Here is a 72,089-nt window from a genome sequence, read left to right as displayed (position 1 = left end):
GAGGTTTTGCAGTGGATTCCGTAAAATTTTATTACCGAGGCTCATACACAAAGTGGATTCTTTGTGTGAGAAGTCGATGGGGACGCCTATCCTTTTCGAGCATTTTGTTAATTTTATGTGTACATGGGTGATTCCATAGTGGGTGATTCTGCAAAATACATATTTAAATTAATAAATGTTTATGAGTTTAGAGTGCGCACTCATGATAAATTTAGGTTAGGATTGATTTCTAACCAATTTATTTATGTAGCTGAAGACTGCTAGGTATTCACTTTTGTCGGTTTAATTGTATTATTTTTCTAACAATTGTGAATGCTTCAGTTGATATGTAGAGCTAGCAGCGGTGGCAGTGGAAAGCATTGGAGGATAGTATGTATTCAAGTTATGGTCAATATTTTGATGGGCACGTATCTTAGGCATGGCGCCTATATTTTGTCGCGCTTATTTATCAAAGCGCTTGATATTTATTTATTATTTTTGTATGCGCATGGGCGCACGATTTAAATACTTGTATTGGACATTGTATTTGGGTACTTCCTGACTTCTTGGGCGCCCATTAACTTTAATTATTTATTGGCACAAAAGCAAACTCAAAAGCTAAAGCATGCTATTTTGTAATTTGGACTATTATTTGAGCTTGAAGATGAATAATATATGAAATACATGCTTTGTGGAGCACTCACACAAGGCATGGGGGGAGATTTTGTGCCAAAAGTAGAGTTCTTTTGTTCTTGGGGACCTTGTGACGCTCACTATGCATGCATACGACATCCAATTTATGCACCAGAATTAGACAGGAAAGGTAGGACTGTCCAAGCAGATGCTGAGATTTGGATAGAGTCCATGGAAGATTACTTTGAAGTAGCCGGTACTACACCCGCCAACCAGGCTATGCTTGCCAAGCTGAAGCTCACTGGCCAAGCCAGGCTTTGGTAAAAGCAATGATGCAGAGATTAAGGGATCTTGGAAGGATCCGTTACCTGGGAAAAGCTGAAGAAAGCTGTGCAAGGAAGATACTTACCACCTGCGTATCGCACACAGAAAATGAATGAGTTCTACAAGCTGAAATAGCTGGGTCTCACTCTTGATGCATACTACTCAAAATTCGTCTCACTTCTGAAGTATACACCACAGATGGACATGACACAACAGGTGTCAAAATTTTGTGTTGGTTTAAATCCACCAGTGAATACCTACCTCGAATATATGCACCCAACAGATCTATAGGATACACTCATTCGAGCTGCGTCCATAATTCAGGAGGTGCAAGCTAGGCCAAGAAGTAACAAAACTTGGTCTTATAATGACCAAAACAAAGGAGCATATAGGCCCCAAGTGAAGAGAGTTCAAGATCAAAACCGGGGACAAAGAAAGAAAGCAAGGACCAATAATGTCAACAACTTTGTCCCTACCCAAAGCAATGGCCAAAATCTCCGTTTTTTCCACGGCAACGAGCCCGATCATTTCAAAAGGCAATGTCCCAAGCTTGGACGAGGACATCGTCAAGCACCTTTCCAAGGAACTGATCGTGGCCAAGGAGCCGCCACCCGAGGCAGAGGGAGAACCACCTATGTTGCCAATAGAGAAATAGGTGAAGAAGAAGACCCGACCATGGAAGTAGAGTTTGAGAGGGCAACAGTCCATGCTGCCCTTCACAAGAAAGGCCCGAGTCACCAGTTTTCGGTGATTCAGACACCATCGGACTATCAAGGTAAAGGTTTCAAAACCTTGATTGATTGTGGCAGTACACATTCATTTATCTCACCAGCTTGTGCAAGAAGATTAGGAATAGCCACAGTAGAAGCACCTACCCTACTTGTGGAATTAGCAAATGGTCGTGAGGTCACTTGTACCAGGCTAACTACTAAGGTGAAATTCTTTCTGGGAGGAAAATCGGCTTTGGTCCAATTCAGGGTCATGAACCTAGGTATCCATGAGTGTCTACTCAGAATGGATTGGCTTAAACCTAATGACGCCCACATTCATTGTGGAAAGGGCCAAGTTTCCTTTTGAAACTCTGAAGGGGAATTGGTCACAACTCAAGGAAAGGCTGGAAAGGCGAAAATTCAATTGGCCAAATCATCTTGGATTATAAAGGTAGTTAGAAAGGGACTACCTATCCACTTGATTAAGCTCAATAAACTAGATCGGAAGCAGGAGTCTAGTGAAGAACCTTCATGGCTAAAGGAGTACGCGAACGTATTTCCTGAAGAGCTGACAGAACTCCCACCTCAAAGAGAAGTGGATCATGAGATCAAGCTAGTGCCAGGAGCTGCGCCAATTGCAAAGAGACCTTATAGGATGTCCATCCCGGAAGCAATTGAGCTGAAGGAGCAACTCAAGCAACTGCTAGATGAGGGCTATATCTATCCTAGCAGTTCACCATGAGGAGCTCCAGTGCTATTCCAGAAAAAGAAAAATGGAACGCTTCGACTGTGTATTGATTACAGAGGGTTGAATCAATCAACCGTTAAAAACAAATACCCTATTCCTAGAATAGATGAGCTTCTTGATCATCTTCAGGGTGCGAAGATCTACTCCAAGATTGACCTCAGGTCTGGTTACTATCAGATAAGGATCAAGGAAGAAGATATCCCAAAGATGGCCTTCAACACAAGATATGGACACTTTGAGTTCCTAGTTATGTCATTCGGACTCACGAATGCGCCTGCCATCTTCAATAGGTTAATGCAGGATATGATGACTTCGTACTCGTCTTCTTCGACGATACCCTAGTCTATTCCAAACGAGAAGAAGATCATGAACCCCAGCTTCGCATTGTCCTTGAGACAATGAGGGCACACAAGCTCTATGCTAGGATGAAGAAGTGTGCATTCTTCAAATGTCAGATTGAATATTTGGGACTCATCGTATCAGCAGAAGGAATCTCAGTGGATCCGGCCAAAGTCAGAGATGTTCTAGAATGGCCAATACCAACAACTGTCAAAGAAATACGCAGTTTTCTTGGATTGACAGGATGGTATAGGGTCTTCATAAAAAAATATGCTTTGATTGCAGCACCTCTGACAGATTTACTAAAGAAGCAAACATCCATTGCATGGTCAACTCTGTCGAACAATCTAGCTTTGATAGATTAAAGCAAAGTTTGGTATCAGCACCTATCCTGAAACTTCCGGACCTCAGTAAGGAGTTCGAAGTAGTAACTGATGCTAGCACGCTTGCCTTAGAATGTGTGCTCATGCAAGAAGGTCATCTTGTAGCATACTCTTCAAAGAAACTGAAGAGCCATGAGAAGGATTATGCCACCCATGATCTAGAATTGTTAGATGTCATCCATGCTCTAAAGCTTTGGAGACACTACTTGTTGGATAACAAGTTTACTCTAGTAACGGATCATAAAAGCCTCAAGTGGATCTTTACCTAGAACGGGCTCAACATGAGGCAATGTCAGTGGATTGAAGTGCTGGAGGAGTATGATTTTGAAATCAAATACAGACCTGGAAAGAAGAATGTAGTTGCCAATGCACTCAGTCGGCAAGGCATTCCTTAATTCTCTAATCTTGCAAAATCCATCAATAGCTAGATCTCTAGCCACAAAGGTATCCATGCCAAATAACCCAATACTTGAGCTAGCTAGAGAAGAAGCATGCCATGATCCAGCCTATCAAAAGATGCTAAGGGAGATCCCTATCAAGGACCAGGACCAAAAGCTACAGGCTAAGTATCATGAATTCTCTGTCAAGTGGACTTGTCTACTATCGAATGAGATTATATATACCGACAAGCCAGCCATTTAAGCAGAAGATACTGTGGGAAGCTCATGATTCCCCTTTCTTAGGACATCCTCGCTATGCCAAGACTCTCAATGCAGTTAGGAAGAGCTACTATTGGGAGAGGCGTAAAGATGACATCCTCAAATATGTCACAGAGTGTTTGTCTTGTCAACGTATCAAAGCCGAATATGTCAAAATTCCAGGGAAGTTGCAACCACTTGACATTCCCCAAATGAAATGGGAATTCATCAGTATGGACTTTGTTGTTGGCCTACCCCAAGTTCAAGGAGGATACAACTCCATCATGGTTGTGGTTGACATGCTTACTAAGGTTGCACACCTTATTCAAGTTAAGACAAATTATAAAGCCTCAGACATTGCAAGGTTGTTTATCAAGGAGATATTCAAGCTACATGGGTTGCCCAGAAGAATCATTAGTGATCGTGATTCTCTCTTCACATCACACTTCTGGAGAGCTATCTTTGAAGCCATTAGGACTCAACTCTATTTTAGTACAGCCTACCATCCTTAAACTGATGGTCAAACGGAGCGAGTCAGTCAAGTCATCGAGGATATGCTAAGGGCACACTGCTACCGTGAACCAAAAAGGTGGATTCAATACTTGCCTTTGGTTGAATTTGCCTACAATGCTTCTTACCAACAAATCATTCAGATGATCCATTTCCAAGCATTGTATGGGCATGACTGTCAAAGTCCCCTAAACTTCTCGGATCCAATCTTGAGGGTTGAAGCTTCAAGGCAGATGTTGGATGAGATGGATGACCAAATAAAGTCAATTAGATAGGACATCCAAGCCGCCAAGGATAGACAGAAGGCATACGCGGATTTGAAGTATCAAGGTAGAAACTTCGAGGAAGGAGACATGATCTTCATTCGCGTATGGCCAAAGGAGAGTTCTCTATCCTTAGGAGATTGCAAGAAGCTAAGTCCAAGGTATTGTGGACCATACAAGATCCTCAAGTGCCTAGGACCCATTGCTTATAGATTGCAACTCCCTGAGAACCTAAAGGTTCATAATGTATTCCATATCAGCCTGTTGAAGAAGTATGTATCTAATCCTAGCCATGTACTTGATGACCAACAAGTTGTAATGCCTAGCCAAGGAGTCCTTGAGCTACGGCTTGACAGGATCTTAGATGTTAGGGAGAGACAACTGAGATCCAGAACCTTGAGAGAATGCCTCGTCCAGTGGAAAGGTTATCCCAAGGAGGATGCCACTTGGATGGATGAAAGCACTCTCAACCAACAATATCCCCAGAGCTTATCTCGAGATGAGGACATCTCGATTCCTCCAAGGGGGAGAGAATGTAACATTTTCATGTAAAAATATATTACTAGACTGACTTCCCGCACACCACATGAAACCTGTGCAAAGATTATCTTCACTGCCGGCAGTTAATCTATAACCGCACGCGAGAAATGGAGAACTCCGCATTGGCAAACCGAGACCAAGGTTCAAACCCACATAGCCGCGGGGAAACATCCTCTTGGGAGGAGGTTAAGAGGATAATGATGAAATTAATTTCAAATTTTTTTATTATTCCTTCTCCCTCAGCCGATGCACGGCTGGAGGAGAGGAAGTGTGGGGAGATGGGCTAGTAGGGGCTGCATGTGGAAGGGGGGGGAGAGAGCCATGCAAAGGGGCCACATGGGGGGAGGTCCCCTCTCCCCCTTGGACTATAAAAACCCCCCATAGTGGAGGGGGGGCTGGTAGGAAGGGTGGAGGGAGCTGCAAGAAATGCCGTGAGAGGGAAGGAGGTGAGTTGTCGTGTGCTGCGTGGAGAGTAAGGGAGAAGGTAGACGTCGTGGTGCTCAGGGACGCCGGCATCCTCTCGCCGCCGCCTGTCGCTTGACAGCCACCGCCATCCTCACGCCGTCCTTCCTCTTCCACTCTTGGCCTTCCCCTTTCCACGTAATTCCTACACACCCCAGGAGCTTCTTAGAAGCTTGTAAGAGGGACTTCTCTAAGCCCCCCTTCCCACTAGATCCTCCAAAAGCCCAATTTTCCCCCCTCGGGCTTCAAAAAGGAAGCCTATAAGGCCCTTCCTACCAAATCTCCCACAAGCCCTAGGCCCGGTTCTTTGCAGAGAAAAAGAGGGGTTTCTCTAAGTCCCCCCTTCCCACTAGATCCTTTTTTTTTTCCCAGGATTTTTTATGAGAGAAAGAAGAATTTCATAAGCCTCCTTTTTTTTCCACCAATCACCCACAAGCCCCCTAGCCTTGGGATTTAAAGTCTCCACTCCCACAAGGTCCATCACAAGAACCCTTTCACGAATCCTCTCTTTTTTCGAAAGAAATAAGGCCCAAGCTCTGAATCCTAATACCTTCAATAAGCCAAATTCCACAAGTCGGGTACTTCTGTCAAGGAGCCGTACTTTAAAGGGAATTCCCTCGTACGAGGGAGACGGCCAAAGATCATAAGGCTGCGAACCAAGGCAAGTAATTCAAATCTGCGAAGGCAAACCAGAAGTCAAAATCAGGATGACCCCTAAAAAGTCACAAGGTGCACCTACAGGAGGATCATCTCCTAATATTCATATGGATATTTCACGGAGCCCAAAAGTCTAGGTTTTCTTCCTATTTTTCATTTACATAGAAGTATTGCAGTTATGCATGGTTATTTCATGGAACTAGGATGCACTTATGCTTGTCAAATCCACCTAGCTAAATGCGATTGAAAAAAATTGGCTCGTTGAAATTTACTTAAAGTAATTCACAATACAAAGTTGGTCGTTTGTATTTTCAATGGAATGAACAAAAAAGAACATAAGGTGTCTATGCATTTGAGTACCTTATTAGCAAGCTGCCTTTGGTGCATTGCAAGGTGACGAGTCTAGAATAACTAATGACTAGCATTACAAAGTCGAAATTATTATAGTACACCTTTGATTATGCATGGAAAGATTAAATCGCATGTCACATTTTTTTAAGACAAATCTTCTTCGTAATGATTCATTAAGAAAGTCGTTATCAACCGTAGGAAATTGCAAAGCATGGAAAAGATTCTAAGGGCTGCATGAAATAGGTTAACTCTAGCTTCAAATTGGCATGAATCTCATTTAACTATGTAGTACTTAGGAAAAGGTTGCATGTTGCACATTCGACGCATGCAAGAAATTCGTTCATCAAGGGTACACTTAGGGAAAGGCTGCATGGTTCATTTAAGCATAAAATCTTAAAAGCTTAGTGGCATGAATCGTGAATGCATGTCCTAGTAGGATCAATGGAAGTTATGCCAAAATTTAGGTCTTAACAAGAAAAGTTAGGGTTTGTGAATCTAATCGTACGTAGAGGCAATGAATCGTGTTCTTACGAGAATTGTATCGTAATGCAACTAGTTTTTCCCCTTTTAGATCAAGACAACATCTTTAGGAATAGCCAGGGCGCTGACCTAAAGTCTAGGTTACAATAATCCCTCTCGTTTCCCATTCTCCTTGAACCAAGTGCAGCATGAATCCACTTCGGCCCTGGTGTTTCTGCGTAAAGTAGTTCGCTTGGGGTTCGACGCTCGTTGCTGTTTAGGAAAATTACCATTAGGGAAAACTGTGATTCAAGTCGGTCCTAAGTGGGAACGACCGGAATACTTCCGCTACGTGGCAGATGCAGAAAGTCCTAGATCACAAAAAGGGAACGACCGAAATACTTCCGCTACGTGGCATATGCAGAAAGTCCTAGATCACAAACCTTGTAACTTTCCATGGGAGTGCCAGGCTGAGCTTCCTAGACTCTCTTTCCGATGGACTGCTAAGACGTGTCTTGAGAGGGAAGAGGGGGACACGTTACATGAAATACGGGCCTGTAATTTTGCATGTATAGGTTACTGTCCTAAAATACAAGCTTGCAACTCCACATGTATAGGTTGATGTCTTAAAAATCCAGCATGCTGCCCTAACAATTCATGCTGTCCTAATAGATGCATGTTTTCAAGCTCAAACTGTGGTGTATAATGGGTAGCCCCTTGTTGATCATTTCCATCACCATTTCTTGCATTTTCAAGAGTATTTACATCAAGTATATGCTACTATCCACTAGGTAAAAATGGCTTCTAAAAGATACATCCTCCTTAAAAACAACCCTTCTAATCTTCTCAATCTTTATGGGCTACTTATGCATGTGATCTTCATGGAAGATGACATCATTGCTGCGTACTATATTTCTTTTCTCGGGATCCCAAAGTCTATATCCCATCTCAACCTCATCACCGTATCCTAGGAATATGCATTTACAAGAATTTGGTTCCAATTTTCTATCTTCTTCTTTCTGTATGTGCACAAAAGCCTCGTAGCCAAACACTTACAAATGAGCATAAGAAGGTGGCTTGCCTGACCACTCTTCTTGAGAGACTCTCTTCCTCAAAGACCTATTCAGTGACCTATTAATCAAATGAACAATTGTCATAACATCCTCTGTCCAAAAGCCACACATGGGGTAATGCAGCATGAGACAATATCGTATGGACCTTATCCTATATGGTCCGATTCATGTGCTCTGCAACTCCATTTTGGAGTGGATTATGAGGGGCAATGAGGTCTCTCTTTATCCCCTTGTTGTTACAAAATTCTTGAAAGGCTTTAGACACATATTCCCCATCGTTGTCCGAGCGAAGACACTTAAGTGTATTATCACCTTGGTTCTCAACCAATGCCAAGAATTTTTGAAACTTGTCAAAAGCACTTCGTCCTTGCTATGAATAGGGTAAACCCATATCTTTTGACTAGCATCATTGACAAAAGTGACAAAGTATTTCTTTCCTTCTAGAGATAACCTTGGCATATGATATACATTGAAATGTACTAACTCTAGATGCAAAGATTTCAGTGAAAAATACTTATTTTGAGATGTCTGCACATGCTTACCATAAACACAATGATCACATTACTTTAAATAAGCATAACAAAGATAAGGCAAGTAACCCAAACAAGAAAGTATTTTCATTCCTATTTGACTCATGTGTCCCAACTGGCCATACCATAAGGAAACACATGGCTACTGGATCACGGCAACAACATGGTCATTCATACTAGATACATGGAGAGGATATAGAGTATTGCTCTTTGAGCCTCTGGCAATAACCATCCTAGATCCTTTGCAAATCGTCCATTTTCCATCACCAAAGATGGTATGAAATCCATAATCATCTAGCTGTCCAATACTAATCAAGCTCTTCTTGAGCTCTAGTACATGCCTTACATTCTAAAGACTGAAGACATATCCATGGTGAAACTGGTACATGCCTTACATTCTAAACAGTGAAGAGAGATCCATGCTAAAACTGGAGTTGCACATTGCCAATGCCTACAATGTCATATGCATAATTGTCCCCAAGGTGGACAACACCATGTCGACTTCCTGTATAGTTTGTAAAACACTCAGGGTGAGGGGTGATATAAGAAGAGGCACCTGAATCCAAAATCCAAGTGTGCATGCCATCGTCTATATTAGCTATCAAAGCATATGCACTGAAACATGAAGAGACGAAGAGTACATCATTCCCACTGTCGCTCTCATCACTAACTACATTCACCTCTTCAATTTTTACATTACTCTTCTTAGAAACATGTTGACTCTCTTTCTTCTCTTCCTTGTTGTCATCTGTCTTCTTGCCCTTCCCTTTCTCTTTTTTCCATTTATAGTAGTCAGGTGTGAAGTGACCCACCCTTCTTGCCATAGTGATAGCATTCAACATCCTTATTACGTGATTTATTGCGTACCTTACTATCAGATATTCCTTTCTCCAATGATCTGCCTCTAGTATGCAAAGCAGTGGAAGACTTACTGGATACATTGTTCTATCGATTAATTTCTTCCATGAATAGAGCACTCTCTACATCAACATACAAAAGCATAGCATTAGAATTGCTCATAGCAGTTCTGAAGGTATCCCAACTCTCTAGCAAAGTGCAAAGAAAGAATGTAGCTTTGAACTCATCATCAATATTGAACTTCAAAGCGGCAAGCTAGCTGAAAATGGAGTTAAACTCACTAAGGTGAGTAGACATTGCAGTACCCTCTTTCATATGCAAATCCTTGAGAGTCTTCAACCAGTAGACTTTGCTTGCAGCACTCTTTTGGGCATACAATTCTTCCACTTGCTTCCAAATGTCATAAGTAGAATCCAACCCTTCAATGTTAAACAGCAAGGCATAAAAAATCGATAGCTCAATGGTTGATCTTGCAAGCTCATTTAGCTCATCCCAATCGTCCTACTCTACATTAGCCGGTTTTGTTCCCTTTACTTCAATCAGTTTTTCTTGCTTCTTCTGTAACAAGATATTATAACACTACTTTTTCCAAAGTGAAGAGTTGTGTGCTCCTTCAAGTTGCTTAATATGTATAAGATGATTGTCACTGTTGCTAATGCCAAGCAATGGAAGCTTCAAAATCCACTTAGTAGTATGTTAGGAATATCCCCAAGTATGTAGCAGCAAGAATATACATTAGTTCATTGCCCAAAATGCCTCAAAAGTATTCAATGACAATAAACATACCAATTTCTTGACAAAAACGGAGTGCAATCCTGAAATTCTTGACAATACAAGTGGTTGCATGCAATTTATAAGTGCAGTCCTAAAATTCTTGGCAATATAGGTGGTTGTCCTACAGTTCAGGAGTGCAGTCCTCCTGACATTTAGGAAAAATTTGTCCCGAAAATTCAGAACTGAAATAACCTCTTAGTATGATTGAGATTGAGCTCCAAAGATCATGCAAAGCTTCTCAAAACATCACCATAATGTTGTAGTATAGAAACATATCAAATTTCTTGATAGAGAGATATGTTGTCCTAAATATGCAAGAAACTAACCCGAACATACAACAACAGATCTACAGGTAAAGCATATTAAAAAAATGAGCTTTAATCACTGCTCAAATGCATTCTAGGATCAAATCCAAGCATGTAACATCAACCATAAGCATGAATACATGGTATAGAATGATCCAGACCAAGTCTAGAAGCAAGACATAATTCATACATAGTGAAAATGTCATTCGGCTCTGTTATTCTACTAGCCAAATCCATGTCAAAAGCAAGCAAAATGAGAACTCTAATCACCCCAAAATGATCTCTAATCATGGACATAACATCTCCAAGTCATGTAGCACCAAATGGGCATCAAATAGTCATCACATAAGTGCATCATAAGCATTATTCACTCAAGAAATAGTTGTTGCACTGTTTATTAGAGATCTGAATACTATGTATTTCAGACTTGAAGCTGAATGTATATCAGCCCCAAGTGTGATACTAGACTTCAATGCTCAATGCTAAGCATTAGATGCAAAGTCTAGAGCACAACCATGATAGTAAATGAAGAGGCGTAGCTATCGTAGGTCCTAAGCATGCTAAAAACTAGATATGAATATGACATTGATGACACTTTCAGTCCTAAAGAGATTGGAAGGCTCATCCAAGTGTTGGAGATGATGGGGAGGGTACCCAAGTGTCCAATGATGGCTATGCCAACAAGCTCAAATGAAGAGGGAAGCTTCAAGCTTCAAGAAGAAGCTTCAAACCTTGTTGCCTTGCCTACAACACAATATTAGTGAGTTTGCCAATTCCCACTTTTTGAATACTAAAAAGGTGGCACCCACATAACATGCCTATAAGTTTCTCAAAACCATATGATGTGACCTATCATTGGAAAGCTCTTGAAAAATGGAATCTATTGAGCTATAGAGTGTTCCATTTGAAGTTATAGTGTTCAAGTTATGACAAATCCAAAGATTTGACCATGTATCCCAAACTTATGGGAAATTCCCATATTCCCCAATATGGTATTCTACAGACTCTTCATAGTGAACTCTTCTTCAACTTCAAGTCCTACACCTAAAGAAATGCCAAGCTCCTAATTGCCTAAACCAAGATCTGATACCACTTTGTTGAGTTAGCTGCAATGGAGCTTCTGTGTATAGAGATGCACGTAGAGAGAGAAAAAAATAGAGACACACAATTTGTGGTACTTAAGAGTGTACATCGATAATGATTTTAGATAGGTATATGCACTCTGTACAACCTGGCCCTTACGGGAAGACATGGGCACTTCCCTTTATCCCAACAACTGTCTCCTCTGGTATTGACGGTATAGAATAAGTTGTGCATTCTAAGTAGTGGATTGGTTTAGGCACTCCATCTATTGTGCATCCACAAATGCTTCTAATTGGCTGCAATAGGTGCATTCCTCCCTGGGATGAGACGTCACCTCCCTATATAAATTTTACGGCCACGTCTAATGTTTTTGTATATGATATTCAATTAGTTGGCAAATGTAAGGCATGATTGATACACACTTTTCTTACCATTTGCTCAAAGTGTGAGATCACCTGATCAATGATCTCCGATTGGAACTCCCTGAAGCGTCGTACATATTCTATAGACAAGCAATGCTTTCGTCTGATTGCTAGCTTGAATTGAGAGCAAGGACATGGGTCACCCTGATTAAGAAATGCCTCGCGATCTTGGACATCACAACCATCATTGCTTTCCATTTTTTCTATGTTATAATAAACAATAGGTTTTTGTTCTCATTTTCTTTTTCCAAGTGATTCTCATTCTCTTACAGCACATAATGAACTAGTTGAATATATATTATTAAGATTCCATATAAAGCTTCTTACATTTTAGCATAAATTCTTAGGAGCTATTGAGCTTGTAGAAGTAGAAGGCAAAGAGTTATCTTTTATTTAAGTTTTTCCAATAGCTAAGAGATATTACATCATGATAAGAACCCTATTATAGAGATTTACCCATGGAAATTAGATACATTAATAGTATGGTATAATTGAGGTTCGGTAAAAACCTATAGATTTTTGTATTCGGAAGAAAGGTATCGAGATAAACTTCTTTACAATAATTTTACCAGCGAGAGTAACCTAGAATGGTAACTCTATCAATTTGAATCACTTTAGTTACTTCATAACAAATGTAACGATTTAGATGAATTTTTCGTCCTCCTATAAAAAGAATAGGATAACCCTAGATTTCTTCAAAATAAACATTTAACAACTTTTAGATTTTCCATCCACTATATCTACTGAAAGTTGGTTCTAATATAGGGAAGATGATCGGCATTGATAAAGCAATACATATGATTCCATATCCAATACCTTTTATGATGGAGAAAGATCACAAATTCAATCTAGGGTGTGCACAAATTGATCACCTTTCACCCAAATTCTAGAGAGTGCATGGCCTTGCAAATCTAGAGACTATAGTCATATCTAGGTGCATATCTATATTTGTAACATGTCCATCCATCGAATCCTAATGATACAAATTTATCAAGAGGTAATAAACATAACTTTCACTCAAAACTCCTTTGTAATAATCAAACTCCATTATCTCAAACTGCTTAAGTCTACCTCGTAGGGAAAGTTTCACCACAACCCCACAAGGATCAACCTAAAGCAAGGCTAAATCGTGACTATAGTCTCCTATCATGGTTATCTAACATTATCTTAAGATAACTACTTTGCTATCATCTCTCAAACTTAAGTAGAATATTGAATTGCTTTAAAGAGAGTGAGAAATGAGGGGGAGTGATATGCATCAACCACTTTATTAATAAGGTATAGTCTCAATTTAGCCCCCCCTTGTAATATATCAAATGGAATAATGTAATTTTTTTTCATTTTCCCTCCCCAAAACCGACTATCCTGTTGTAAGGGGAGGGAAATAGAATGGAGGACTAAGCTCCTTGGTGGAGTTTGACGCCTTCCACCGCCATGCACAATGACACATAAGGAGGGGGAGGATTCCCCTCCCTCCCCTATTTAAGAGAGGGGGGTTGCTGCGGTGGAGGGGGAGGAAGAGAATACGTGAATGTTGTCAGAGGGAGAGAGCTGAGGATTCTGTGCCAGCCGCCAGCCGCCATGAGAAGGGTGAAAGGAGAGGGAGAGTTGGTCGTGTATTGCGCCATGCCAAGGGAGAGTTGTGGAATCTGAAGGGGAGGAAGAAGCTCCTGTCGCCCGTGGAGCCACCGTGCAAGAGGGGGTTGCCAGTCAGAACACCGCCACCTGTGGCATAAGAGTCCCTGCGCCGTGAGGAAGAGAGGGAGCCACCAGCCGTCGTGTGGATTCGCCACCGACCCCCCATACTCCACGTCAGCACCACCCGTCCCTCTTCCACGTGGGCATCATCCTTCCCCCCCCTCCCCTGCCACGTTGAAGCATAGAAGCTCCTTAAAAGAGGCTTCTTAAGGGGGCTAATTAAGCCCCCTTTCATCCCCCCCTCGTGTCCCCTTTTATTCCTCCCCCCCCGTCGGGTTTTTAAGACCCTTAAGCTCCATTTATTTCCCACATCCCCCCCCTCCCCTTGTTTTATCTTCTTAAGGACCTTTCACCCCCCTTATTGTATCTTTTAAAACCCCTAAGCGCTTTTCACCCCGTGTCCTAAAATCACTCCAAGATGCCCCTTCCTATACATTTCACTCACGTGTCCAAAAATCTCCCAAAGCCCCCTTCTTATGCCTTTGGAACCACACACCCACACCCCCCGCATGTTTTAAGCCCCCTCATCCCACGGGTGATGGAACCCCGTAATTTAAACCTTTTTCCCCCCATATGTAGCCATTAAGCCCCTTTCTTTTGGGCTTGTTACTTTCCCCCCTGTGTATCCCCTATAGGGCCTTTTCCTTGGGCTTTGTAAGCCTTTCCCTCCCAAAGAAACTAAGACCTTAAAGGTCTTATTACCCCCTCCTCGTGGTTAAACCCTTAACTGTTCCTTGCCTTTCCAAAATACCCTTAGGACTTGGTTTTCTCCCCTACTTGAAAAAGAGAAGAAGAGTATTGATGGGCAAGGGAGCGATAGTGGAATTCCAAAAAGGAGTGTAAAGCTGCTTCCACATTCGAAGGACTCCAATTGCGATGCTTCCTAAGAAAGTCCAAGAAGTAGCTGCGGGAGGGTCATGTCCTCGTATCCATGTGGATATCTCACCCCAAACCCAGGTTTTTCCTTCTTAATTTTATATCATTATAATTCAATCATACAAGATGAATTATTAGGGATAGGATATATTTTGTCCTAGTTGTTCACGACGAAGGAATTTAGTCACTACAAGGATTTGAGCTAGTAGCGACGTCGATTAGCGACGGCGGATAGCGGCGTTGCTATTGGCGTCGCTATTTGTGTCGTAATTTGGATGCAAATAGCGACGCGCCGCAGGGAAAAAACGCGGCCGAAACCGAGCGCAGTTTTCATTTCGTGTTTGCTCCATTGTGAGTTTTGAGAGCGAGAGCAAGGGAGAGAGCGACCGTCGTGAGAGAAGGAGAGGAAGAAGACTTGCCACCGCCACCGCCGCCGCTGTTGTTTGCGAAGGAGAGGAGGAGCCTTCATTGCAAAGACGAGCCGCCCCACGCTCGCCATATCTCATCGGTGAGTCTCCTCTCTCTTTCTTTTGCTTGTTTAAGGTTTAAATCACTCTCTTTTGCTTGTTTAGGAGAGGAAATGAAAGAGAGGGAGAGGGAGAGGGAGAGAGAGGGAGAGAAAGAGAAAGAGAAAGAGAGGGAGAGGGAGAGGGAGAGGGAGAGGAAGAGAAAGAGAAAGAGAAAGAGAGGGAGAGGGAGGGAGAGGGAGAGTGCATTCTCTCTCTCCCTCTCCCTTTTGCTTGTTTAATGTTTAAATCACTTTCTTTTTTGCTTGTTTAGGAGAGGAAACGAGAGAGTAAGAGAGAAAGAGAGGGAGAGGGAGAGGGAGAGAGAGAAAGAGAAAGAGAAAGAGAAAGAGAAAGAGAAAGAGAAAGAGAAAGAGAGGGAGAGGGAGAGGGAGGGGGAGGAAATGAGAGAGGGAGAGAAAGAGAAAGAGAGGGAGAGGGAGGGAGAGTGCATTCTCGCTCTCCCTCTCCCTTTTTCTTGTTTAATGTTTAAATCACTTTATTTTTTACTTGTTTAGGAGAGGAAATGAGAGAGAAAGAGAGGGAGAGGAAGAGAGGGAGAGGGAGAGGGAGGGGAAGGAAATGAGAGAGGGAGAGAAAGAGAAAGAGAGGGAGAGTGCATTGTCTCTCTCCCTCTCCCTTTTGCTTGCTTAATGTTTAAATCACTTTTTTTTTGCTTGTTTAGGAAATGAGAGAGAAACAGAGATAGAGAGAGAGAGAAAGGGAGGGAGAGGGAGAGGGAGGGGAAGGAAATGAGAGAGGGAGAGAAAGAGAAAGAGAGGGAGAGGGCGAGGGAGAGGGAGAGGGAGGGAGAGTGCATTCTCTCTCTCACTCTCCCTCTTGCTTGTTTAATGTTTGAATCACTTTCTTTTTTGCTTGTTTAAGAGAGGAAATGAGAGAGAAAGAGAGAAAGAGAGAAAGAGAGGGAGAGGGAGAGAGAGGGAGAGAAAGAGAGGGAGAGGGAGGGGAAGGAAATTTAAGATAATAGACTTATCGATAATGGTATGCAATGTGCTTTGCCATGGGCCACGTACATTGGTGACTCTTTAAGATGGCTTAAAATTGGTCATGTCCTTCATAATGTCCAAGTAGGGGATCTAATTGTGATATGCATAATTCATTGTTTTTGTATTAACTTTATAGGCATAACAAATTAGAAATCATGCCAACTAGTCAACGGAAGGACTAAAAGAAAATGATACCCTAGCTAATGGTCATTACGGTACTTCATCAAAATGAACCCAAAAGTATTGTTATAGAAGAAGAATCCCTTAAATTGAGTATAGGGTATTTTCTCTCAGGTCTTATGACTATGAGTAGAATTGATTGAAATAAATTTTATTACTATAGTTGATAAATTTCATAGATGGCATTAATTTTAATACGCGATCCTAGGACAAAAAAACCACATTTCTAAGATGCTTTTTGTTGAGACTGATTTATTATTAGACTAAGAGATCCTCAATGATGCTCAAAATGGATTACTTATACTCAAAGCCCTCTAGTGCAATTTTTTACAATAACGAATAATTATCTACCGGGACAAACAAATCCCTGAGCATGATACAAGGCCGAGATATAACATCGAAAAATCTCTCAACTACTATGTACAATGCAAGATTTATGGTCAACTTGCAACTTGACGTACATCTCCATAAAGCTATCCATTTAAGCCTCGTTTGCTGTAATGTAGATAAGATGGAAAACGAAGAAGGTCTTATTATTCAAGGCCGCGAGACGTATCTTAATCAGCGTGTCCCATGTCCTTGCTCTCAATGCAAGTTGGCAATTAGACGAAAACGTCGATTGTCTATAGAACACGTACGACGATTTGGCGAGTTTCAATCTGAGATCATTGATCAGGCGATTGCAGATTTTCAGCAAACGGTAATTTGAAGTTAATATTAATCATGCATTGTACTCCCAAGCTAATTGAAAACCATACGCAATAAGATTGGGTCTTGTTGGCAAATTTTCTATCCAGGGGGGTGATGTCTCGACCCAAGGGGGAGTGCACCCTTTGCGGGCAATTAGAAGAGTTCGTGGACGTATGATGGATGGATTGCAGGAGCAAATCCACCACTCACAAGGCCCATCTATACCGTCAATGCCAGAGGAGACAGACAACCTTCCCGACCTACCTACAATCTTGGAGCCTGAGATGGACGCAATGATCGATGCATTGATTCCCATGGATGTTGAGACATCTGACCCACTTAGAGAGGAAGCATCCATACCATTATATGATGGGTGCCGAGTATCTCGGTTGAAGACATTGCTTGCACTCTTAAGTGTGCAAGCAAAATACAGTTGGAGCGATACGAGTGTGACTGAGTTATTCAGGTACCTTGCACATAGGCTTCATTGATTTTTTTTTTACAGTATTATTGCAAACATTTGTGCTTTTTCAAGGTGTTTTATGATTTTTTTCAGGTTATTAAAATATCATATATTACCACCTACAAATACCATGCCTGAGTCTCGTGATGATGCACGACATGTTTTACGGAAGCTTGGCATGGACTACAATAACATCCATGCATGTATCAATGACTGCATACTGTTTCGAGATGAATACAAGACTATGGAGACAGGCCCAAAGTGTGGTGCTCACAGGTATCGACACGACTTACAAGGGCAAACCATCCCTCAAAAAGTTCTCAGACACTTTTCGCTCATCCCTCGCATAAACCACATGTTTCGCACGTCTGGCATGGCAAGCTTGACAACGTGGCATGTGCAGAATAGGTCCACGGATGGAGTTCAACAAATATCAGTGGATTCGCGCGCATTGAGCCACATTGACTCTACCTTCCCAGGCTTTGCGTGAGAGCCAAGGAATCTTCAGCTCGATCTCGCCATGGATGGTGTGAACCCATTCGGTTTGCGCTCGACTTCTTACAATGTGTGGCCTATGGTGCTTGTCAACTACAACATCCCTCCATGGCTTTCTACGAAGAAAGGACATCTCATCCTTAGCTTGCTCGTCCCGGGCCGCTACAAAGTAAAAAATATGGAAGTGTATCTTCGTCCATTAGTCGATGAGCTTAAGATTTTGTGGGAGGAGGGGGTCACTGTGCAAGATATGAGCAGGCGCGATGGTCGGCGGTTAGCCAACATTCGAGCCATTCTCATGTGGACGATGCATGACTTTTCGGGATTGGGAGAGTGCTCAGGTGAGCAGACCTCTGTTCTCGCTGGTAATATCTCAATTTTATTTCATTCAATCAAGTATTCACTAGGTCGTGGCTCGCCTTACAGGTCTGGTTACCTCAGGTTATCATGCATGTCCATTGTGTGGGCCACAGTTAGACTCCCGAAGGTCACGAACCATGAAGAAGGTGGTATATCAAGGACACACCGGATCATGAACTCAGGGAAGGTTTTCTTGGACGACCTCCAGCACGTATGAACGCTGCAAGCTGGTATGAGCTGAAAATGGTAAACCCGGAATCACATCCAAATGGAATGCGACAGTTCTCAATTTTCTACGAGTTGCCATATTGGACCCACTTACAGGTCAACCACTTGTTGGATCCCATGCATATTTTCAAGAATGTAGGCAGCTTGCTATGGGACCACATCACAGGAAAGAGAGACACTATAGGGTCACGAATGGATTTGAAGTAGGTAGGTAAGATGGAGGCGCTTTGGCCGCAGTCGAGTGCTGAAGGGGGAGTGCAGCTTCCTCGCGCTCCCTGGGTTTTTTCTACCAAAGGAGAGTGCATTGTGAAGCAAGTAATCAAGTCTATCCGCACTCCGACGGGTATGATGCGTTCTCTCAGGTCCGCATTTTCTAAAGATGACCAATTGTCGGGGCTAAAATCCCATGATTGGCATAAGATATGTCAGGTTTGTGAACAGAATGGATTGTAATTAGCGTGGGCATTTTGTAATTTGAAAAGTGGCCATTATTCATAATGCTTTCTCATTTGTGGCAGTTTGTCCTACCGATCGCGATCGCAGGATGCCTTACTCCAGAAATTCGTGGGGCCATTTACAAGTTGTCGACTTTGGTGGAATGGATCTCACAGAAAGAGATTAAGACGTCCTCTATTGAATCCGCAAGGTGGGGAGTAGTGGAGACGGTCTGTCTCTTTGAGAAATACCTGCCCACTAGCATGCTCACGATACTAGTTCACCTTCTTGTGCATCTTATGGACGAAGTGGAGATTGCAGGACCTATCCATACACGATGGATGTTCTTCTTAGAGTGCTTCATGAAAACCCTGAAAGGCTTTGTGCGACAACGAGCTCGTCCAGAAGGTAGCATGGCGGAAGGTTGGTTGGTGTCAGAGGCGTTAGTGCATATCTCATAATGGCTACCAACGGTGGAACCAGACAATGAAATGCTATGGACACTGAAGGATGATGATAGACTGACTGGAGATGTGGTGGTTGGAAATGGGGTAGAAAAAAGAATGGATGCCTCAATGGAAGAGAAGGTGAATCGCTTTTGTATGTTGCACCATGCCTCCATGGAGACGTGGCTCGCCAAGTACCAGATTGCAAGGCAAGATCGAGAGGAAGCGCGAGCTGAATTCCGACGCAGTACGCGTCACCGACCGATTCGATATCCTGAAGGCATGGAGGAGATGCCGCAGTTTATGTCAACACGATGGTTGCATGGAGCCTTGATCGCAACATCCAGCGAAGGGACAGAGGTCTCAATGGAGGAGTGGGAGTTCTCGAGGGGATGTAGTCCAAAGGTGATGAGGGGTTTAGAATGTGTCGTATCTAAATTTGCTTGCTACATCTAATTTGAGTGTTTCAATGTACAGTACAAAATATATAGTGCAGCGTGGTCACGCGGACGGCATTTTCGCGTGGAGCGTATTGACAAAATTCGCTCCACAATGGACTGTGGTGTCATGGCAAGGTTTGAGCAAGAGAGCCGGCGACGAGCAACGGATCCGAACACGGTTGTGGATGAGATGGAGTATTTTGGGAACTTGCAAAGTATTATTACGGTGGATTACCGTAGCTTCTCCATGATACTATTCGATGTGCAGTGGTTCAAAGTGGTACTTGGAGGAGCTAGAGCAACAGTTCGACGAGGTCCATCTGGATTTCTCGAAATAGATTCCGAAAAAAAATGGACGGATTTGCACGACACCTTTGTGTTGCGGGCCCATTGTGAACAGGTGCATACGTGTTTGTGAACAGGTAATCTTCTATCCAAACCCCCGACAACCTCGATGGTGGTATGTTATACCTTCAACTCCTCGAAGTGCGAGAGTATATGATCAAAGTGATGTTCCAGGCATAGATGAAGAACATATGCAAATAGAGGGGTCGATATTACAAGGGGTGGAGGCCACTGCAAGTTTGGAGCCCGCGTCGGCTAACAATGATGGAAATACAGAAGTCCAAGATATTTTTGAGAACGAGGCAGACTCGTTCTTTTGTGGTGACATGTCTATCGACCTTCCAGTGTATGCAGAGTTGTGTCAGGAGATTAACATGGGACCATAGAATACTTCATTCTTGGAGAATTGTATTACTCAATTCGTTGTTTAGATCTTCCATAAAGGTACATAAGATATGCATTTTAAGAGGGATTTTTCAAAAATGATTTATATTACTGTGCTTTGTATAGTTTAAATTGATTATTCTAACACCATTTTTTATCTGTGCAGGTGATATTTTCAGGATGAGTCGAGGGATGAGCGATGAGGAGTTTCAGGACATGATGGCACGCATGTCTCCAGATCAGCTCACGAGATTCAGAGAGATGGCAGACCAGGAGCTATCTCGTTCTTCGTTAGGGCGCTTTGCTAGATCTGCTTCAGCGCGATCAGATGCTTCAGCTTCGAGCAGACGATCTCGACGCTCACGACTTGGGCCAGAGGGAGGGACTGCATCGGGATGAGGGGGTGTTGCTGTGGAGACACGAACGTGGTGTCTCCGTCTCGTCGTTCACCTGGAGTTGCGTCACCTCTAGGATTTGTCACACCTGTGGGGACGTCTACTCCAGTTACTCCGGCTTTTGCGCAGCCGTCAGCAGGTGGCACCCCTTTTGGTGGCACCCCTTTGAGTGGCACTCCGAGAGAGGTTACCCCCGTCGGTACACCGGATGTATAGGGGTCTCCTGGATATGCCCAGAAGCGTGGATGGAGATGGGAGAGGACCCATCTTAGGCAGACTCCTAGGGGTTATGGATACCTAGTTGATAGTAGGTCAGGACCCATCATCATGAATGATGAGGGGAGGAGGGTGATGGCTCGCATGAGGGAGTTATGCCAACAAGTTTTTTGGAACAACATCCTGGATCATTGGAAGAACATACCAGAGGGGAGCAAGGACTACATAGTAGCATCCTTGCACGAGGAGTTTCCGGTGCCAGCCGTAGTAGATAGATTCTCTACGGGCTGGATGATGGATTGTATGCATGCATACATGTCACATAGACGATCCGACGCACGCAAGGCAATCAAGAGTGGGGCTGCAAAGCCCGAGTGGTTAGATGCAGATGACTGGCGCCGACTGAGGGAGGAGGCTACAGATTCGCCAGGACATTGGAGTCAGCAGCAGCGGGAGGCAGCGAGGGCACGACTCGAGGCCGGAGTGGTGCATCATCTTGGGAATGGCGGCCATAGGATATATTTGGAGGACTTTGTAAGTTTCTCTTTTGTTTTGCTTATTTGTTTTTTTGAAATATTCTTTGTACTGACAATCATGTTTCTAACAGTTAGCATTTTGTTTTCTTTGCAGCACTCCATTACAAATCGCGATCCGCAAGGCCTTGAGACTCGATATGCAGAGAGGCACGGTCTCAATGCATTGATCGACCGATTGTATAGACATGGCGGCCCTGTAAGTCACTCATCTTTCTTGTCCGTAGTTACCATGAGATATTTGAATGCATTATTGTATGGTGGATTGATATGCTGTTTCTTTTCTGCAGAATCCGTTCGATACTCCTTTGCGGCGGTACGAGCTTTCAGGAGACGAGGATTTCTAGCTCACCCTTGGATCCTTGGAGCTCACACACCTTTAGTTTTTAGTCGCCTGATCTATGTAGACATTTTCTATGTATTAGTGATATCCTTTCATGATTGTACCAATCACATTTTATGCGATCATGTATTTATTTCATGTATCAGTTTTATGATTTCAGTATACATTCTTTTTGTTTGCAAGCGCTTTGTATGCAGCAGTGCAAAAACTATTTTGTATGGCTCTCATACAGCACACAGTGCTATATGTGGCAGGGCAGCTTGCTGCCCTGCCACAATTTTTTTTTTTCCCTGTTACCGTCGCTATTTGCATCGTAAATTTACTGCTCGCGTCGCTATTGGCCTCGCTATGAGCGTCACAAATTCACTGGTTGCGTCGCTATATGCATCGCTATTTGCGTCATTATATGCGTCGCAAATGCAACGCATATAGCGACGCCAATAGCGACGTTTCTATGGCGTCGTCAATAACGACGCTTTTTGCGACGACGGGGACAAATTTTGTTGTTTGTATTTTCGTCACTTTAAACGTCGGTATAAGGTCTATATCTTGTAGTGAGTTTAATGGAACATGCAAAATAAATAATGCATAAACGTAATGCATGGAAAATGCAAATCATGAAAGGATTCTTACGATGCATAAACTCTAGGAAATTATCGCTGCTAACTGCTTAACTTAGCAAGGAAAAGGTTTCTTATTTAGCATGAGGATGTTTGCAAAGAAAAGGGAAGATTAGTTGGATTTAACCTAACCTCAAATCGATGAAGTATAAGATTGAAAAGTCAATTGACACGTAGATAACAAATCATATGAAAGTAATCTCGAAATTTCCTTCTAGAGTTAACCAAATTAAAATGTTGCGAAATATTCATTGGGAATGAGTTAAAATTCCAAGAAACGTCTATACCTTAAATACTTGTCCACATTCCCTGAATGTAGGGTCAGTAAATTGTAACCGAAAAAGGAACTAGGGTTTGTCCCTGAGATTCTTACAAGAATGAAGCTAGGAAACCCTAGGTCTAACAACGTTAGCTTAAAGAACCCGAAACAGATTGATTCGTGATTCCATTATCATATACTACGATGCGGCACTTGCACAGTAAGTACGAAGTCATATGGTCTTGTGATTGGATCACAAGAAGGAAGGCCAAAATCTCGCAACGAGGATGGCGGATCCTTATGCAAAGTTATCTTACAAGAGGATGTGTATTTTGATATCCTCCTTGGATAAGGAAGATTAATTGGAGATTAAACTAGAAACTGAAGTACCCAATGAACTTTAGAGTTTGACCAAGTTGGGCTAATAAGGTATGCCTTAACCCAGAATATAAGGGATCTTGCCAAGTTGCAAGACACCCCGGATCGAGTGCTGGATGCATTCGAAAGGAAGGATTCCTTCCTTAGCAGATTGCCAACAACAAAATCGATCAATGGAAATGTTTGTGCTTGCTAGAGATTTTAGAGCACTCTTTGACTTGTTTGACCAATAAATTACAAAATAAATAAGTATCTATACTTCAGGTTGAAGGCCTGAAGGTGAGAGGCAGCTTCAGTTACCCCCGACTACCTGCGTGACCCTAACCAAGGGGATTGTTGACCGCGCTGGGAACGTGGACCGAACTCATCGCGAGAGGTCTCTCCGTTCAGTGCTACTTGGAGCAGGAGGAGGCTTGGGTGCCAGGGGGGCTCTGGCCATAAATCCCTCACCTTCCGGGTCCTACACAAGAGGCTAACGTGACTCGAGATTGGATCTCGAGGCCCGCATACTAGTTGTCGGGCGGAAACTTGGAATAGTGATCCCTGTGGATTGCTGGATAGCCTTCGGGCGGATTGTGGATAAGCCTACAGGTGGTATTCTTGTATTTCAAAGTTAAATATGATGACCTATTAATAAAGAACTTGTCTGATATTATTTTTCTATGTCAAGTGATAAGATTACGTGAAAGAACCAGTGCTTAACGGGTTAATTAAAGAAGCTGGTTGTTACATATCCAACTATTGTGTTAGATAATTACATAACTAAAACAACCTGAGGAAAGTGCGGAGGATGGGCAATGGATCCGTCCTATAGTTGGGTGGTCCCGCTTGGCCGGGAACTTTTCTCAAATCACGAAGAAGAGCGGGATGATCGTCAAAGGACACGAACAACAAAAGCGTTGACCTAGAGTTATGTCTTATCTCGATTATGGGAGTATGCCTTATGGCAGAGAGGTTGAGCTTTGCATCCCTCTCATTTCCCATTCTCCTTGAACCAAGTGCAGTGTGCATACATGTCCAAGATCAGTGTACTTGAACTTTGGCAAGCCAAGTACAACCTCTTTCTGCTGCATATTTTTCAATCCTGAAGAGGATGCCACTTGGATAGATGAAGATACTCAACCATCAATATCCCCAGTTTATCTCGAGATGAGGTCATCTCGATTCCTCTAAGGGGGAGAGAATGTAATATATCAAATGGAATAATGCAATTTTTTTTTATTTTCCCTCCCCAAAACCGACTGTCGTGCTGTAAGGGGAGGGAAATAGAATGGAGGACTAAGCTCCTTGGTGGAGCTCGGCGCCTTCCACCGCCATGCACAATGACACATAAGCAGGGGGAGGATTCCCCTCCCTCCCCTATTTAAGAGAGGGGGGTTGCTGCCGTGGAGGGGGAGGAAGAGAATACGTGAATGCTGTTAGAGGGAGAGAGCTGAGGATTCTGTGCCAGCCGCCGTGAGAAGGGTGAAAGGAGAGGGAGAGTTGGTTGTGTACTGCGTCGTGCCAAGGGAGAGCTGTGGAATCTGAAGGGGAGGAAGAAGCTCCTGTCGCCCGTGGAGCCGCAGTGCAAGAGGGGGTTGCCAGTCAGAGCACCACCACCTATGGCATAAGAGACCCTGCGCTGTGAGGAAGAGAGGGAGCCACCAGCCGCATCGTCTGGATTCACAACCGACCCCCCATACTCCACGTCAGCACCACCCGTCCCTCTTCCACGTGGGCATCATCCTTTCCACCCCCTACCACGTTGAAGCATGGAAGCTTCTTAAAAGTGGCTTCTTAAGGGGGATAATTAAGCCCCATTTCACCCCCCCCTCGTGTCCCCTTTTATTCCTCCCCCCCTCGGGTTTTTAAGACCCTTAAGCTCCATTTATTTCCCACACCCCCCTCCCCCCCGATTTTATCTTCTTAAGGACCTTTCACCCCCCTTATTGTATCTTTTAAAACCCTTAAGCCCTTTTCACCACCGTGTCCACACCCCCCCCTCCCCATGTCTTAAAATCACTCCAAGATCCCCCTTCCTATACCTTTCACTCCCGTGTCCAAAAATCTCCCAAGGCCCCCTTCTTATGCCTTTGGAACCACACACCCACATCCCCCCCGTGTTTTAAGCCCCCTCATCCCATGGGTGATGGAACCCCGTAATTTAAACATTTTTCCCCCCGTATTTAGCCCTTAAGCCCCTTTCTTTTGGGCTTGTTACTTTCCCCCCTGTGTATCCCCTATAGGGCCTTTTCCTCGGGCTTTGTAAGCCTTTCCCTCCCAAAGAAACTAAGACCTTAACGGTCTTATTACCCCGTCCTCGTGGTTAAACCCTTAACTGTTCCTTGCCTTTCCAAAATACCCTTGGGACTTGGTTTTTTCCCCTACTCGAAAAAGAGAAGAAGAGTATTGACGGGCAAGGGAGCGATGGTGGAATTCCGAAAAGGAGTGTAAAGCTGCTTCCACATTCGAAGGACTACAATTGCGATGCTTCCTAAGAAAGTCCAAGAAGTAGCTGCGGGAGGGTCATCTCCCGGTATCCATGTGGATATCTCACCCCAAACCCAGGTTTTTCCTTCTTAATTTTATATCCTTATAATTCAATCATGCAAGATGAATTGTTAGGGGTAGGATATATTTTGTCCTAGTTGTTCACGACGAAGGAATTTAGTTTACTAGAACATGCAAAATAAATAATGCATAAACGTAATGCATGGAAAATGCAAATCATGAAAGGATTCTTACGATGCATAAACTCTAGGAAATTATCACTGCTAACTGCTTAACTTAGCAAGGAAAAGGTTGCTTATTTAGCATGAGTTTGTTCGCATATTACTTGAAATAATTGTTACAAGGTTCCAGTATCAAATATATGTTGATTCTTTGCTAGTGGATGTGAGTCAGATTGATAGATTTGCCCTCAATATGTAAAGATGACAATCACATATTGGAAGGACATCAATTTACATGTTTCATGTAGCATTGTATCGTTGTTTACTTAGCATCAATGACTATGTGTTGTTTTTTGAATAGCATGAACAATGTTAGCGCATCTTTATAGCAAAGATGGAGTTTCATGTCAAGAGGTAGCTTGACTCCATTGGGTAAATTACTTTTTCTCTCATACAAGGTTTACATTAAAATCACTTCTCATATGTCATGACTATAATGTTTCTTCTAGAGGGTATGTCTTTTCCCAAGTGGAACACATTCTCAAAGTGTCTAGTTACGTGTTGCATGGACCTTTCCTATGAGTATTTGGCCAACTAGGGATTCTTGGTCACTATGTGCTTCCAGAGCATATAGTTGAGTTCATTTCAAAAGTCCAAGTGAGGAAGATTGATATATCATATTGAAAAATGTTGGCAACACAAAGGAGACTCTAGCTAAGAGATTGAATACATTAGGATATTTGATTTGGTTGGTTATGTTGAGAATATTCCATTTTGGCTTTCTCTTTCTTGATGTGTGTTCATGTAAATGCAAAGCGTCATACTCTTTTTGTAATAGTGAAGAATTTCTATTTTCTTTTTGTGTCACTTCATGTCTATAGTTTTTGTATGACTATGAATTGGTAATCATGCTATGTGAAAGGTGAGAAGGATCGAAGCTTGCACACGAGCTATGGCAGGAGAGCAAGAGCAAGAAAGAGAGAGACAAGAAATGGGAACTCCAACAGTCACAATGTGTGACTGGGCCTTCCTTTATTTACTAGTCACTAAAATGAATGTAAAGAATAAAGTGACGTGACGGGCACCCGCCACCTGCAGTGTGCAATGGCGGGTACTGTCAGTGTAATAATACACAGGGCGGCACGACGGAGGTGCCTTTACCCCAACAACCTCCCACTTAAAGGCGAATCTGCCCCAGTGAGAGAGAAAAGAAAATAAAAAGACAGTACAACTGTACATAGGTACAAGGGATGAGGAAAGGCAACATCTCATCCAACGCCCATCAATCTCTTGAGGAAGGCAAAGCACTCAGTAGTGAGGCTTTTCGTGAGCAGATCTGCAGGATTCTCATCAGTGGAGATCTTGACAAGGTCAACAGACTTGTCCTCCACGACACCGCGTATGAAGTGATACCTCACCTCAATGTGTTTCGTCTTCGCATGGAAGACCGGATTCTTAGCCAACTGAATGGCACTCATAGAATCCGAATGCAGTGTAGGTATAGCATCAATCCCAAGGTCAGCAACTAGATGGCCTAGCCATATGGCCTCCTTACAAGCCTCAGTGGCTGCAACATACTCGGCCTCAGTGGTAGACAAAGCCGTACACTTCTGAACCCTGGACATCTAAGAGACAGCACCTCTAGCATAGGTGAATACATAGCCAGAAGTGGACTTCCTACTATCTGCATGTCCTACATAATCGGAGTCAATGTACCCCACGACCCCTATATCCTGGCTGCCATAGCAAATACACATATATGTTGTGCCCTTTAGGTACCTCATGATACCCTTCACGGCATCCCAATGTTTCCTGCCAGGTGTAGCCATATAGTGTGCCACAACACCAACTGCAAAGGCAATATCTGGACGAGTGGCTATCATGGCATACATCAAACTGCCCACGGCTGAAGCATAAGGGATCTAGGCCATCTCGGCCCTCGGCTCATCTGTCTGCGGACAATCGGCCTGTGATACCTTCACATAAGAAGGCAATGGACAGCCAATAGGCTTTACGTCTTGCATGCAGAAGCGCTCAAGGACTTTATGAATATACTCCCTCTGTGACAAGTAGAGGAGTCCCTGATGCCTGTCGCATCTAATGCGCATACCAAGTATGTGAGAGCCATGTCCCAAATCCTTCATCTCAAAGCTCTTCTTTAGTTGAGATTTAAGAGCATCTAGCTCATCATGAGCTTTTCCTGCCATCAGCATATCATCCACATAGAGTACCAAAATAAGCAATGAACCATCACGGGCTTTCTTCATGTAAAGACATGGATCCATAGCACTCTTGCTATAGCCCTGTGACTACATAAAGGCATCAAACTTATGCTACCATTCCCTAGGTGCCTGCTTCAAGCCATATCTTCAACTTGCACACTAGGTGCTCCTTGCCAGGTTCTGCAAAGCCCTTAGGCTGCTCCATATAGATCTCATCATGCAAGTTCCCATGTAAGAAAGCCGTCTTGACATCCATCTTATAATAGATCTAAGTCAAGCGAGCAACCAAAGCCAAGACCAAGCACAGGGTGGTCATCTTAACCACAAGAGAAAAGACCTCATCAAATTCTACACCATGCTCCTGCTTAAAACCCTTTGCTACCAATCTAGCCTTGTATGCCGGCTTGGGGTGTCCAGGGGTACTTTTCAGCTTGTACACCCACTTGCATGGCAAATCCTTCTTGCCCTTATGCAAGGCAACCAAATCCCAAGTCTCATTTTTATGCAAGGAGTCAATCTCAGACTACATAGCCCTCTCCCAGGAGTGACTGTCACCCCTACGCATAGCCTCATCATAAGTGAAAGGCTCTCCTGCATCTGTAACCAAAACATAATGCATAGAGGGCTGAAATCTATCAGTTGGACGTCTGTCTCTAGCAGACCGTCTCACTGCAGGCTCTGTTGCCTACCCAGCTGACTGTCCAACACCCTGACCATGAGCATCTGGTGCAGCTCTAGGCTGTCCAACTAGCTATGCAGGAGCTCTAGGCTCCTCCTGAAAGATCACTCTGTGGATCTCAACCACCTTCTCAGGTTGCCTGTGCATCTTGTCTTCATGAAAGACTACATCATGGCTGCGTACTATTTTCCGCGCCTGCGGATCCCATAGGCGATAGCCCATCTCTCTTGAATCACCATAACCAAGAAAGATGCATTTAATGCTCTTTGGATCCAACTTACTCCTCTTGTCCTTGGGCACATGGCAGAATGCCTCACATCCAAAGACACGGAGATGCACATAAGAGGGTGGCTTACCAGCCCAAACTTCCTCTGCAACCTGGAAATCCAATCCACTAGAAGGCGATCGGTTTATGACATGCACTGCCGTACTAACTGCCTCAGCCCAAAAGCTCTGTGGTAGGCCTGCATGGCTAAGCATAGAGCGGATACGCTCCTGAATAGTCCTGTTCATGCGCTCAGCCAAACCATTCTAGGGTGGGGTGTAAGGGGCGGTCAACTGACGCTTAATACCCCTGTTATCACAAAGCTGCTCAAAAGCAGGTGAGACATATTCTCCCCCATTGCCAGTCCTAAGGAATTTCAGCCTATACCCAGTTTGGTTCTCAACAAGAGCAAGCCAACGCTGAAAGACTGCCAAGACATCGGACTTTTGCTTTATGGGATAAGCCCACACTTTCCTAGAAAAATCATCAATGAATGTAACAAAGTACTTCGCGCCACCCATAGACATACACGGCATGGGCCCACAAACATCTGAATGCACCAAAGCCAAGGGCTCACTCATGCATGGTCTACCCGATTTCTTATGCATAGACCTATTTTGCTTACCGTAAAGACAGTGATCACACGAGTCAAAACATGCATAGTCCAAAGGCGGAAGATACTACAAACTAGATAACATTTTCATTCCCTTCAAAGACATATGCCCCAAATGGGCATGCCAAAGTGATACATGTGGGATAGAACCTACAGCCAAAATATGGTCTACAGAAGACCTAGATACAATAAGAGGATAGAGGCTGTCAGCCTTGGTGCCTCTAGCAAGCACAAGTCTACCTCTGGTAATCTTCCAGGCAGAATCCCCAAAACAGACATGAAACCCTGCATCATCCAACTATCCTGCACACATAAGACTGTACGTAAGCGCAGGTACATGACGTACATCCCTGAGCAAAAAGGAACTGTCAGTGGAAAACTGCAACTAAATATCTCTACATCTCACAATATCAAGAGACCTGTCATCTCCAAGTCTGACTGATCCATATACAGTACAGTAAGAGTGAAACCACTCACGGTAAGGCGTCACATGGAAGGACGCACCTGAATCCAATAACCAGCACTGTGCATACATACTAGGTGTCTTAGTCAAATGTGAGGCATCAGAAGAACTAGTTGCAAGTATGAACTCATCACCACCATCGGAATCCTCGGTCTGCATGACATTAATTTCCTCAATCTTGACGCTGGACTTCGCAGGTACTATGCTGCGATTAGAGGACTTCTCCTGCACTTTCTCTTTCCCCTTATCCTTGTGCTTCTCATTGCACAAGTCATGACACTTTGGTCTGATATGGCCCTTTTTCCCACAATGATGACAAGTGACATTAGCGTTGCGCCCACGCAACTTACTACACGACTTTCCACGAGATTTAGACTGACCCTTCTGTGACTCACGGCCACGGCCATGACCATGATCATTCCTGTCATTCCTGCCTCTAACTATCAAAGCATGTGAAACACGAGAGGCATCCAAGTTTTTGCGATTAACCTCTTCCTGCAGAAGAGGACTCTCAACATCATTCAATTTCAAAGTAGCACTAGAGGCACATAGGGCAGTGTGGAATACATCCCATGACTCATTCAGAGTCCCAAGCAAGAAAAGAGGAGTTACTTCCTCTCCAAAGGTGATATCCTGCGAAGTCAGGTTCTTCAGTATAGCATGGAACTGGCTCAAGTGAGTAGACATAGTTGCATTATCCTTCATGCGCAGATCCATAAGCTGCTTCAACCAGTACATCTGACTCGCCAAACTTTTCTTATCATAAAGATTCTTGATCTTATTCCATAGATCCCATGCACTCTGTGCTTCCTCAAATACATTATAATGTACCGGTTCAATGAGAGACATCTTCTATCCTGAAATTATTCAAGGTCCTCTGTGGTCGCGACTTCTCTTTCGAAAACCCTTTGACACCGTCTCAAATCTATGCGTCTATCAGATCTTCAGGACTCACTCATTCGAGCTGCGCCTATAATTCAGGAGGTGCAGTCTAGACCAAGGGGTAACAAAACCTGGTCTTATAATGACCTGAGCAGAGGAGCATTCAGACCTAAACTAAAGAGAGTTCAAGGTCATAATCAGGGACAAAGAAAGAAAGCAAGGACTAATAACGTCAACAACTTTGTTCCTACTCAAAGGAATGGCCGAAACCTCCGTTGTTTCCACTGCAATGAGCCCGGTCACTTCAAGAGGCAATGTCCCAAACTTGGAAGAGGACATCACCAAGCACCTTTCCAAGGAATGGGCCGTGGTCAAGGAGCCGCTACCCGAGGCAGAGGAAGAACCGCCTACGTTGCCAATAGGCAAATGTGCGAAGAAGAAGAAGAAGAAGATCCGACCATGGAAGCAAAGTTTGAAAGGGTGACAGTCCATGCTACTCTACACAAGAAAGACCCGAATTGCCAATTCTCGGTGATTCAGACACCGTTGAACTATCAAGGTAAAAGTTTCAAGACCTTGATTGATTGTGGCAGTACACATTCCTTTATCTCGCCAACTTGTGCAAAAAGACTAGGAATAGCCAGAGTAGAAGCACCTACCTTGCTTGTGGAATTGGCAAATGGTCGTGAGGTTACTTGTACCAAGCAAACTGCTAAGGTGGAATTCTTTCTGGGAGGAAATAAGACTTCAGTTAAATTTAGAGTCATGAATTTAGGTATGCACGAGTGTCTACTCGGAATGGATTGGCTTAAGCCTAATGATGCCCACATTCATTGTGGAAAGGGTCAAGTTTCCTTTCGGAACTTTGAAAGGGAATTAGTCATAACTCAAGGTGAGGCTGGAGTGCCAAAAATCCAACTGGCCAAAGCATCTCAGATCATAAAAGGAGTCAGGAAAGGATTACCTGTCTACTTGACCAAACTCAACAAGTTAGATCAGAAGCAAGAGTCTAGTGAAGGACCTTCTTGGCTAAAGGAATACGCGGACATATTCCCTGAAGAGTTTACAGAACTCCCACCTTAAAGAGAAGTGGATCATGAGATTAAGCTAGTACCAGGAGCTGCGCCAATTGCAAAGAGACCTTATAGAATGTCCATACCTGAAGCAATTGAGTTGAAGTAACAACTCAAGCAACTACTAGAACAGGGCTACATCCGTCCTAGCAGTTCACCATGGGGAGCTCCAGTACTCTTCCAGAAAAAGAAAGATGAAACACTTCCACTATGTATTGATTACCGAGGATTGAATCAATCAATTGTCAAGAACAAGTACCCTATTCATAGAATAGATGAGCTTATTGATCGTGTTTAGGGTACAAAGATCTTCTCCAAGATTGATCTCAGGTCAGGTTACTATCAGATAAGGATCAAGGAAGAAGATATCCCCAAGATGGCCTTCAATACAATATATGGGCACTTTGAATTCCTAGTTATGTCATTTGGGCTTACGAATGCCCCTGCCACCTTCAACAGGTTAATGCAAGATTTTTTAGGCCGTATCTTGATGATTTCGTGCTTGTCTTCTTCAAAGACACTTTATTCTATTCCAAACAAGAGGAAGATCATGAATCCCAACTTCGGATTGTCCTTGAAACAATGAGGTCACATAAGTTGTATGCTAAGATGAAGAAGTGTGCATTCTTCAAACGTCAGACTGAATATCTAGGATTCATAGTATCAGTAGAAGGAATCTCACTGGACCCAGCCAAGGTTAGAGATGTGCTTGAATGGCCAATACCAACATCTGTCAAAGAAATATAGAGCTTTCTTGGATTGACAGGATGGTATAGGGTCTTCATCAAAAACTATGCTTTGATTGCAGCAACTCTAACGGACTTATTGAAGAAGCAAACTTCCATTGCATGGTCAACTCTCAAACAAAATAGCTTCAACAGATTGAAGCAAAGTTTGGTATCAGCACCTATCTTAAAACTTTGAGACCTCAATAAGGAGTTCAAAATAGTAACTAATGCTAGCACACTTGCCTTGGGATGTGTGCTCATGCATTAAGGTCATCCTGTAGCATATTCTTCAAGGAAATTGAAGAGTCGTGAGAAGAATTATGCTACGCATGATCTGGAATTGTTAGCTATCATCCATGCTCTAAAGCTTTGGAGACACTACCTGTTGGGTAACAAGTTTACCCTAGTGTGACTAACCTTAAGAGTCTCAAGTGGATCTTTACCCAGAACGAGCTCAACATGTGGCAACGTCGGTGGATTGAAGTGCTGGAGGAGTATGACTTTGAAATCAAGTACCAACCAGGGAAAGAAAATGTAGTTGCCAATGCACTTAGTCACACGGCATTCCTTAATTCCCTAATCTTGCAGAATCCATCAATAGCTAGATCTCTAGCTACAAAAGTGTCTATGCCAAACAATCCAATACTTGAGTTAGCTGGAGAGGATGCATGCCATGGTCCAGCCTATCAAAAGATGCTAAGGGAAATCTCTATCAAAGATCAAGATCAAAAGCTACAAGCTAAGTATCATGAATTCTCTATTAATAGTGGACTTGTCTACTATAGAACGAGGCTGTGTATACCGGAAATTCAATCACTTAAGCAGAAGATATTGTGGGAAGCTCATGATTCCCCTTTCTCAGGACATCCTGGCTATGCCAAGACTCTTAATACAGTTAGGAAGAGCTACCATTGGGAGAGGCTTAAAGGTGACGTTCTCAAATATATCATTGAGTGTTTGTCTTGTCAACGTATCAAAGCCGAACATGTCAAGATGCCAGGGAAGCTGTAACCGCTTGACATTCCCCAAATGAAATGGGAATTCATCAGTATGGATTTTGTTGTAGGTCTACCGCAAGTCCAGGGAGGATACAACTCCATCATGGTTGTGGTTGATATGCTTACTAAGGTTGCACACCTTATTCGAGTAAAGACAAACTATAAAGCCTTAGACATTGCAAGATTGTTTATCAAGGAGATATTCAAGCTACATGGTTTACCCAGAAGAATCATTAGTGATCGTGATTCTCTCTTCACATCACACTTCTGGAGAGCTATCTTTGAAGCCATTGGGACTCAACTCTGCCTTAGCACCGCTTACGGATGGCCAAATAGAGCGAGTCAATCAAGTCATCGAGGATATGCTTAGGGCATACTACTATCGTGAGCCGAAGAGGTGGATTCGATACTTGCCTTTAGTTGAATTTGCCTACAATGCTTCTTACCAACAAAGCATTCAGATGACCCCTTTCCAAGCATTGTATGGTCATGACTGCCGAAGTCCCCTAAACTTCTCAGATCCAACCTTGAGGGTTGAAGCTTCAAGGCGGATGTTAGAAGAGATGGATGACCAAATAAAGACAATAAGACAGGACATCCAAGCTTCCAAGGATAGACAAAAGGCCTACGCAGATTTGAAGCGTCAAGATAGAGTCTTCGAAGAAGGAGACATGGTCTTCATTCACGTACGCTCTAAGAAGAGTTCCCTATCCTTAGGAGATTGCAAGAAGCTAAGTCCAAGGTATTGTGGGCCTTACAAGATCCTCAAATGCCTAGGACCTAATGCCTATAAAGTGCAACTCCCTGAGAACCTAAAGGTTTACAATGTATTCCATATTAGCCTATTGAAGAAGTATATACCTAATCCTAACCATGTACTTGATGACCAACAAATTGTAATGCCTAGTCAAGGAGTCCTTGAACTAGAGCCTGACAGGATCTTAGATGTTAGGGAGAGACAATTGAGATCCAAAACCTTGAAAGAATGCCTCGTCTAGTGAAAATATTATCCCGAAGAGGATGCCACTTGGATAGATGAAAGTACTCTCAACCATCAATATCCCCAGTTTATCTCGAGATGAGAACATCTCGATTCCTCCAAGGGGGAGAGAATGTATTATCGCCAAACGGATAAGGGGAAAATTTTTCTTCTTAAATTAATTATCCCCGCCTTCTCCCCCAACCGACGTCCCACTAGAGGAGAGGGAGGGAAGCCACGATGAATGAGCAGCATGCTGGACCTCATGAAGGAGCTGTAGCCATGCATGCTGCCGCGTAGGGGAGGGAGGAACCTCTCTCTCCCTCCCCCTATTTAAATCGCTGCTGGGAGAGGCTCTAGGGAGGGCATTGTGAGGTAGAGATAGCTATTACGCTGTGATGCTGCCATTAGTGCTATGTGAGGACAAAGGGGGACGGCTGGGCACTGCCGTGAGAGCTTGAAGTGAGGACCATATCCTGCCGCTATGGTCGAGTGAAAAGGGGGGAGTGAAGGTCCGTCAGACGGCTAGCTACTGTGGGCCAGGAATCGCCATTTGACTGCCATGGGCCAGGAATAGCCACCTCTTGGTCCACCGTGATGCCACTTGGGAGTTATTTCCCCCCCTGTGTAGAAGCTCCAGAGAGCTTCTAGAAGCTTCTAAGGGGGCTTCATAAGCCGCCTTTCCCCCCCAAAAGAAGTTTGACCCTAAAGGTCCTATTTCCCCCCCCCCCACCCCCGGTGTTTTAAATCTCCCTTAGGCCCCCTTTCCCTTATCCTTTAAGGCTACCCCTTTTCCTCCCCTGGAATTCCCCCCTTAAGGGCCCCTCCTTAGCCTTTTTTACATTCCCCCCCCTCAAATTTCCCTTGAAGCCCTATAAGCCCTTTTTTCACCAAATGATGTTACCTGAAAGTCTCTTCTTGGATCTTAAATCCCTTTAAGGGCCCCCTTAGGCCATGCAAAAATAACCCATCTAGCTCTCCCATACCTTGTTTTTTTCCCCCACACGTAAAAGAAAAGAGAGTGTTGAGGGTCTTTCGACACCTTCCTTTCCCACTCAAAAGCCCTCGTAAGGGATTCTACACCTTTTATTCCCTGTTCGTGCCAGTCTTTATAAGGCCATTAAGCCTTTCCCATGGCTTTAATGGCTCTTATTCGCGAAAGATTTTGAAACACCCCCTTTCAAAATCCCTACTTCAAGGAGGAAGCCTTCTAAAACTGCTTTCAACGGACGGTGCAAGTTATTGAAAAAGGGAGCCACGGTGGAATTTCAAAAAGGATTTGTAAAGCTCCATTCGACGGAAAGACTGCATTTGTGATGCCTCCTAAGAAAGCCCACGGTGCAGCCGCAGGAGGGTCGTCTCCTACCATCCACGTGGACATCTCACCCCAAGTCCAGGTTTTCCTTCATCATTTTTATTTGGTATCGTTATAACTCAATCGTGCAAAGGATAATTGTTGGAAATAGGATGCATTTGTTCATCTTAAATGCTTTAGAAAAATTAGCTCACAACGGAGGAATTTAGTCATTAATATTTTCTATAAAATAAGAAAAATAAAGGCCGCAATAATGCATTTCTAGTAAATAGCTTTATGCAATGCAATGAATTAAAATTAGATTAATGTCCATTGTTAGAGAATGGAATTAAAATTGTATACCTCGTTTAAACATGGAAGTATAAATTACATATCGCATTATTAACCCATATCCTCTTCGCAAATAGAATCATCATGGAAAATGCTAGGAATCCTTAGGAAAGTGCAAGGCATGAAATGATTCTTACAATGCATAACACTAGGCAATTATCGTTTGTCAACTGCATAAGTTATCAAGTAAAAGGTTGCTTGTTTAGCATGAATTTTGTTCGCAAGTTATAGGAAGATTAGTTGAATTAACCTAGCCTATGCCTGACCTTAATTGATAAGTTAAGGTTGAAAAATCAATTTACGCATAGATGACGAGCCATGTGTTTATGAAATGTTAATGTAACTTTCTTCAAGAGTTAAACGAATTGGCACAAACCTAAACACCTAAACTCTGGAGTACTCTTTTAGAATGAGTTAAATTCCAAGAAATTCACTAGGAATTAATATGTAACCTAATCGTTACGTATTGCTAAAATTGATACCCTAAATACTTGCCCACTTTCATCGAAATGTAGGGACAGTGAAACATTTTTGGAAAGTGAACTAGGGTTTGTCCCTAAGAATATTACAAGATGGAACTTGGAACCCTAGGACTAACGACATCAGCCTAATGTAATCAGGAAAAGATTGTTTCGTGACTCTGTTCAATGAGTAGAATAAGTCTCATAGTTCGATGCGACACTTGCGCAACACGTGCGGAGTCATATGATCTTGTGATTGGATCACAAGGGAATGGCCAAATTCTCGCAATGAGGTTGGCAAGTCCTTACACAAGTTATCTTGCAAGAGGATGAATAATCATCCTAATTTAGTATCTTTCTTGAGTAAAGAAGATTGATTGGAAGCTAAAGACCAGCCGATAAACTGAAATAACCTATGAACTTAAGGTTTGACCAAGTCGGGTTAATAGGGTATGCCCTAACCCAGGACGTAGGGGATCTTGCCAAGTTGCAAGTCATCTCGGATCGAGTGCTCGACGCATTCGAAAGGAAGGATTCATTCCTTAACAGTTTGACAACAAAAACAACCAATGGAAATGTTTGTGCTTGTTATAGACTTAAGAGCACTGTGTGGTTTTGTTTGATCAAAGAATTAAAAGATAAATGGATATCTTATACTTCAGGTTGAAGGCCTGAAGGGAGAGGCAGCTTCAATTATCCCTGACTGCATGCCTGACCCTAACCAAGGGGGTTGTTAACCGCGCCAGGAAAGTGGATTGAACCCGCCGCGAGAGGTCTCTCTGTTGAGCGCTACTTGGAGCAGGAGGACGCTTGGGTGCCAGGGGGGGCTTTGACCATAAATCCCTTGCTTTCCAAGCCCTGCACAAGAGGCTAACGTGACTCGGGATTGGATCTTGAGGCCCACATACTAGTCTACGGGCGAAAACTTGGATTAGTGATCCCTGTGTATTCTTGGATAGCCTTCGGCCAGATTTTGGATAAGTCTACGGGCTAGACTTTTGTATTTCAAAGATAAATATGATAACCTGTTAATAAGAAACTTGTTTGATATTGTTTTCTATGTCATGTGATATGATTACGTGAAAGAAGCAGTGCCTAATGGGCTAATTAAAGAAGCTGATTGTTACATGTTCAACTAAATGTCTTAGGTAATTAGATAATTAAAACAACCCGAGGAAAGTGCGGTGGATGTGGCCATAGGTCCATCCTACGGATGGGTGGTCCCGGTTGGCCGAAAACTTTTCTCAAATCACGATGGACAGCCAGAAGATCATCAACGAACACAAACAACAAGAGCATTGACCAAGAATTATGATTTATCCCGATTCACGTTGTTTTAGGGGAAGGGAATGGGACTATGCCTTATGGCAGAGTGGTTGAGCTTTGCATCCCTCTCGTTTCCCATTCTTCTTGAACCAAGTGCAGCGTGAATCCACTTCGGGCCTGGCATTTTTGCGTAAAGTAGTTCGCTTGGGTCCGACGCTAGTTGCCATTAGAAAATGACCAATAAGGAAAACCCTAATTCAGGTCGCCGATCCTAAGTGGGAACGGCCGGAATACTTCTGCTACGTGGCAGACATGAAAAGTCCTAGATTGCAAACCCTGTAACATTCCATGGGAGTGCTGGGCGGAGCTTTCTAGACATCCTTTTCGATGTACTGCTAAGACGTGTCCTGAAGATACAAGTGGACATGTTACAAAAAAATGAATATCTAGACATTATTCTACCATACATAATCCATCATAAAAAGAAACTAGTGATTATGGATATGAAAGAGGATTGACTAACTGGGCCACCGCTTGCGTACAATCTATTGATAAGTGCAATGAGACTGTGTCTCTCTACATATGGAGTCTCCAAACCTGTGGGATCGCAGTTTGTGATGGAGTGTTGCAAAGAAAACATAATAGCATTGTTAGAAACAAGATCGCTAGTACAAGTGATATTCCAAATAAGAAAGCGATAAGAACAAAAAAAAAACTTACAAAGTCCTCAAATAAGTCTTGTGGCCGCCACTCTCCATGATGCACGGCCCTTGCCTCCAATCATGCCCTCACTGTCTCTTGCAAATTGTCGCCATCATCCTAGAGAATTTATGGCCTCCTCCTTGAGTCTTCGCCGATTCTATGTGTTTAGTCACTTAAGCTTTAAGGCGCCACTCTTGATTGCCTTGCATGCGTCTGATTATCTATGTGACATGTATACATGCATACACTCCATCATCCACCTTGTGGAAAACCTCCCTATCGTCGTAGGTACTGGAAATTTCTCATGCAAAGATGCCACTATATAGTTCTTGTTCCCCTCTGGTCAATTCTTCCAATGGTCTAGAATATTGTGCCTAAATACTTCTTGACACATTCTCTCATGTGAGACATCACTCTCCTCCCCTCATCTTTCATGAGCATATCACATGTCTTGTCATCTATGAGGTATCCATACCCTATAGGGGTATGTCTAAGGTGTGGCCTCTCCCACACCTACGACCATGCTCCTAGGCATTACCAGGAGAACCCTATATATCTAGCATACATGCAAGGGTAGTATCTCTTGGAGAAGCACCCATAGGGATGCCATCTATGGATAGCTGAGTGGGAGTAGATATCCTTACATGCGTGACTAATCCTAGAGGTGACAAGTATCCACTAGACGACGAGATAGAGACACTATATGGGTGTGTCTACAACACCCACTTGAGTCACCCTTTTTGGAACTGGTATGAGAGTGAGGATTAGCAATCTTCTCTGAACCGATCATGGGCTCACAGTATCTACATCTTTGCAACACCTCCCATAACCACTTTCTCCATCTGGGGCTACAATAGTCTAGAGCATCGACCTTGCCTACTATCGGAGATCAAAGCATTAGAGCATGCTGAAGTAGACCTTGCAAAATGGCTTGACGATGTCTGTGTGATAACTCTTGGTCTGCCATATTACTAAAGCGGGCCATCTGATCTAGAGACATACATGTGAATATCTCCTAGAGCTCCTCATTGGTAATCTCTCAACTCATCCTACTCTCTAGATATCATCAAAGATAACCTACATAGACAGAAAATGATGTTAGCATAATCAATATAAGGATTTATAACATAACTCTGAAAAAAGAGATGTTAATTAAAATACATATACTAAAGTATCCTTAAAAGCAAATCATCAACAAATTAAGCAAGCGGATGCAAATATGACTTGTCCTATAGCCCCATCAAGCTCTTGGCATAGCTTGGTGTACACTAGAAGGTTTATGGGTAGGTCACCATAGATTAATGAGTCCAGTTCATTCTCAAAAAACTAGTGGCCTACTGTCTCTTCATCTACATTACATGTGTCTCTCTCCCTTGCATGCTTCAATCCCTGTTCACCCTCCATACTCCATAGTATCGACTCCTCCAACTGCATACTCTCCTCGGCCACACTAGGGACATTGCTTTCATCATACACTCGTGCACTTTGAGATGTTGATGGCACTAGGACATGGATAGAAGATTACGTATTCACTATTACCTATAAGAGTGAATCAATATTTCTGATTATTTGTGTCATGGATTTTTTTTAAAAAAAATGTCATACACATTCATAATGACTCGGCAGGATAACTGTGTCATGCAGATCCGTCCATCTTTTCTCAGAATCTATTTTCAGAAATCCAAATTGACCTTGCCAAATGGTTGCTCCAACTCTTTCCAATACCACTTTAAACCATTGTATATCGAATATGATCATGGAGAAGTTATGGTATTCCACTAAGAAAATACTTTGCAAATTCCCAAAATACTCCATCTCATCTACTATGGTATTCTGCCCCCGCCATCTGCTCTCTTGCTAAAACATTGCCATGAAACCACAATCGATTGTGTAGAGTGCATTTTATTGATGCACTCAACATGAAAATATTGTCCACGTGACCACATCGCACTACTGTAGATTTTATACTATATATACTGAAAAAACTAGATTAGTTATTGCATATAAAATCTAGATATGACATAAATAAAGCATGCGGTCACCTCCTTCGGACTACATCCCCTCGAGAATTCCCACTCCTTGGTAGAGATCTCTATCCCTTCACGAGAAGCTATGATCAAAGCTTCATGCAAACACCACATAGATATAAATCACAGAATCTCCTCCATGCACTTGGGATATCAAACCAGTCGATAGTGTGTATTGCATTGAAATTGTGATCGCACTCCCTTCCGCTCTTTTTTGGCTTGCTCATACCTAGCGAGCCACTTCTCGATGGATGCATGATGCAATATACAAAAATGATTCAATTTATCCTCCATGGAAAAATCCATCCTTTTTTTAATCCCATTTCCAATCACTATATCTTTTGTCAGCAGTCTATCATCGTCCTTCAACGACCATGGCATACTATTGTCACAACCCACCGTTCGGTAGCTACTCCAAAATATGCACTAATGCCTCCGACAATAGCTAACCTTTGGTCATGTTACCTTCTAGTCAAGCTTGTGTTCACACAAATCCCTTCAAGATTTTTATGAAGCACTCTAAGAAGAACATCCATGTTGTATGGACAAGTCTTGCAATCGCTTCTTTAGTGGATAGGACCCAAGGAGCATGAGGTAGTTGCAAGCAATTGTTAGGGCTTCACTACAAGATATAGGCCTTATACCGACGTTTAAAGTGATGAAAATACAAACAACAAAATTTGTCCCCGTCGTCACAAAAAGCGTCGTTATTAACAATGCCATAGAAACGTCGGTATTGGCATCGCTATCAGCGTCGCATTTGCGACCCCAATAGCGACGCCAATAGTGATGCTAATACCGACGTTCTGAGACACGCATAGCAACGGCAATAGCGATGCGAGCAATAAAATTTGCGATGCTAATAGCGACGGTAACAGGGATAGTAATTTTTTTGTGGCAGGGCAGCTAGCACTGTGTGCTTTATGAGAGCCATACAAAATAGTTTCTGCACTACTGTGTACAAAGCGCTTGCAAATAAAAAGAATGTATACTAAAATCATAAAACTAATACATGAAATAAATACATGATCGCATAAAAAGCGATTGGTACAATCATGACAGGATATTACTAATACATAGAAAATGTCTACATAGATCAGGCGACTCAAAAATAAAGGTGTGTGAGCTCTAAGGATCCAAGGGTGAGCTACAAATCCTCGTCCCCTGAAAGCTCGTCCCATCGCAAAGGAGCATCGAACGGACTCTGCAGAAAAAGAAACAACACATCAATTCACCATACAATAATGCATTCAAATATCTCATGGTAACTACGGACAAGAAAGATGAGTGACTTACAGGGCCGCCGCGTCTATACAATCGGTCGATCAATGTATTGAGACCGTGCCTGTCTGCATATTGAGTCTCAAGGCCAATCGGATCGCGATTTGTAATGGAGTGCTACAAAGAAAACAAAATGCTAACTGTTAGAAACATGATTGTCAGTACAAAGAATATTTCAAAAAACAAAACAAGCAAAAGAAAAGAAAAACTTACAAAGTCCTCCAAATATGTCCTGTGGCCACCACTCCCAAGATGATGGACCACTCCGGCCTCGAGTCGTGCCCTCGCTGCCTCGCGTTGCTGACTCCAACATCCTGGAGAATCTGTAGCCTCCTCCCTCAGTCGGTGCTAGTCGTCTGCATCTAACCACTCGGGCTTTGTAGCCCCACTCTTGATTGCCTTGCGTGCGTCGGATCATCTATGTGACATGTATGCACGCATGCAATCCATTATCCAGCCCGTAGAGAATCTATCTACTGCGACTGGCACCAGAAACTCCTCGTGCAAGGATGCTACTATGTAGTCCTTGCTCCCCTCCAGTATGTTCTTCCAATGATCCAAGACGTTGTGCCAAAAAACTTGTTGGGACAACTCTCTCATGCGAGACATCACCCTCCTCCCCTCATCATTCATGATGATGGCTCCTGACCTACTATCAACCAGATATCCATAACCCCTAGGAGTGTGCCTAAGATGGGTCCTCTCCCATCTGCATCCACGCTCTTGGGCATATCCTGGAGACCCCTCTACATCCGGTGTACCGACGGGGGTAATCTCTCTCGAGTGGCACCCAAAGGGGTGCCACCTGCTGCTAACGGTTACGCAAAAGCCAGAGTAACTGGAGTAAATTTCCATACAGGTGTGACAAATCTTAGAGGTGACGTAGCTCCAGTTGAATGACGAGACGGAGACACCACATCCATGTCTCCACAGCAGCATCCCCCCTGATCCCGATGCACTCCCTCCCTCTAGCCCAAGTCGTAAGCATCGAGATCATCTGCTCGAAGCCGAAGCATCCAATCGCGCTGAAGTAGATCTAGCAGAGCAACAGCAGCGGCGGCGGCGGCAAGTCTCCTCCTCTCCTTCGCAAACAACGGCGGCGGCGGCGATGGCAAGTCTTCTTCCTCTCATTCTCTCACGACAATTGCTCTCTCCCTCGCTCTTACTCTCAAAACACAAAATGCAAAAAACGCAAAATAAAGCCGCGCTCGGTTTCGGCTTGTTTTTTTCCCTGTGGAGTGTCGCTATTTATGTCACTATTTGCATCACTTTTGCAACGCAAATAGCGAGCGATGCTCATAGCGACACAAATAGTGACGCCGCTACCCGCCGTCGCTATGAGCTTAAATCCTTGTAGTGCTTGACTATGGACAAAGTGCCTCCATCTTGTCTAACTTCTTCAAATCCATTCGTGTCCCTATATAGTGTCTCTCTTTCTTGTGATATGGTCACATAATAAACTACCCACATTCTTAAAAATATGCATGGGATCCAACAAATGGTTGATCTATAAGTTGGTCCAACACGGCAACTTGTAGAAGACTGAGAACCATCACATTCCACATGGATGTGACTCCTTATGGACCATTTTCAACTCATACTAGCATTGGGCATTCATTTGTGCTAGACGTCATCCAAGAAAACCTTCCCTCAGTTCATGATCCTTTGGCCAGAAAGCCAGGTGTCTCTAAAATACCATCTTCTTCATGGTTTGTGACCTTCAAGAGTCTAATTGTGGCCCATACAATGTACATACATGATAACATGAGGTAACCGGACTTGTCACAATACCCCTATCATCCAACACAAACTTAAATAAGCCATGTTAGATATCAACAATGAGAATGGAAGCTGACTAACCTAAGCGCTCTTTTAATCCTAGAAAGTCATGCATAGTCCATATGATAATGGCTCGTATATTAGCGGACCATCAACCATCATGCTTGTCATGTCTTCCATAGCAACCCCCTCCTCCCACAAAATCTTGAGCTCATCAACTAATGGACCGAGGTATATGTCCATATTCTTGACTTTGTAGTGCCCAAGAATGAGTAAGCTAAAGATCAAGTGTCCTTTCTTTGTAGAAAGCCATGGTGGGATATTGTAGTTAACAAGGACTATACGCCACACACAGTAAGAAGTTGAGCAGAGACAGAATGGATTCATGCCATCCATAGTAAGACTAAATAGAAGATTCCTTGGCTCACGTGCAAAGCCTAAAAAGGGGGAGTCAATGTGGCTCCATGTGCATGAATTTGTTGATATTTTTTGGACTCCATCTATGGATCTATTCTATGCATGCCACGTTGTCAAGCTTGCCATGCTGCGTGATGTACAAAACATGTGATGTATATGTAGTATAAATGATAAATGTCTAAGAACCTTCTGTGAGGGACGGTTTGCCCTTGCAAGTCTTGTCAATACTTGTGAGCACCACACTTTGGACATGTCTCCATAGTCCTATAGTCTTCTCAAAACAGCACACAATCGTCGACACATGCATGGATGTTGTTGTAGTCCATGCCAATCTTTCGTAACACCAATCATACATCATCATCACAAGACTCAAGTATCGTTTTTTTAGATGGTAATATGTGATAGTTTAAATTGAAAAAAAAATAGAAGCACCTTGAAGAGAACAATAAGTGTTTTTTATAATTGAGTCAAAACAATCAATGGTGAATAGAATATACTTGAACAACTTGGTCACACATCCATCACTCCACTAGTACTTTGTCTATACACTTAGGAGTGCAAGCAACATCTTCAAGTGAGATACTCGCTGCCCATTATACAATGATATGTACACTTTCTCTCTCAATAGATCAGATGATTTGACATCCATGGGTAGTAACCCATCGATCATTGCCTCCATCTTAGGCTCCAAGATTGGAGGAAGGTCCGAAAGGCCCATTGTCTCCTCTAGTAACAAGGGTGTAGTTTGCTGTGTGCCCTACAATTGGTGTATCGGCTCACACATTCCATCTATCGCGCTCCCAAGAACTTTTCTAATGAGCTGCAATAGGTGTATTCCTGGGGATGAAGCATCGCCTTTCTGTACAAATATTCAGGGCACATTTAATATTTTTGTATATGATATTCAACTACTTTGCAAATATAAAGCATGATTGATACACACTTTTCTTACCATTTGCTCCAATTCTAAGATCACCTAGTCAATGATCTTTGATTGAAACTCCTCAAAGTATCGTACGTGCTCTATGGAAAAGTGACGCTTTTGTCTGATTGCTAGTTTGCATTGAGAGTAAGAACATGGGACAAACTAATTAAGATACACCTCGCAATCTTGGACATCACGACTATCATTCTTCTCCATTTGGTCTATGTTACAACAAATGATATGTTTTGGTTTTCCTCCTTTATGATCTTCCTCCATTTTAATCTCCACTTATCTTTCTCAATCTCCATTCTTATATTTCCCACCATTCCTTTTCTCTTCCCACCCCTTTTTCTTTCTTTGTTTGCCTCCTTTCATCTCATTGTTTTTCTCTTTCCTCCCTTTCTTTCTCATTATTTCTCTCTCTTTACCATCTCTCTACTTCTCTCCATTCCTTGATTTCTCTCTCCTCTCTTTATTTCTTTCCCCAACCCCCTCTCTCTCCCTTTTCCTTTCTTTGTTTGCATGCCCTCCTCTCTCTCTCCCATTTTTTTCTTTCTCTATCATCTCTCTACTTCTCTCCATTCCTTTTCTCTCCCCTTCTCTTTATCTTTATCTATTTTTTTTTATACCCCTCGCTATTTATCTCCCCACTCCTCTTTCTCTTTCTTTGTTGCGTCCCTCTATCTCTCTTTGTCCATTCATTTTATCTCCCTATCTCTCTATCTTTATCTATCCCCCTCTCTATTTTTCTATTGGGTAAGTTACTCATAAATATATGTGTGCATCACATGGGTTCAAAATAAGGTATTTTAAAATACCATTTTTATACATTTTTTACATACAGAAGGGTGTAATGTATAGGGGTTATTTACACATTGAATAGATAAGGGTTATGTTTGATTTAAAAAAAACTTACACATAAGGATATTTAGAATTAGGCCTTGAATACATGTGATGTAGAGGATGTGATGTAGAGGATACACAAATTGTAACTTCCTCGAGATTTCTCTCTTCACCCCTCATTCTCTCTTTCTTTTTCTTTTTTAATTTGCCTCCCTTCATATTTATTTGTTTCTCTCTCTCCCCCCTCTCTCATTGTTTTTTTCTCTCCCCCCACCTTCCCTCCCCACTCTCACTTCTTCTCTCTATTTCTTTCTCTCCCCACTGTCACCCAACTCATCTCATTATAATAAAACTCAAAGATATAAAATAAAAAACTTATAAAGTAAGGACATCGAAAGATATTGTCTCCCAACCTTTCTTTGCCTCTCTCTTCCCCCTTCCCCTTTATTTTTCTATCTTTCCATTTGCTCTAATTCTCTCATTGTTTCCCTATTTCTCTCTTGCTCTCTATTTGTTATTATCTCTATCTCTCCTTTTCTCTCTCTTTCCATCTCTTTTTCTCCCCTTGTCTCTCTCTGTCTCTTCTTTTCACTATCTTTCCTCTCTTTACCTCACCCTTCTTTTCTACCTCTTCTTTCTCTCTCCCTCTCTCTTTCTCTTCCCCCTTTCTTTGTTTATTGCCTCTCTCTTTGTTTCTCTCCCCCCATTGTTTCTCTTACTTCTCCTCTCTTCCTTCCTTCATATCGTGTTTCTCTCTTCCTCTCTCTCCTTATTACATTTTCCCTCTTTCTCTCTATCTTTCTCTCTTTCTCTCCCTTCCTTCATATCTTATTTATTTCTTCCTCTCTCTCACTCTTTGTTTGTTACTATTCTCCCCTTTCTCTCTCTCGTTCTCTCTTCCTCTTCATCTCCTCTTCTCCCTCCCTCCTTTTCTCTGTTTCTCCCTCCCTCCTTTTCTTTGTTTCTCCCTCTCATTCAATGCATCTCATTACAAAACAAAACAAAAAAAAGGAAAAGAATTAAAAAAGAAAACAAGCAAGAAGAGGCAATGTACCTACCTAAAAGGCTTGAAGATGAATTATTTTCCTCCTCCTCTTCACCGCATCCCTTCTCTCTCCTTTGCACATTTCTCCCTCTTCCTCCCTTACGGTGGCAATGGTGGCTATAGTAGTGAGGAGCTCTCCTTCTCTCTCTCTCTCTCCCTCTCTCTCTCTCTCTCGCTCTCTCTTTTTCTCTCTCTATAAAATATTTTTTGTGGTTTTCTTCTCAAACCAACAAAAATTCCCGTGCTTGAGTTTTTGATGTTTTTCTTCTCAGACTACCTTCACTTAGCATCGCTATGACAATATAAACCGATTTATCCAAAGAATGCCTTTGTAGATACAATCTCCAGATTGTACTCTAACGTGATACCTTTCACGATTCCAAGCATAAGTAGTACCAAATAAATCAATGACTAGAACCTAATAACACAAACAAAGGGAGGACCCCCTAGCTTATCACTATGGCTCTACTATGACTCTCTTACACCCCAAGGATTAGCCCCAGGATGTATGTTTTCAATATAAAGCATATACGCAACATTTTCCTCTCTTTTGATAAATCATTCCAGGAGATAATATAATCCTAGCCACATTAGTTCCCAAAGGAAACGATAATGCTAAACCTACAGCTCAAGGGGTCCTCACACTCAATCTGGGTCAATAGTGGAAAATCAAGTGCTATGCATCCAAGAGATAATTCTCTTGATCCCATGTATGAAAATGTGGATACAAGGTGAATGACATATGTAGTCAAATAAGTAAACTTATAAATCAATCAATGTGGATATGCACAAACAATCCTTTCATGATTTCACTCTAGCGTATTGCTTCATAGTGAAGGTAGCACCAGAATAACTTGTAATATTACTCTTTTTAAGACTTATTTCAAAGGAATCCTATATAATAGAATATGCATAAAATCAAAATTCAAATACTTAACTTCTACAATCCCCTTCCCCTACCATTTAAGATTATGTATCTGATGCGTAGGTTAAGAGGTATTTCATGTAAACTTTATCTATATAGAAAAAGTGATAAACACACACTAAAACATACAAATAGGGACAAAGGTCGTTCCTCATGCTTTACCTTTGTTAAAGCTGCACAAACATAATTCTAAATTTTTGTAATTTGACTACTCCCTCCCGTCGGATGTTGATTGTATCCATCAAGCTAGCCCTCAAGTTTTTTCTCATGGATGAGAAGCTTAGCTATCCTTTTATGGCATCCTAAAAAAACCATTATGTTTTGATATATGACTACAATTTTTGCTTATCTTCTACCAAAGTCAGTAGGGCATTGTTATTACCCCTTTCAGTGTCATTTGTGCCTAATGGTAATCAAATCGTTAATAGTAGAGGAGATCATTGCCCTTGTACAGAAGGAGACTTCTATCCCCTTGGTAGAAACTAAAGTTATTAGCAGTTTAGGAGTGTTAGTGGCTCACATTTCTTCTCATGTCTAGAAGGAGCTATGTCAATTCCTACAGGATCGCTTTATGTTGGCTCCAATTCCCTCTCCACCTACTATGCAAGCCAACTGTGATGATGACGATGAGCCTCCTACTAGGTTCCATCCAAAGAAATGTTTACGTACAAAGCATTTTTCCGCTTCTTCTATTTCAGATCCTCCTATACAAACATCGGCTCTTGTTGTTTTTGGTAGCTCCCTTCCCTTGTTCCCTTCTTGCACAAATCTATTTGCAATCCAAAGGGAAGTTAGTTGGATTCGCAAATTCCTTCCTCCTTACAGACCATGCTAGCTAGATCAATGCTTTCCTAGTTGATTTCTAGTGTCCAAGCTACTATGAAATCTCAATTATCTCTTGTCTCCAAACCATCTATACAGGTGTTTACACTTCTTTGCAAGAAAGGGTGGACTCTCTAACAAGTTATCTTAGCAAGGCTTTGGACAATTTAGCATATGAGAAAGCTACCTTGAGTGACATCCATAAACAAATGACTATAGCTACAACCTTAATGGACTCACAAAAAGCAACAATTAAAGAGCTTGAGACCAAGATCACTACTTTAGAAGAGGATAATGTGTTAATGATTCAAGAGAAAAACTCTTCTCTTGAGGAGATGGTAACATTAGCCACTAAGCTTAGTACATGTGAGGGTTAGATACAATCCTCCCAAGAAACTATAGAGTTATAGAAGAAGCTTATTGCAGAACTCCATAGTAAAGTAGTGACCCTTTATGTTTCTCCCGCAAGCTCCTATGGTATCTTTTAGGATGTCTTCTAAAGAGGAGCTTGACCATTTGAGACAAAATGCTAAATTATGTCATGGTTTTTCTGATAAGGTAGAATACCCTTAATAGCATATGACTTGGGTCTAATAAGAAGATTTTGTTTGCTATGCTGAATTAGTATCTCCTCTGCCCTCTTTTTAGATTAAGTATAGTCAACATCGCTTTGCTTTGTATATTTTCTTGAGTGATGTGGATTTAGAACCTCCAGAGGATGGGTGGATGAACCAATGCTCTATAGATTTGTTGAAACTTGCATTTGATAGATTTGTTCTCATGAGGCCTAGTTTCTTTCTTTCATGTATCTCAAAGGAGATTTGTATATTCCTGATGAAGAGGACATGAGTCTCTATGTGGGTGATGTGATCTTATAGGACATCATGTATATACATTTAGTTGAGATGCTTTTACTAGATGGCCTTAAAAATTATCATCAATAGACTACTTGGTGTAGAGGACATGCTTGGCATCCTCCTTTGAAGGATGGTGTCATGGGCCCATGACATCAAGAGAGTGCTTTTCATAAGTCCTCATTACGTTCTCCATTCTTAACCCATGTGGTGGATAATCCCTTTTTTAGAGATGAATTCTTCCAAATTTTCAAATTTCAATGTTCTATTTACCCATATGATCCCAATGGCCTTCTTTTATATTCTCTAATTTCTTATCACCTATCTTTGTACATTTCTGTTCTCACTTCTAACCCAGATAACATTCCCATATTATCCTTCAATTTTGCTAACTCCCCTCAAATCGTTGTTTTCACGAGTTTTCCATTCATTTCCTATCCTACATCTTCTCCTACTCCTTTTGAACCTTCCCTTGTTGTTCCTCATGTTCCATCTCTCTTTTCAACAAAGTCTCTTCATATGTTTTTATATCTTTTCCTCCATTGCCATCCTCATTGTCTCTTTAATTATCATCTTTTTATAATTTGTCATACCCACCTTTTCATTGTTCTCCTATCATTCCAATATCTCCACCCACCACTGACTATATCAACCTTCCCCACTAATCTATTTTGGATACTCTTGGATATGATGGTGATATCCTTCGTTGATGGTGGTAGTGGGTGTTGTATGATTCGTTGAGAGGACCTATATTTAATTGGCCTCTCATTCTGGGGTCCTAGGAGACTTCCTCAACATGTTCAAACTCTTATCTTCAATTTTCTCATGCGATGCTCAATTTGAGGATATCCACTTTTGTACATCTTGCTACAAATTTTGTTGGTATGTTTCCTTCATGCATCAATAGTCCACTTTGAACGCTTGAAAGACCATTCCAAATCTAACAATCAATCCTAACAAGGACGTGACTATTGCTCAGATGGATGTGTTGTACTACTTTGCACATACTTTTTCTACTAGATTCATTACCTTGTTGGAATGGATATGTTGTTTGTATTTTCTCTAGAATCTTCCTATACATTTTGTAGATGAGAGTAAAGCCTTAGAACATCTCAAGCTTATCATGAAGTTTCAGAAGAAATATCTTCATCCTACATAGCAATGTCATAATTTTTAGATGTATCATCTTTTAAACAAAAATTTGTCCTCTTTCTAGTTTCTCATTTTGGGAGACCGATGCCATTTAGACTACATTTTGTTGTGTATTTGTGAGCCCTATATTCTATGTTCTCTTATGTGTGTAGTGTGTGTGTATTGTCTTTGTCACATGGAGACAATGAAGTTGCTATTGAAGAAGATTGAAGCTTAAGTTGATCAAAGTTGGTTGAAGCTAAATATTGTCTAGATGAATATGTGCTACAATGTAGAAAACTCTTATATCCTTTACTGATTTATTTGGTTCTAGTTTGATCATTAAGGATTAATCTATACCTAAAGGTATTTTCCTTTCGTCAATTTTCTTAATAGATCTAGGTTATTTTGGAGATTGATGGGATCGAGGTTTGTTTCTAGAGGCTAATTGATTAATGTTCGATAAAGTATTTTTGAGCTAGTTTTGGGCTTAGTATTCTCTCATTTTTCAAGGCTATGAGGATTCTCCTTGATTAAGTGTGGCGATATGTTGAGGACTGAATTGACTTGTTTTCTTGAGCTGCTTTTTGTTGTTTTTCTGAGGTGAATGGTTGATTTTGAGGGTTTATTGATGAGTTTTGTTGTGTTAGAAGTGTTTTGGAATGTTTAGGGATGGGTTAAGTATGTTTGAGAAGATCATGATGATTTTTTGTTGATAAATGATGTTCTAATGTGTTTTGTAATGTATCTATTTGGTTTTAAGAGGGTCTGTTTTGCCTCTATTTTGATCTGAATTCTTTCTATTTGTGAGGTTGGGATTGTGAATAAGCCTTTTCAGAAATGATTAAGAGTGTGTTAAATGCTTTTGGATGTTTTGAAGTGGTTTTGGTTTGAGTTGTATGGTTTTTATGCCTTTTGTTGACCCTCTATAGTGTTCTGTAGAGCCTGTGTCTCTGTTCTATAAGCCTACGCTTGCTTTTGTATCTATTTTGATGAATGGATATTTAGCTTGGGGAATGTTTTTCAATCTTTAAAGAGGAAGAATATAATCTCCAAATAGCTAGAAGTTGAATTAGACATGAACTAAAGACTACAATGACACTGACAGTAGTGAGCTCTCAAGGGACATTTTTTTAAAAAAAATTGTGTGTAGGTCCTAACCATGTGTAGAATTTGATTTGGCCCTATTTTTGACATATGAACTTTGAATATGGTGGTTTAGATACTCAAGAAGATTAAAATTAACCTACTCTACACGGTAATATGGACAAAATTGTGAAAATCTTCTCAAAATAGCTGAAAATGTCACTTTTTGTAAAATATATCACTTTTTGAAATCTTTTGGGTTTGAATGACTTGTATCACTAAAGAAAAGTCCATGCATGTATTTAGATCCATCCAAACTTCTCATTATGTTTTTAAAACTTGATAATTTGTATTTAGAATACTTTGGAGATGAGTTTTAAATCGAGAAAAATATTTTCACATCTAGATTAAATATTCTATAAGCATATATCTAAAATTCTTACATAGATGTGATTTCCTTGGTTTGCATTCACTAAATATGTAGCCCCCAAACATCCCCCCTGCAAGCCTGCACATCCACCAACATGTGCTACCACTACTCATCATTAACTTCAAGATCATTTGTCAAAAAATTTCTCTCCTCATGGATCAAATGTCAACTTGAAAATCATCCCATAAAATCATATGTACAATCCAAACATTATTTTTTGGTCTAAACAGTTATCATATCATGCTTAGGAACACATAGAGTCCGTTAGGATCAAAAGTCCATTGTCTCCCATAAGTTAACCTCTTGAAAAATCATGTGAATCATAAGTCTGAATACATCTTACATAGCTTGTATCCTCCATTATAATCTCTTGTGAAATTATTGGCATCCCTTTGTTGTACACCTTGCATATACTACACTAATCCAAGTCTAGTAGGAGGTAGAGACATCTCACCCCCTCTAGTTATTTCCTTTGAAATGTCAAGATTTTCCTTATCTCTACTTCTCTTCTACAATCACTTCTATATTCTATGTTTTAACCAAAGTAGAAACTATATTAGGTATTTAGAAGAGATTCCCTTCTACTCTAAGCTCTGATAGTATATCATGTACTGGTGGTCAATTTTATCTCAAGCACCTTGTCATTTATTGTAGGGATAGGTCCGATTCTCTATCTTTTTAACTTCATGCTGCTTCCTAATCTACAATCCATAGGCTCCAACATCTAGTGGCAAATGCAATCCATGCACACAAATTCTCCAAAATCTTCTTTATTCCTCTCTCTCCAAAGTTCATGGCAATAGGCAGTAGGCCTATCGTACTAACACAAATCTTCTCATCCATATAGAAAATTAGATTTTACCTCATAACATCTTTGTAGCCTTCATATTTCCTATGGTCACGCCCAGTGCTATCACACTACATACATCTACAAACAAATTCACTCCTAGGCAAAGTTTGCAAAGTACCACTTCTCCCATGATCTTCCAATTTAGCCAATTTTATCCAGAGATCTCTCATATTTTTTACAAGCTTGTTTATGATTTCATCCTTTCTTGTGTGGATCCATCAACTAATCAAGTCTTCTTTCCCTCTTTACTATTTTGAAACTGCTTCTTAGACATTTATCCAATCAGTCTTCAGGCCATTCTCTATAGCATCATCTTCAAGAAGCTCTTCTAGTTCTAGTTGCAATAGAGGATCAATGGCCTACAAGAAAAGCAAGACTTTATTTGTCTCAAGTGTTGGCTACTCTTTAGCTTTTAACTACTCATACTTTTGCCCAGAAACCCTCTATAGCTCTAGAGGGCAAAGCCCTTTTTTAAGTTTGAAAACCCACTATATGAAAGATCTCTACGGCACATGATCTACATCCTTAAAAAAAGAAATATTTTAGAGATCTCTTGGAAGTAGCATATGTAGTTCCAAGATTTTATAAATTGCATTTACTCGGGCCTGTAGCTTATAAGACACAACTTTGTCAAAATAACTTGGCATCTCTTCAGTTGGTACCCTGGCTATCTCAAGCTTCTTTGTGTAGAAACTTGGTAATATTTTGTTTGTCAAATTTCCTAACTTCTACTATGATCTTCTCTAAAGAGTTAATGAGAGCTTCTTTCTATTTGAACATCTCATCGGCTCTCCTAAAGTTCATGAAGTATTTGGGTTTGACAACATCATCATCTACTTGCATATGATCTCCCCTCTTGCTAAGTTTAGATGTGGCTTTTCACGTTGAGCTCATCAATGTCGAGTAGGGTATGTGCCAAGCCATTAAGCACTAGGATTTAAGACACAAGACAACAAAGATGAAAGAATTAGAATGAAACCAAAAAAACTAAAATAAACTCTTGGAGAAAACTTTGCACATTATACTAACACACATAGGTTACAAACTCTACATCCAAGGTGATGCCTTGGTCAAGGCAATATCCTGACCACACTACGCAACTTGTAGTGTCTTTGTTATTTTCATATCAAAACTCTATGAAGAAAACTCTATTCTAGTAGTGAAACTCTTCTAGTTTGATACCTATAATAGTAGGTATCCCTTCATGAAAACTTATCCCAAATCTACCACTTCTTGGGCACTTTTAGCCTAGAAAGGCTTGCCAAAGAGTACTAAATTTGGGATAAATTTGTATGAAGGGATACCAAATACTATAGGTATTGAGAGCAAGATTTTACAACTAGAAGAACTCAAAAAATGTGTCAAATTTTGTTGAATTGAGCTAGAAATTGAAGCTCACTAGAAGTGGGGGATGCTGATTCAACAATTTTAAGCGACTATGGAAGGCGGGATTTAAAATCACTTCTGAAGATGGATCCGTAGTGGTCTTGGATTTTTCATAAAATTTTCAAGTGCTGAAATAAAGTGGAATGAGTTCCAAGCAGTGTGAGACTTCGAGATGATTAGGCAAAATTTTCAAATCCAGAATTGGTCGTTGGATGTCGAAGTTGCCAAAGACTAGGAAACAGGAGGATAAAATGCAATGTGAAGATGACTTATGGGGAAGGGATGTGACCCTTAGGGCCACCACAACCCCCAAAATTTCATGTGATGGTGGGGGGGGGGTTTAAACACAAAAAAAAAAGAAGTCACTCTCCCTACACGATGTGATGAAATGGGGAGAGGAGGTTGTGAGGCAACAAACATGCCTATAATCTAATCTTATTAGGTTGATCAACAAAATTTTTGCTCCATTTCACCGATCAAAGCTCTAAAAATAATTTCTTGAGCATGCAGATGCAATTTCGACCTTTCTCTCTCCTCCCTCTATCTCCTCAAATGGATTGTTCATCTGATAATTAATAAGAGAAGATTGAGATGAAGATCGGTTGTATGGCTTGAACCAGATCGAGGTGGAACTATGCCAACATTGAGAGGTGTTGACTAGTACTATTTGGAGACCAAGGACGGATTTGATGACTATCCATAAAATGAATTCTTGATATCTGAAACAACCTGAAAAATGGCGATGAGCCTCTTTTTAATAGAAATTTGGATTTTTAAATATTTTATGATAAAAATCTTATTCATATGCTATGAAATTTATTTTGAAGCTTGGTTGCGATATGTTTGAGAACTATGAAACATAAAGTATAGAGCCTATGTCCATGCATGTGAGCTATTAATTTTTGAAACTCTGAAATGTGTGCTTTAAGTGGAAAAATGATATTCTTCTTAGTTTTCAAGAATCAACTCATGTTCATATGAGATAAAATCAAATGTGATGATAGGTTAGAGTGTGAATTAGTTTCTTAATTTTAAAAATATAAAATATATTATTATACATAAAAAATAGAAAAAAAACATCAAAAAGTAGTTTTTAGACAAAGACAATAAGAAAAATTTAGTTTTCACATCTGAAATGAACTGGTACTAAGACATGGTGAATTACTATTGGTGGTGTGAAAGTGGATGCCATTCAAGGGATAAAACACACAGATGAAAAGCATAAAAAAGGAATAATGCCTCCAAAAATCAAACAGACCACCAAATAGCACTAAACCAAGCTTCCCCAAGCAGACCATAGCCTATGGACAAATCTTGACAGGACCTATGCACTCATGTGACCAATAGCTTGGTGATATGTAGACAAAGAGGCACTTGGATCCCCTCATAATCATGCAATCAAATCAAATATAAGCACAATCATGCTGCATCCCTGACATTGACTAGAACAAACAAATCAAAATGAACTCATAACTAGAACCACTGATTAATACCTTGAAGAAACAAGGATTGATAAGACCAATAGGATAAATCCCATCCCCATAATAAGTGCAGTCTCTCAACCTATAATGTGGTTATGTGCATGGGTGAAAACTACACAAATTCCTTCTAGTATATGATATTAGCAATGGTTCACTGTTAAATTATGCCCTTAATGCACAACAAATTGTAGTTTGCAATCCAAATCCAATGTAGATTTGACTTGATTGGACAATGGTCTCTATAAATGCACTTTCTTGTTACAAATTTAACTTATTTTGTTTTTATTTTTTTATATGTTTAATGTTTTGAATGTTTTTAGAAAATGAAAGTTTATTGCAGGTGTGTGTTGAATTGCATATAAACAACAATGAGTGAGTCCACCACATGGGGAAGACCACACGCATGTCCTCACATGGGAATGTGGCAGAGATGATATGCGTGCATGAATGCAATGAATCAGAAGGCACATCATGTGAACAACCATGAAGAAAAACACGTGAGAAGTTCTCGAAAAGACCTCCATGCTAACGATAGCTTGAGAGGGGGTGGATGTGGTTAGGAGGGGGTGAAGGGAAAGGAAGCTAAGGGGAAAAAGGGGGTGGGGATTGGAGGGGGGTTAGTTGGGGGGTGGAGGGGGTTTGTGGTAGGGGTGGGGATTGAAAGGGGATCGGTTGGGGGGTGAGGGTTTCAAAAGGAGGAATGGCTAGGGTAGAAGATAGGTGGCCATTGAGAGGGTGAAGGGTATGTGGCATAGATGATGAGTCAAGAAGATGGGCTGTGACAATGGATGCACGAGCAAGGAGGACCAAGGGTGAGGAACACTAGCGTGAAGACTAGGGTAGGGCACAAGGTGTATGGCATATTGTAGTCAGACTGGAAAGGTAAGGGGCCATTGTGGCAAGGTGGCTAGACGGCTATGGCAAGGTGACCAACATGGAGGCTCTAGGTGAAGAGGGTGGCAAGGTGGTGGAGTACCAGGGGGGTCGACATAGACATGATGCCATCAATGGCCAGGCACTAGGGTGGCTTGGCACATAGAGGGAGACTAGAAGGAAGAGAGGGAGGAGGAGAAAGAGGTGAAGAAGGAGAAGGGAGAGGGAAAGAAGAAAAAGAGGGAAGAAAGAAGTGGGAGAAAGAAGAAGGGGAGAGAAGGGGAGGAGAAAGAAGAAGAGAGGGAGAGGAGGGATGGCAAGAAGAGAGAAGGAGGGGGAAGGAGAGAGAAGAAAGAGAGAAAAACAAGGAGAGAGACAAGGAGAGAGAGAGTGGGAGAGGGGGTGGTAACGGCCAGGGGAGGGGTGAGGGGAGGTATCTTAATAAAATATAATGATGCTAGGAGGCATATTCCATGGTGGATTTCGTGAGGTTTTTATTCCATGGTGGATTTCATAAAACTATATTTATTTACAAGGGCTTGTACATAACGTGGATTCCTTGTGCAAGAAGTTGACGGGGACGCCTGTCCTTTTTGGGTGTCAAATTATTTTAATGTGCACATGGGTGATTCCACAGCTAGTGATTCCACAAAATACATATTTAAATTAATGCACATTTATGAGTATAGAGTGCACTCATATTAGATTAAGGTAAGGACACATTTTCAACCTATTTAATTATTTTGTAGCTAAAGACTACTAGGTACTCACTTTTGTGAGTTTTATCTTATTATTTTCTAATAATTGTGAATGCTTCACTTGATGTGTAGAGCAGGCAATGGTGGCATTGGGAAGCACTGGGTGATGGCGTATATTTAGATTACCTAGAAGAATTATTATTTGTGATGGGTGTGCATCTTATCACTAAAGGTGTGGCGTCAATATTTATATAGGTGTACTTATTTATTAAAGCACTTGAAATTTTTTTATTATTTTTGTATGCGCATAGGCACACATTTTAAATATTCAATTATTTGACATTGTATTTGGGCACAGCTCGATTTTTGGACACCCAATCGCTTTACTCTTTATTTGGGCAAAAGCAAACACAAAATTCAAAAGCATGCTAATTGTAAATTGTGCTATTTTTGAGCTTAGAAATTAATAAATTTATAAATACATGCCTTGTGAAGCGTTCACACAAGGCATAGGGGGAGATTGCACCCAATTTGTGTTTTTGTCTCATGTCATACAAACCTTTCTTTTTTCTTTATGAGCTTTTGTAGAGTTCTTTGTTCTTGGGGACCTTCCAGCATTCACTACATGCGCATACAACATTTGATTTGCACCCCAATGGTATCAGAGCAAAGTTGAGATCAAGGGCTTCCAATCGCTTACCATCTCGCGCGAAGGCGAAGCTCTTGGAATGAACGGGCTCTACATGTTGTCAGATCGTTCAAGGGGGTCCAATCGCTTACCAATACTAGAGTGTTTCTGGCGGTGAAGAACCCCCTACTGTGCAGTCAGATCGTGAAGGACCTCACCCAGGAAGCAGAGGACCACCTCTTAAGATCCTTTGTAAGTCTTTGGTATAACACAGAACAGAGAAGGAATATTATTAAGCTTGGAGTTAAAAGACCTTGTAAGCTTTAAAAAAACTTAAGCTTTTCCAAATTCAACAATCGACGATGGCAGCATGCACTCGATAGCGCCAATTTTGATCACGATGTCCTGACCTCCTGAAACGATTGATTAAAACTATTAAGATTTTTAAAAGCTTAAATTTTCTAAGGTTAGTAAAGCTTCAAAATTTCAATCTTAAACCTCCTCCATAGTGCATGTTCACATCGAATTAATCTTGAACCCATCTCAAAACTCCAACAAGCCGTTGTTCACACTTGCAATTTGGTAGAGTTGATTTCTAGCAAGTAGGTTGTCACACGCAGTCTATTTTTTGCTTGGAAGAAGACCTTGGAAGAAGACCGTTATCAATTGCCATACCCGCAAAAAAGCAAGATTGAAAAATGCTTTTTTTAATTAAAAAAAGCAAGCCTTCTAAACCCAAATTTGAGCTATGCTCATCCTTGTAACAAGATTTCAAGAGTGTGAGGTTGCTTGAGATTTTGCAAGATGTCCGACCAAAACATGGAAGATTTTATCGGCAAAGGTGATTTACCAGAACCAACTACGGAGCAAAAATTGGACCTAATCATGATGCAACTTGAAGAGGAGTGGAGAGCACGTCAAATTTTGCAAGCACAACTGACTACACTTCAACAATCCACTATTGATCAAGACACAGTGCTAGTAGGTAAATTGGGTAGTCAGCCTCCAACAACCCCTAAGACAACATCACATGATAAAGACTGAGGATCTCACCTCAATAAAACCCACAAGAAAGCATCACTGAGTGCATGATCCAAAATTCTTGATCACTCAATCCTCCACTAAGACTTCAACTCAACAACTTAAGCAGTTCAAACTTTCAAGATCACAGTTACTAGTTTTAGAGAGAATCTGATGTTGAAAGAACCACGGCATAGACTCTGATAGCATAAGCTTTCAGATTCACACAACTCCTATTTTTTAGGGATGGCAACCCCAAGCAACAAACTGCCCCACAAAGCGTGGTTGCATCAATCAGTGTAAAACCTATTGTAGATCCTTTCTATTCTTACTTTCTCAAAGCACACATAAATACAATCCAAATCCACAGGTAACCAAAGCTTCATACATTAAATTTTCATGCCAATTCAATGGCTACAAGCATTTCATTGTTGTAGACATTCCATTACTACATAAAAATAGAGCTTGAACTGATATAGTGATGGAAAATCATGATGACTTTTATGGGAAACCGAGTTGGTGGCGCAAATGGTGCTAAATTCACATGTTTCCTCATAGAGTATAGAAATTGCCTCATAGAGCATTACACAAAATAGTTCATAACTTTCTAATCACTTATAACATCTACACTTTCAACAGGTTCTTTATAAGTCAAGTTATAAACTAAGATAGCCCTTATAGTGTCCTCTTTCAAACATGTAAATTCAAATTGTTGCAAAGCCAAGAACCACTTAGTAACTCTTGGAGCATTTTCAGCAGATTGCAAAACATGTGGAAGCAACTGGGAACCAGTAAAGTACTACAAATGGTTTTTGAATCAAGTATGATTTCCATCTTTTTACTACATATACTAGCCCCCATACCAACAATTCTTCTTCCATCCAAGCTTATATAAAACACCAGCCTCGTATAAGACATCCCTTTTCCCTTCTGTATTAAAATGGCTCCCACTGCATTTTTTCCAACACTGATACTAATGAAGAAAGGTTCATCCTAGTTTGGAGACATAAGAACTGGCAAAGCGCTTAACTTCTCTTTAATATGCAAGAATGCATTCTCTTCAACTTGCATCCAAACTAAAGGATCCCTTTGAGCTACTTTCTATAAAGGATATACATATTCAGTCAGCATATGGAATGACCTTGATAGGTACCTCAACTTTTGAACAAAGCTCATTAGTTATTTTACAATTTTTGGAGAATCCATAAGAAGTAAAGGCTCCACTTTACTAGGCTAAAGTGAAATACCATTAGCAGACACTTCATGACCTAAGAGTATCACTCTAGTTCTTGCTATCTTACATTTATCAAGGTTCAACTAACCACCATCCTCATTAAGTTTGCAAAAAATTTCATCAAGTTTTTTAGAGTGTAATGCCCTTGAGCTGTACACACAAAAGTCATACATAAATACCCGCAAAGATTTTCCAATGAAAGGGGAAAATACCCAACTAACCCATCTTGAAAAGCTATCGTATGCATTCATCAAACCAAAAGGCATCACTCTATAACAGAAGCATCCCCATGTGGTAATGAATGTTATTTTCTTTTGATCTTCTTCTGCTATTCTGATTAAGAAATATCGAGAGTATCCATCACACACATGGTAAAATTCATGACTAGCCACTAGATCTAAGATTTCATCCTAAAACGAAAGAGGATAGTAGTCCCTCATAGTAAATGCATTAAGAGGCTTGAAATCATCACATACTCTCCACTTTCCATTTTTCTTTTGTCTGATTACAACAGGAGACACCCACTCTGCAGCATCATCAACATGATAGATAAATTCAACATCAAGCAACTTCTAAATTTTAGCTTTAAGTACATTTTCCTAAATCATATCAAGTCTCATAAGTTTTTGAGCCATTGGTTTATACCCTTCTTTCAATTTGATAGGGTGCATAATGCCGTTAGTACACCTCAGTTGGTGATATTCTCTAGCAAACAGTTTTGGGTATTTCTTAAAAATGACTAAATATTCATCTCTTTTATCATTAGTCAAGTCATTTCCTAGCATATTCATAAGCTTAGGCTGTCCAACATTCATTTCAGGTTGTTGATCACAAGTTTAATGCATGAAGTCAGTACTTTCTGAAGCAATATTTACAACTTTTTTCTCTCTTTTTGAACCCTAGATTGACAACTGAAAGAGGTTAACATCCCTAGAGAGTAGGCTAGCTTTCCATTCTCTATCTTCCTTATCAAGGCTAGAATTTTCTGAATCACTACTTTCATCACCTCCAACATCACTTTCATGTCCACTTTGAATGACGGTGTCGTGCCACTACGCGCACACTGTATAAAAAAATCTAGAGTGTGGATTTCTTATTGATTTAGAGAGCCAATGCCATTTTAGACATTAGTGTTATTGTCCATGGTTTAAAATATTAGATTTTTGGACAAGTTTAGTCAATTTATGATATTTTAGATATCATATCTTGTAAAAATCCATAAAATTGTAGACAACCTCTAGATTAGGATAACATGTAAAAGAAAGCATGTAGCTTTTAGCTATTTTGAGAGGATTTTATGTAAAAAGAGAGATTTGCAAAATCGCTTGACGCACGATTGTTGTTTTCAGGCAGTGAACATCACTCCAAAAAGGGGGAGATGAAGAAGAAGTAATCTGGCTGAATTCTAGCCAAGGGTCTTGGTATTTTACCCCCCTTTTAGAGCCAATGGAGGCATCAAATGGGAAATCTGAGCATCATACAGGAAGGTGTTATTTTATATACGTTATCTATTAGAGTTTTATTTTCTCATAATGCTAGAATAAACTAACAAGCTTCATCTCTATTAGTATTCTTCTACATTTTCTATTCCCTTTTGTGAGTATTCTTTTATGTCTTCTATTTCTTTGAATCCCTTCTCTTCCATCTACTCCTCTCCCTAAATCTCCCTTCACCATGTTGTCTCTTATCCTTGTGGTAGACTTTTGACACCAAAAACTCCGACATTGTGTTAGGGGAAGTTTATGCTATCATCAGAGGTGAATTCCGGAAGATATTTGGGCTAATTTGGGGCTAATATATTCAACTATATTCACAGAATTAGCTACAACAATATTCTTTTAATTTATTTCTTACTTTACAGAAGACATCTTATCAAAATATGCAAGTATTATGTGCCCCTATGGTAGGGCAACGTTTGTAGATCATTCATATATGCTTTGAGTTGAATTAAGAGGAGATTTTTCTCTTATTTCTTGGCTGTAGTAACTTATCCTTATCAGGAACTTAATTTGAAGCTCTCTTGAAGCAAGTCTCTTTGCCCTACAAGTCTTGTAATTGACTCATAATCTTTTGTTCCTAACAATCTACATTGAATGTAATCATGCAAAGTTGATTCATGCTATGGCATCATGTATGAATGATGGGATGCAGAGTTATTTATGATACATGACAACATATTGTACTTGATTTTATAATTTGTGATTGCTTTTACAGTCAAGAAAACAATCTTTATTTGAGTTAGAACTTATGAGATAATACTCTTGTGATCTTTGCTGAGAACATGCAGTTGGAAGCTCTATCAACATCTTCAAGAACTTGGCTTGAAACCTTTAACCCTTCTTTTATCTCTACCATCTATGAAGTCTAAGCTCTTGAAACCCCATACATTCTTCTCTTTCAAACCCCTATGATTGACCGTGAAGTATCTCTAGAACCTTTAAACATTCATTGTAATCTACTTATCTCTTGAAGAAACGTCTCTATCTATCTTGTCTAGTTTTCTTGCCAAACCCCTGTTGGTGACCTTCAACCCTACGTGCTGTGACATTGGTGAACTTGACGTGAAGGTCAGTGCAAGAGAACTCCAAGATGGGGGATTTTTCAGGACATACTCTACAACAATTGGTGCGCATACTGCAACAGACTGAGCAACAACAAATCCAAATGTTACAACAACAACAAAGGCAAGAGGAAGAGAAGATTGATTCCATAGCTATCAAGGCCCTAGAGGAAGTTGGGTGGGAATTAAAACAATTTAATGGTCAAAATGTCTCTATTTTCATTCTCTTGTATGTTGAGAAAATGCTCTTCTTTGGTGTACTGCAACATGCATGGAGTCGCCATTTTGCTAGACTAGCCAAGCATAGTCTTCAAGAAACAATCCATGGTCTTTTTCAATGATGGATTGGGCTACATTCAAAAAAGCCCTACAGGAAGAATTGTTCTTAGAAGACTTTGGCCTAATGATTGTAACGTGTCCACTTGTATCTTCAGGACACGTCTTAGCAGTCCATGGGAAAGGGTGTCTAGAAAGCTCTGCCCAGCACTCCCATGGAATGTTAGGGGTTTGCGATCTAGGGCTTTCCGCGTATGCTATGTAGCGGAAGTCTTCTAGCCGTTCCCACTTAGGATCGACCTAAATTAGGGTTTTCCTTATTGGTCATTTCCTAATGGCAACTAGCATCGGACCCAAGCGAACTACTTTACGCAGAAACGCCAGGTCCGAAGCGGATTCATGCTACACTTGGTTCAAGGAGAATGGGAAACGAGAGGGATGCAAAGCTCAACCTCTCTACCATAAGGCATAGTCCCATTCTGTTCCCCTAAAACAGCATAAATCGGGTTCAAATATAACTCTAGGTCAACGCTCTTGCTGTTCGTGTTCTTTGATGATCTTCCAGCTGTCCATCGTGATTTGAGAAAAATTCCCAGCCAATCGGGACCACCCATCCATAGGACGGACCTATGGCCCATCCTCCGCACTTTCCTCGGGTTGTTTTAGTTATTTAATTACCTAACACATTAGTTGGACATGTAACAATCAGCTTCTTTAATTAACCCATTAGGCACTGGTTCTTTCACATAATTTTATCACTTGACATAGAAAAACAATATCAAACAAGTTCCTTATTAACAGGTTATCATATTTATCTTTGAAATACAAAGAGTCCAGCCTGTAGGCTTATCCACAATCCGCACGAAGGCTATCCAACAATCCATAGGGATTATTAATCCAAGTTTCCACCCGTAGACTAGTATGCAGGCCTCGAGATCCAATCCCGAGTCACGTTAGCCTCTTGTACAGGGCCCAGAAGGCAAGGGATTTACGGCCAGAGCCCCCCCTGGCACCCAAGCATCCTCCTGCTCCAAGTAGCACTCAACGGACAGACCTCTCGCGGCGGGCTCGGTCCACTTTCCCGGTGCGGTCAACAACCCGCTTGCTTAGGGTCAGGCAGGCAGTCGGGGGTAACTAAAGTTGCATCTCCCTTCAGGTCTTCAAACTGAAGTATAGATATCCATTTATATTTTAATTCATTGATCAAACAAATACAAACAGTGCTCTAAAATCTGTAGCAAGCATAAACATTTCCATTGATTGTTTTTTTTGTTGGAAAACTGCTAAGGAAAGAATCCTTCCTTTCGAATGCGTCCTGCACTCGATCCGGGATGACTTGCAACTTGGCAAGATCCCCTATATCCTGGGTTAGGGCGTACCCTATTAACCCGACATGACCAAATCTTAAGTTCATAGGTTGTTTCAGTTTATTGGCTCGTCATTAGCTTCCAATCAATCTTCTTTACTCAAGAAAGATACTAAATTGGGATGATTATTCATCCTCTTGCAAGATAACTTGCGTAAGGACTTGCCATCCTCGTTGCGGGAATTTGGCCATTCCCTTGTGATCCAATCACAAGATCATATGACTCTACACTTGCTGCACAAGTGTTGCATCGAACTATGAGACTTATTCTACTCATTGAACGGAGTTATGAAACAATCTGTTCTTGATTACATTAGGCTCACGTCGTTAGTCCTAGAGTTCCAAGTTCCATCTCAAAATATTCTTAGGGACAAACCCTAGTTCACTTTTCAAATATGTTTCACTTTCCCTACATTCGATGAATGTGGGCAAGTATTTTGGGTATAGGAGTTTCAAATTTGGTAATACGTATCGATTAGGTTACGTATTAATTCCTAGTGAATTTCTTGGAATTTAACTCATTCTAAACGAGTACTCCAGGGTTTAGGTATTTAGGTTTGGGCCAATTTGTTTATCTCTTGGAGATAATTACATTAACATTTCATAAACGCATGACTCGTTGTCTATGCGTAAATTAAATTTTCAACCTTAACTTATCGATTTAAGGTTAGGCATAGGTTAGGTTAATTCCGACTATTCTTCCTATAACTTTGCGAACAAAATTCATGCTAAACAAGCAACCTTTTCCTTGATAATTTATGCAGTTAACAAACGATAATTTCCTAGATTTATGCATTGTAAGAATCATTTCATGCTTTGCACTTTCCATGATGATTCATTGCGAAGAGGATATGGGTTAATAGTGCAATATGCAGTTTATACATCTAGGCTTAAATGAAGTATACTATTTTAATGGACATTAATCTAATTTTTAATTCATTTCAATGCATAAAGCTATTTGCTAGAAATGCATTTATGCTTCCTTTATTTTGCATGTTCTATTGAAGTATTAATGACTAAGTTCCTCCCTTATGAGCATTTAGGACAAAAACATCTCCTATTTCCAACAATTAACCTTGTATGGTTGAATTACAACAATACCAAATAAAAATTAGGAAGGAAAACCTGGGCTTGGGGTGAGATGTCCACGTGGATGTTGGGAGATGTCCCTCCTACGGCTATACCTTGCACTTTCTTAGGAGGCATTTCCGCCATGGAAGAAGCTTTGCAACTCCTTTTTGAAATTCCACCATGGCTCCCTTTTGCAATAACTTGCACCGTCTGTCGAAAATAGTTTTAGAAGGCTTCCTCCTTGAAGTAGGGAATTCGAAAAGGGGGATGTTTCACAATCTTTTGCGGATAAGACCCATTAAAGCCATAGGAGGGGCTTAATGGCCTTGTAAAAACATGCACAAACGGGGAATAAATAAAGTGTGGAATCCCTTTTTTGAGTGGGAAAGGGAGGTGTTAAAAGCCCTCAACACTCTCTTCTCTTTTACAAGTGGGGAAAAAGAACAAACCTCCAAGGGTATTTTGCATGGGGTTTCAAGAGCACAAAGGAAGGGCTTAAGGGGGTTTTTACGATAGGGGGTTTCAAGCCCAAAGAAAGGGCCTTAAGGAGGATTTAAAAAAAACCGAGGAGATAAGACCTTAAAGGTCAAAACCCTTTTATGGGGGGAGAAAAGGGGGCTTGTAAAACCTAAGGGGAAATTTTAGGGGGGTACCTTCAAAGCCCAAGGAAACGGGCTTAAGAGAGATTAAAAGCACGAGGGGGGGTAATAATAAGACCTCTAAGCCCCACTCTTATTGGGGGAAAAGGCAGCTTATAGACCTTTAAACACAGGGGGGGGGTAATAAGAGGCACAAGACGGGGCCCTTGGAAGGTTTTACGACACGGGGGGGAGAAAGGGGTTTCAAGAGGCATAGGAAGGGGGGCTTATGAGCTTCAAAAGGGACATTCGGGGGGGAATAGTAATCCCAAGCCCACAGGAAGGGGGGCTTAGGGAGGATTAAACACGTGGGTGTTTCCAAAACCCAAGGGAGGGGCTTAAGGGTTAGAACACGGGGGTGAAAGGGGGCTTATCAAGCCCTTTAGAAGATTCCCCCCAAGAAGCTTCTAAAGCTTTTGCCACGTGGGAGGGGGAAGCTCAAACGATGACTTGGCGGCGTGCGGAGTGACAGAAGAGGCGACGGGTTTCGATAGCGTCTCCTCCTTCAGCAGCACCGTGGCAATCCTCCTCTCTCCCTCAAGCGGCACAAGCAAAGACTTCTCTCTCTCATGGTGGAAGCACTCTATTTTTTTCCTCTTGATCTCTGCTCCCCAGTGATTTAAATAGGGGGAGGGAGAGGTTCCTCCCTCCCCTACGCAACAGCAGGCATGGCTAAGGCTCCACATGAGCCCCAGCGTGCTGCTTGATCGTGGATTCCCTCCCTCCCCTCCAGCACGACGTCAGCTGGGGGGAGAAGGAGGGGATTTTTTTAAAAAAATTGCCTTTATTTTATTAAAAGGAATTATCCTTTTGAAGTTGTTACAATGATGAAGAAAATTTTCACTGATTGGGTTGAGAAACCCAACAAAGGTCTAGCTGCATCAGCTTTATACCATGAGTTTGAAAGTAAATTTGGACAACTTGATGATGCTGAAGGTCAACAAAGTATGGAAGGTCAGAAGATTGAATTATTCCTTAACGCTGTAGATTCCATTCTGCAAGAGAAGCTTGGTGATCACCTAGAAGATGCTACCTCTAAATCACGAGTCAAGACTGCATGAACAGATGTTACTTATGCAATTAACATGATTGCTCGAAGAGAGCGGATGCGACTTGTTGAGATGGCAAGCTCAACACGTGCTTTTTATTTTATCTTATCTATACTTTGTGTACATTGTATAGTGTGTGGAAGAAGAAGAAGAAATCAGCAAGAAAATGTTTTGGCCTCCATCTCTCTTCTTATGTCCTCGAATGAGCTTCCTCTTGTGTATACAGTGTGTGTTTCGCACAGCAGCTCAACCAAGTCCTCCCACCACACGATTCTTAACACGACTAAGATTGGGAAACTTCAACAACTCCATTGATGGAGCTTGTTCCACCTTCAAAATCCCCTATTCCTTTGACTAGTCAACCAACTCTTTCTTCTTCTCTTCCTTCTAAAAATGATGTCATGGATGAACTCATTAAAAGCATGTGTGATCTTCACCTGAATCTTGTAGAAATTAGTTCCAAGGTGGAGAAGCTAGATACCAAAGTTAAAGAACGAGGACAATCATCAACTCAAAGACCCATGAGAGAAGGCTTTAAGAGGTGATGTATTTGGTGTGACAGCCAACAACATGACAAGAGAGAGTGTTTTGCCTTTTGTGAGGCTGAAGCACAGAAGCTTGTCTTTTGGAAATACATAAAAATTCATGCAACTGAAACTAGTCTTGCACTGGAGCCAAATATTGGCAATGGTGGAATGAAGAAAAGATTAGAAGATTTAGCTATAAAGAATGCCTATGCAGCAATATATGCAGCTACCTATGGGCTGCAAATTGAACCAACTAAATCAAATTTGAAAGAATGTAAAGCTAATGTGCAATCTAAAGGATGGATGCAGGCACTAGATCACATGGAACATTGTAAAGCAGCCTTTGCAAATTTGGCTGATGTCAATCATAAAGAGGTCTTGATTGAAGAAAAGAGAAGAAGAGAAGATGAACCAGGGCCTTCCTCTTCTGGCCCTCCGAAACAGGTAACTAGAAGAACGTTTCAACAACCAAAGCTTGCTGAAAATATAACCCCAGATCAAGAGATGGAAGATGTGCCACAAGCAAAGAAGACCAAAGGAAAGAAGAAAGGCAAGCAGCTAGGCTACAAATTGCACTCTGACATAAAATCTGCAACTAATCTCAAACCAGTCCTAAAAGAACGAATTTTGGGAAGCAAAATTGAATTCACCTTAGGCAAAATTCTTGGAATTGTCAAACGTGAATTCCATGATGTAATTATTAATATAATCAAAAGAAAAAGACAATATGTTGGTGACAAAGCTGAAGAAATAGTGCATGCTTTTTTGCAAGCTCTTTGAGTTTTTGTATAGAGAAGCTGACTTCATAAGGAATTCATCTTGAAGCAATTAAAGAATTAATTGCAGCAATTGAAACTGAAGATAAAGAAAGCATGAATGCAAAAATTAAAGAAGTGAAAGCTGAAAAGTTAATGGTCAGTTGGTCCAAACTAGTTGGGCAGCCCACCTCTCAAAAACAAAGCTGTCTACAACACATACATGAGGAGGAAGAGGCTTCATTCATTCCAAGTAGTCACTACTCCCATACACATTGGGCAAGAGCAACAACGGAGACCATCATCAAAATTGGAGAAAAAGAAACACCATGTATTGCACTCTTAGACCATGGCTCGGAGATAAACATCATGGCAAGGAGTCTCTGTGAAAGTGGCAAATGGCCTATAGATGTTGATCCAGGTTTGTAAATGAGAGTTGCAAATAACTCTTCTCGAGAGTTATATATTGCATGTCCTAATGTGCAAATAATTTTTGGAGACATAAAAGACAATTTTCACTTTTTTGTTCAAGACTCTTGTAGTTACCCTATCATTATTGGTCAAGCTTACATTTCTGAAGCCCGCTTGGAAACAAAAGCTCTTGATGATGGTTCTTTCTATGCTCGAATTTGAAGCAGGGATAATGAATGAGCTGTCCAATTTCTTACTGTGTTTGTTAACCATCATCAAAATAGAGATTGACTGTCTGATTATCCTCTGCCTCCTAATGGCCGATAATTCAAGGGTTTTCGGGCTGCACTGTTTTAAAAGGGGGCTATGGCAGTGCCGTCGTGTAAAAAGATTGAACCTCCTTATGCTACAAAAACTATCTCTAGCGAATTTGTATGTGTGTACAGCCAATAGTATGGGCTGTTACAAGTCTCTTCTAGCCATGACTAAAGCTGAAAGAAAATATTTATGTCATGTAAAAAGGGTGTTGAAAACTTATGATATATGAAGATATTTCATGCCTTTTTTTTGGATTGATTACTATTGACACATTGGTTGAAATAAAATCAAGCTAAAAATCAGTCCATAGAAGTATATACGTTGGTTTTTTATCAAACAATTCAAGATTTTGTTGAGCAGGAAGACATTGGTTTACTCAACAAGACTGAAGCTCAAGTGGAGACAAAATATAAGACAGTGGATAAGAAAGTCAAGCCTATGGCAATCCCACTGCCTCCTGAAAGAGAAGGGCTGGCTGATGGGCCAGCAAATCAACCAAGTCTTCGTGATCCTTCCAACATTGGTCACAAGTTCACATCTGAAATTATAAAAGAGCTCAAAATATGTGAAAATTATTTCCTTTCACCGGCTGAAAAACACTCTTTTATGCAAATGCTAATAAAACATGGAAAAGCTTTTGCATTTCAGCCAAGTAAAATAAGTTGTGTCAATCCAAATATTGTGGCTCCTATGGTCATGTTTACAGTCCCACATGTGCCTTGGAACCTTAAGCCCATTCTCGTTCCAAGGGCGCATTTTTCCAAATTGTTGGAACTTTTAAATGAGAATATCAAAATGAAGATTTTAGAAGCTTCTTCAGCACCTTACTCAAATCGATGGTTTACCATACCCAAGAAAAATTGATCTTTACGATTCATCCAAGATCTACAACCTGTTACTCATATCACAATCCGAAATGTTGGTTCGGGTCCAATTGTTGACAAGTTTGCTAGAGCTTTTGCAAGTAGAGAAATTTATTCTATGGGCGACCTATATTCACGATATGACCAATTTCAGCTTTCATTAGAAAGTCGAGACATTAGCACAATGAAGACAACTCTTGGATTGGTCGGCATGGGCACTCTACCATAAGGTGCAACAAACTCCGTAGCCCATATGATGAATGCTATGCACAAAGTCTCAAGGCACTTTATTCCAAAACTTACTCTTCTATTTCTTGATTATGTACCTATCAAGGGATGTGAAATCAATGAAAAGAATGAGGAGCTTGAGGAAGATGGATGCAGAACATTTGTAGTGAGTCATATTCATGATTGTGATAAGATTTTGACAAGGCTAGAAGAGATACATCTTACCCTTTTTGGAGCTAAGTCCATTTTTGGAGTTGAAGAAGTCCTAGTGGTCTGACATCTATGTGGCCCCTACGGATGTAAACCTTCACCAATTAAGATAGATGCCATTAGCAGAATGCAAGAAAAATGCACAAATATTTTAGAGGTGAGAAGATTTCTTGGCGCATGTGTATTATATCTCGTATGGATACCACATTTTGCTCATATAGTAGAAAATCTCTATCAATTATTAAGAAAAGGCCAAAGATTCTCTTGGGGGAAAGATCAGACTCTCACTGTACGCAAACTAAAGAAGTTGTTAATTTCAGCCCCCACTCTCAAAAGGGCTAATTATTCAAATGGTCAACCCATCATCCTTATTGTGAATACAAGCCCCATTGGGATAGGATGGGCTATTGGCCAAGAAGACCTTGAAGGTAACAGGTATGCGATTCGTTTTGGAGCAAAGGTTCTAAGTGAATGTCAAAGAAGGTATGCACAAGTAAAAAGGGAGTTGTGGGGAGTTGTAATATCATTAAATTGTGATCATGAATACTTTATAGGTGCTTCCGTAGTAGTAGAAATGGATTACCTTCCACTCTTTGGCATGATTACCATCTGCTCTACACCCGACATTGCTATGCTAAGATGGATTCCATATATCAAATCTCTCAAGCCCAAATTAAAGCATATTGCAGGAAAGGAGAATCGAGTTACTGACATGCTATCATGTGCAAGATATGACAATGAAGAAGAGCTTATGGAAGAAGATGAAGCTGAAGAATCTATACTTGCTAAATTTCATTTCATGGCTCTTGATAGTACCTTTTTAATTGTTGCATACACAAACCTAAAGCTGAATCTTGCAAGTGAATCTGATCTTTTTAATGGTATAGCATTAAGCACATTAAGAACATGAAAAGGTAGTGCTGTAAATCAGCATACAACAATAAAGATCAAAGATTTATCTATGGAAGAATGGTGGTCAACTAGAAGCCAGCATGCTCATTGCATTGCTCAAGTTCTAGTTCATTTCCTTGAAGAAGATTAGCTGAATATTGGCCAATATTTGAGCACAATGAAGAAGGAGGAGTCTTGGACTGATGAAGAGTTCAAGCATATTAAG

Source organism: Lygodium microphyllum, chromosome 30, assembly GCF_053477565.2.
Source record: "Lygodium microphyllum isolate KBCC chromosome 30, Lygodium_microphyllum_v1.1.10, whole genome shotgun sequence".
NCBI classification, from domain to species: Eukaryota; Viridiplantae; Streptophyta; class Polypodiopsida; order Schizaeales; family Lygodiaceae; genus Lygodium; species Lygodium microphyllum.
This window is presented reverse-complemented; position numbering follows the sequence as displayed.